At 44.6% G+C, this 70,357-nt stretch overlaps 5 protein-coding genes across 7 annotated transcripts; 1 reads left to right on the forward strand and 4 right to left on the reverse strand.

The window, feature by feature from the left end:
• Positions 1 to 16,246: 16,246 nt before the first annotated feature.
• Positions 16,247 to 19,359, reverse strand: LOC121055946 (protein transport protein Sec61 subunit alpha-like). The gene is made up of 7 exons (XM_040529204.1): positions 18,903 to 19,359; positions 18,051 to 18,386; positions 17,755 to 17,964; positions 17,327 to 17,675; positions 17,110 to 17,234; positions 16,850 to 16,988; positions 16,247 to 16,754 (listed from the first exon to the last, which is right to left on the reverse strand). Exons 2-7 carry the CDS (start codon positions 18,380 to 18,382, stop codon positions 16,527 to 16,529), a joined length of 1,383 nt encoding a protein of 460 aa, XP_040385138.1. The 5' UTR covers positions 18,383 to 18,386; positions 18,903 to 19,359; the 3' UTR covers positions 16,247 to 16,526.
• A 14,633-nt stretch (positions 19,360 to 33,992) lies between these two features.
• Positions 33,993 to 36,731, reverse strand: LOC107305386. Its single transcript, XM_015842879.2, has 5 exons — positions 36,704 to 36,731; positions 36,105 to 36,265; positions 34,810 to 35,149; positions 34,535 to 34,723; positions 33,993 to 34,403 (listed from the first exon to the last, which is right to left on the reverse strand). Exons 1-5 carry the CDS (start codon positions 36,729 to 36,731, stop codon positions 34,240 to 34,242), a joined length of 882 nt encoding a protein of 293 aa, XP_015698365.2. The 3' UTR covers positions 33,993 to 34,239.
• Positions 36,732 to 50,218: 13,487 nt separating this feature from the next.
• LOC102715721 (BTB/POZ domain-containing protein At1g30440-like) lies at positions 50,219 to 55,182 on the reverse strand. The gene is made up of 4 exons (XM_040529347.1): positions 54,518 to 55,182; positions 53,275 to 53,344; positions 51,779 to 52,969; positions 50,219 to 51,308 (listed from the first exon to the last, which is right to left on the reverse strand). The coding sequence occupies exons 1-4, from the start codon at positions 54,574 to 54,576 to the stop codon at positions 50,616 to 50,618; spliced, it is 2,013 nt and encodes a 670-aa protein (XP_040385281.1). The 5' UTR covers positions 54,577 to 55,182; the 3' UTR covers positions 50,219 to 50,615.
• A 2,508-nt stretch (positions 55,183 to 57,690) lies between these two features.
• Positions 57,691 to 61,915, reverse strand: LOC102700105 (single myb histone 6). Of its 3 annotated transcripts, none has more exons than XM_006664137.3 (8): positions 61,637 to 61,915; positions 61,090 to 61,303; positions 60,762 to 60,973; positions 60,535 to 60,619; positions 60,041 to 60,124; positions 58,879 to 59,226; positions 58,243 to 58,304; positions 57,691 to 58,142 (listed from the first exon to the last, which is right to left on the reverse strand). In XM_006664137.3, the coding sequence occupies exons 2-7, from the start codon at positions 61,237 to 61,239 to the stop codon at positions 58,290 to 58,292; spliced, it is 894 nt and encodes a 297-aa protein (XP_006664200.1). In that variant the 5' UTR covers positions 61,240 to 61,303; positions 61,637 to 61,915; the 3' UTR covers positions 57,691 to 58,142; positions 58,243 to 58,289. The 3 variants fall into 3 exon arrangements, with proteins under 3 accessions (XP_006664200.1, XP_015698817.1, XP_006664199.1); XM_006664136.3 differs by having other exon boundaries at positions 57,692 to 58,152; XM_015843331.2 differs by having other exon boundaries at positions 57,691 to 58,304.
• Positions 61,916 to 64,291: 2,376 nt separating this feature from the next.
• LOC102715999 (nucleolar and coiled-body phosphoprotein 1) lies at positions 64,292 to 66,950 on the forward strand. The gene is made up of 7 exons (XM_040529201.1): positions 64,292 to 64,549; positions 64,691 to 64,755; positions 64,868 to 64,911; positions 65,002 to 65,711; positions 66,233 to 66,322; positions 66,416 to 66,477; positions 66,609 to 66,950. Exons 1-7 carry the CDS (start codon positions 64,334 to 64,336, stop codon positions 66,712 to 66,714), a joined length of 1,293 nt encoding a protein of 430 aa, XP_040385135.1. The 5' UTR covers positions 64,292 to 64,333; the 3' UTR covers positions 66,715 to 66,950.
• The last annotated feature ends 3,407 nt before the right edge of the window (positions 66,951 to 70,357 follow it).

Consider the following 70,357-nt stretch of genomic DNA (forward strand, 5'->3'; position numbering starts at 1 on the left):
TGAAATTCGGATGGATGGCAGCTCTTGGTTCGAAGAAAAATTAGCAGCTCCCCCGCGCTCTTCCGCCATGAACGCCTTCCTCACATGTCACCACCTTACGCTGCAGGAGGTAAGAAACGGCTCACGTTGGAGGAGCTCAGACAAATGGACGACCCGGCGAGGCTGATGACCGGAACAAAAATAGATCCCTGTTCCAGGGAAGGCTAGGATACACCACAACAAAATTGAGGCACATCTTTATTATATACTACCTCTGTTTCATAATGTAATATGTTTGACTTTTTTAATTGCAACATCTGACCATTCGTCTTATTTAAGAATTTAGAATAAATATAAAAAAATAGTAAGTCGTGCTAACCAGCCCTTACCGCATCCGAGAAGGCAAACCCTGCCATAGAGCGAGGTATTAAAAATTGTACTGTAAATACTGCCAATTGCACTACTGTTCATTGGAAATTACACTATAGATATATAAAAAAAATCAATATGCACCTTTTGAGTTTATTATTACCTCCAAAGAGAGCCTTGACACACACACATAACTTGTTTGATGGATACATGTTGCATCCACCACTGTTAGGTACATCGCTGAAGTAAAATTGCACTAAATAAATGCAGTTGATTAATCTGTGTATGTGATTCTTTTTTACTTGATCCCATTTCTTGGCAATTTGAGAATGTATTCAACATTTATGCCCAGGGTTAACAGACAATGCAGAGTACCAGTTGTACAGAGAGCACAACTTATGATTCCAAAAGATAACACTGGACAGTAATATTACAAGGTAGTACTACTCTGTAATGAAACTTGCACTAGATTGCAACAAAAATTGCACCATCTTCCACACTGCAAAAACACTATATAGAATGTGCTCTGTGCGACCGATGGATGCGTGTGGAGACATGGAAGCCTATTACTCTTGGAGTTCATGCTCCTAGACGGATAGGCGTTGCCCGCAAGCATCCAAGCTTGTGGATCGCCCGGGATCAAGTTTGTGAAGGTTGACGCCTAACCTCCGCAAGGAAAAAGGCAAGTTACTTAGTGAATTCTTGTGCTTCCTCCTAGAATGCTGCCAAGTGGATTGGATTGCAATCTAGGGCTAGGTTGAGCGCCTTGATCTTGACCTTGGTGGTCGATCAAGGGCTAGCTAGCACCTAGGGTTGAATCCGGTGACTTGAGTCGACCTTGTGGGAGAAAGCAAAGAGAGGAAAAGGATCAAGAGGGATCCCGCTCAGTGGAGCGCCTCAGCGGAGAGTAGGGTCGAAGAATCCGAACTTCGGGTAAAACTATCTTGTGTTCTCTTTTGTGCATTTCTTGGTTTCTTGTTGATCGTGCGACTTTTCTATATTCATCTTTCTCACACATACACTACACGTTCTCACGAACTACACCAAGAAAGGAGGGCTTGAAAATCCCTCCTTTCACTGACCAGACGGTCCGGTGTTCATAGCCGGACGGTCCGGCAAGAACTCTCGTCCTAACCCGAGAGCCCCGGCCGGACGGTCGCCCCCTGAGCCCGGACGGTCCGGCCCTACTGACCGTTGCGTTCAAGAAAATGTTTCAGGTAGCCTATTCACCCCCTCTATTCTTCTGAAAAGGCTTAATCGCTTGAAGTGATCCAAGATGGGAGACAAGACTAGCGACGCTTCCAACATCAACCTTGAGGGAGGAGAAGGTTCGACGGAGAAAGCTGAGAGCTCTAGGAAGAGAGCAATTTTTGAGTTTGATTACTCTAAACTAAACTCTTCTTCCTCTAATGTATCTTTGTCTTCCCGTTGCGATCCTCTCTTTGATGGGACTCATTATGGTGCATGGAAGCACAAAATAAGGCTCTACCTAATCTCTTTACATACTAGTGTTTGGAAGTTTGTGTGCACAGATGTGAGCGACATAACGGACGATGAGGATGATCTTACTCCAGCTCAAGAGCTTCTCATCCACTGCAATGCTCAAGTGGCAAGTGTAATCCTCAACTCCTTGAGTCCGGAGGAGTTCAACAAAGTGGATCAACTTGATGAAGCCAAGGAAATTTGGAACACTCTTTGGGTGGCTCATGAAGGATCTAGGGAAGTTCGTGAATCCAAGATTGAACTTCTTGAAGGAAGGCTTGGAAGATTCATCATGGAAGATGATGAAACAGCTCAAGAGATATATGAACGCATGATGGTCCTTGTAAAGAAGATCTATGGGCTTGGAAGTGAAGATATGACGGATCATGTGGTGGTGAAGCGCTTGCTCCGGGCCATCTCACCAAGGAACCCCACCTTGGTGACCTTAATCCGTGAGTCAAGCGGATTCAAGAGGATGACTCCTAGCGATGTGCTATCAAGAATCATATCACATGAGCTCTTAGAAGAAGAAGCTAAGAAAGTCAAGAAGTACGCCACCACCGCCGCTCAAGTCAAGAACAATGAGGTGGCCTTCAAAGCAAAAGCAAGGAGCTCCAAGATCCAAGAGGAAAGCTCAAGTGACTCGGAGAGTGAGGATGAAGAACTCGCTCTCGTAGTCCACAAGTTCAATAAGTTTCTTCGCAAGAAGAGCCATGGAAGAAGGGATGAAGATCGATCTAAGCGACAATCCAAGAAAGCTTGCTATGAATGCAAAGAATTTGGGCACTTCATAGCGGATTGTCTCAAGCTAGCCAAGAATAAGGAAAGCAAGAGCAAAATCAAGTACTTCAAGAAGAAGCCCAGAAGAGCACACGTTGGTGAAGAGTGGTTTTCAAGCGACGACGAGGATGACAAGGAAGAGGAGTCCAAGGCAAGTTGCTCCAAAAGCAAAGGCATCACCACCGTGGCCATCTCTTCATCAAGCTCAAAGCGACTCTTCCCCAACTTGAGTGACGACGACAATGATCACGTTATGCTTCATGGTGCAAGGGCACAAGGTATTCCTTACCCCTAAGCATAGTGATGATTCTAGTGATGATGATGATGTAGACCATGATGATGATGATGCTATGCTTAGGGATTTTAGCAAACCTGCTCTTATTCATATTGCTAAACTCATGAAAGTGCTAGAAGAGAAGGAAAGTTTGCTAGAGAGGCAAGAAGATCTTCTTGTTCAAGAGAGGATGAAAAATGACTCTCTTAAAAAGACTCTTGCCGGAAAAGATGAGGAAATGGTTGATTTGCCTAAGGAGCTCAAACTAGCAAATCAAACCATAGTCAATCTTAAGGATGTCAATGAACTTCTAGAGGAGACAATTGTGTCCATGAACTTGAGGCAAAATGATCTTGAGAATGAAATTGACAACCTTAAGAGCCACCTCTCCAACTCTAAGGACAATACAATAGTCAATACTATACTTGATTGTGAGAAATGCAAAACTATTGACTTGAGTGTTGTTGAGACTAACAATGAAGCTCTTAAGGAGTTGAAGAGGAGAATGAGAGGTTGAAGACCTTGATTAAGTTTGGATGTATTCAAACCTATCAATCCAAGGAAGCCCTATTCAAGACTATCGCAACGCATCACAACAAGGATAAGCGTGGTCTTGGGTACTCCCCCAACACAAATACTAGCTCCAAAAGGGTCATGATAAATGGAAAGTCATGCCTAGTTTTTGTGAAGGAAGGAGAGTCCAAGGGCAAAGAAGAAGGGAAAAACAGCCCTAAGGTCGGACATGGCTAGATAGTCCTGCCTGAGGTCTCTGTCCTCCAGAGAAGCTCAGCCGGACAGTCCGTTCCCAGGGGCCGGACGATCCGACCAGACCCCTTTGTCTGGCCGAGAGGTCCGGGTGGACGGTCCGGCTCCCAAGGTCGGACGGTCCAACCCCAGCAGGGCAGGAGAGCTAAGTCAAAGCCAACCTCAACCCATGAGGATCCGGTTAAGCTTAGACTTCTCTATGGCTCATATGAGATCATGAAGAACGACCGTGGACATGTGGTCGCTATCTTCAACGGATCAAAACATGAGAAGCAAAGGCAAAACTTATGGATTCCAAAACATTTGGTTGCTATTGTGAAGGGACCCAAACTTGAACAAGTTTGGGTACCAAAATTGCATGCTTGACTTGTTTCCTATAGGCATACTCCTCCGGTGGCTCGACTTGGGTGATCGATAGCGGATGCACTAATCACATGACCGGAGAAAGGAGTATGTTTACTTCACTCGACAAAGACGGTGAAGACCACGACAATATAATTTTTGGAGATGACAACAAAGGAAAGAAGAGATGACAAATTGAAGGTGTTTAAGGGTAGATTGAAAGGAGATCTCTATCTTGTTGACTGACAATGATAGAGTCAACCCCGAATCTTGCTTAATCGCCAAATTGACTCTTGGATGGCTTTGGCATCGCTGCCTGGGTCACTCCGGAATAAGAAATTTGTCAACTCTTCTAAAGGGGAGCACATTCTTGGCATACCTAATGTATCTTTTGAGAAAGACCGAGTTTGTTGTGCTTGCCAAGCGAGGAAACATGTCGGGACATTTCACCCTTCAAAGAACATCATGACAAAAGCGAAACTCAAGAAATTGTTGATGACTTTGCACATAGACTTCTTCGGGCTAATAGCTTATCTAAGATTGGGAGGTAACAAACATGGTCTCGTAATTGTTGATGACTTTTCTCGCTTCACTTGGGTTTTCTTTCTCTATGACAAAAGCGAAACTCAAGAAATCTTCAAGAAATTTGCTAAGAGGGCGCAAAATGAGTTTGAAGTGAAGATTAAGAGAGTACGGAGTGACAACGGAGGAGAATTCAAGAATACCCAAGTTGAAGAGTTCCTTGAAGAAGAGGGAATCAAGCACGAGTTCTCTGCTCCATATGATCCTCCTCAAAATGGGATAGTGGAGAGGAAGAACCGAACGCTCATTGAGATGGCTCAGACGATGCTTGACGAGTACAAGACGTCGGACGTCTTCTGGGCCTAAGCCGTTAACACCGCTTGCCACTCCCTCAACTATCTATGCCTCCACAAGCTCCTCAAGAAGACCGCATATAAACTTCTAATCGGTTAAAAGCCCAACGTATCCTACTTTCGCTTCTTTGGTTGCAAATGTTTCATTCTTAGCAAAAGGCCTGGATCTTCAAAATTTGCTTCCAAAATAGACGAAGGCTTCTTATAAGGATACAAGGCAAACGCACGTGCCTACCGGGTCTTCAACAAAACCACCGATATTGTTGAAGTCTCAAGGGACGTGACGTTTGATAAAACTAATGGCTCTCAAGTAGAGCAAGCTGAAGTGAATGATGTAGGAATTGGAACTTCAAGGGAGGATATAAACAACAAAGCCATTGGAGATATGAGACCCCGGGAGGTTGAGGGGGAGCAAGAGCAAGAACAAGATCTTCAACAAGGACTCTCAACCCAAGATGATCAAGTACAAGTTTGTGATGGTGGTGACAATAAAGACCTTGAGGATGGGATTGATGCTGTGGGCGCGAGTGAGTAAGAATTGGTTCCCGCCCCCACGGTGCACTATTCTCGAATTCACCAAACTGAACAAAGGGACCACCCGGTGGACAACATCCTTGGCGACATGCGAAAAGGGGTAACGACTCGATCCCGAATTGCATGTTTTTGTGAAAAATACTCGTTTGTTTCATCTTTGGAACCAGTGAAAGTGGAAGATGCACTTGGAGACCCGGATTGGGTAATGACCATGCAAGAAGAGCTTAACAATTTTAAGAGAAATGAAGTATGGTCGCTTGTAGAAAGGCCCAAGCAAAATGTCATCGGGACCAAGTGGGTCTTCCGCAACAAGCAAGATGAACATGGAGTCGTCACAAGAAACAAAGCCCAGTTAGTGGCACAAGGTTTTACTCAAGTCGAAGGACTTGACTTTGGTGAAACCTTTGCACCGGTTGCTCGCCTTGAGTCCATTCGTATTTTATTAGCTTTTGCCGCTAACCATGATTTCAAGTTGTATCGAATGGACGTCAAGAGCGCCTTCTTAAATGGACCAATATCCGAATTGGTGTATGTGGAGCAACCACCGGGATTCGAGGATCCGAAGCACCCCGAGCACATCTACAAGCTCCACAAGGCTCTCTACGGGCTTAAGCAAGCCTCTAGAGCTTGGTATGAGTGCCTTCGCGATTTCTTGGCCAACAATGGTTTTGAAATCGGAAAGGCCGACACTACTCTTTTCACTAAAAGATTTGATGATGATCTATTCATGTGCCAAATTTATGTCGATGACATAATCTTTGGCTCAACTGACATTTCCTTTAGTGAGGAGTTTAGTAGGATCATGACCAAGAGGTTCGAGATGTCAATGATGGGGGAGTTGAAGTTCTTTATCGGATTTCAAGTGTGCCAACTCAAAGATGGCACATTCATATCGCAAGCGAAGTATTTGAAGGATATTCTAAAGAAGTTCGATATGCATGAGGCCAAACCCATCAAGACACCAATGCAAATCAACGGGCATCTCGACCTCGACATAAATGGTAAGGATGTGGACGTGAAGGTATACCGCTCTATCATTGGTTCACTCCTTTACCTCTGTGCATCTAGGCCCGATATCATGCTTAGTGTTTGCATGTGTGCTAGATTTCAAGTCGCTCCTAAGGAGTGTCATATGATGGCCGTAAAGGGAATTCTAAGATATCTAGTTCATACTCTAAACCTAGGGCTTTGGTATTCTAAAGGGTGTAACTTTGAGCTAGTTGGCTATTCCGATTCGGATTACGCCAGGTGTAAGGTTGATAGAAAAAGTACCTTGGGGACTTGTCAATTCCTTGGACGGTTCTTAGTCTCATGGTCATCCAAGAAACAAAATTTCATAATTTATCCACCGCCGAAGACGAGTATATAGCCGCCGGTGCATGTTGTGCTCAACTCCTATGGATGAAGCAAACCCTCCAAGATTTTGGATATACCATGACTAGGATCCCACTCCTTTGTGACAATGAGAGCGCTATCAAAATAGCTAACAACCCGGTCCAACACTCAAGAACCAAACATATAGATATCCGACACCACTTCTTGAGGGATCATGAAACCAAAGGAGACATCACCCTTACCCATGTGAGAACCGAACACCAACTAGCCGACATTTTCACCAAGCCCTTAGATGAGAAAAGGTTTTGCGAGTTGAGAAATGAGCTAAATATCTCGGATTCTCGCAATGTTGCATGAAAACCGGTTTAACTTCTAAATAGTTAAAGTCAATTTCTTGCATTTGTTAAAACGACATGAGTCTTCGTATTTTTTATGGTCAATTCTTACATAGAATTGGTCTTAAATACCAGGAGTAAGGCTCAAACATTCCCCCAAATACAAAACTTCAAAACTCTTGTTTTGTGAAAAACATTGTGAAAATCTTGTGTGTTTTGCGAAAACTCTTTTTCTAGATTGCGAAAAGGTTGATTTTTGATTGAGGATCATTGTTACGTAATGTTGATTGATCTGGTACTCAAACAAAAATCGACGAACCTCGTAGATTTTCGCTTCAGCTTCTTTTATCTCAACCCAATTTGCTTAGGTAGGACTGTCCGCCCCCTAGCTAGACAGTCCGATCAAAGCCCTCGGTCTGCCTGTTCTCAAGCGGCCAGACGGTCCAGCCCCTGACTGGACAGTCTGGCCCCCAGGGCATAAATACCCTGGGAGCCCGACTCTTAGTCAGTTTCTCCCCTCAATCTCTCTCTCTTCCTCAAACCCTAGTTTCCTCTCTCACCCCCCGAGGTGGTCTCGCGATTCCACAGTCAAAACTCCGTCGGGTTTCACGTTTTTCCTTCCATTCGAAGTGAAGAACTCATCCCCGCGACAAGGATCGACGCCCCGTGACTCGAGGTATTGGTTCAAATCCATTCTTCGATTTTCTACGTTCCTTTTGCCCGATCTCTCAATCTGAGGACGTAGAAAGTATTCCAACTTCATAGGGTCTTTCTCCTAAGTGTCTAGTTAGCCGATCCATTGCAAAACTCAAATTGCATTGGTCGATCTTTGCGACCTACCTAGGACCGAACGGTCCGGTGCTCTTGACGGGACGGTCCGGCCAAGGGGCTCGGCCTGGCCGAGAACTCTGACCGGACTGTCTGGACACCACCCGGACTGTTCGACCCCTGCTGTCTTTCTAACCATTGCACCTCTTGGCTCTACCTTACACTCACTTTACTCATACCTGTCTTTGACTCTCTGTGGGTGTAAGATCATCATGACTTGTAGAGGCAGCAGCAGCAATGTGCCGCAAAAACGATGCAAGAAGCGTCAAGATCCCGTGTCCACTTCTACTGAGTCCGACGGTGACCATTCCCCACCAGTGCAGTATCCAAGGGGGAGGATTGGCAAGAAGACCATTGATGAGGTCTCATCCAAGAAAGTTGGCAAAAAAAATGTTGTGAGGTCTCCCCAAGAAGAAGAGTAAAAAAGGCAGCGAACCGTCCGCGGCCAAGTGGCGGAATTCGCATTGAGGAACCTCGCAGTTTGGGATCCTCCTAGGGTACTCCCTCCAAGTCTACCCAAGGCACCACTCCTCGGTCTTGTGATGCCCAACGCCCCAATCATGAGGCAGCAGAGGGAGCAATCTCCCTTGTCCCCAGGAGAGTGCAGATCTTCACCCCTGCTCATGAAACTCCAAGAAAAAGGGTGGACTACCTGCACAACATGGCAAGAGCTAGAATAGACAGAGGAAAGGCCCCAGAAGCTCAGTTTCGCTGCGACTTGGATTATCGGTTTTACACTGATGTTCAAGTTGATTGGTATAACTCCGTCTTCATGGGTCGCAAGAAGCCGGCTATTACAGAGATGAAATGGATAGATTGGGACTTTCTGAGGAAGCAGAGCAGTATGGTAGCAAAGACTGTGATTCGCGTGTGCCATGAAAAGCACGTGGGCGAGTTGATGGGTCATGAGCATGCTTGGAGTGCTGAGCTCATTGGACAGTTCTATGCAACTGCATTCTTTGAAGATAGTGAGGATGAGACAGAGCAGCAACTTCGTTGGCTGACAGAAGGAATAGAGTACACTATCACCATGTCTGAGTTTGCAGATATCTTAGGGATCTATAGTCAGGACCTTAACAAGCCAGCCTTCATGATGAGCCAGCGCCATCTCAGGATATGATCAGGAGGCTTTATGTGGATGATGGAAGCCAAATTCATCTGGGCACCACAAAAGGTCTTCTTCCTCATTTCGATCTTCTGCTCAAGTTGATCAAGACCACTCTGGCTCCTACTAGTGGAGACAAGTCGGCCCTTACCACAAGGCATGCAGCCCTACTTCTTCGCATGCGTGCCTCTGCTCAGCCATTCAGCATCATGAAGTACATTTGGAATGAGATCCAGGCTATCGTTCTTGATCCTTCGAAGGGGATGTCCTATGCTCCATTCCTTCACATGATGATTCAGCGTGCCACTGGCTTTTATTTCAAGGGAGAGTGTGAGCATTACGCGTACCGACCCAAGATCCCTCAAGCACCGAAGGTCACTGGATCCAAGGGTAGACCTATTAGCTCTTCTGGCACATCCAAGACGGCTCGTCCGTCTTCAGGCTCTCCATCCTCCTCACCGATCAACAGAGCCCTCTCCGCCATCTTCAGCATCTGCACGAAAAATGCCATCAAGATCAAATCAAATGAGCGCAAGATCAATCAGATTTTGCGCAATGCCGGCCATGAGATTCCTCCAGAATCTGAAGACGAAGAGTATATTGATCCCTTCGAGGCCTATGAGGCGGACCAGGCGGAACGGGCAGCTGGTGCTTCTTTCTCCCGTGCTCCTCAAGATAGTGATGAAGAAACCGAGGAGGAGGAGAATGAGGAGGCAGAGGGCGAAGAAGATGATGATGAGGATGATGCGGCGACAGACGACGATGAGGATGATGAGGAGTGGTCCCCTCGGTCCCCTCATTCCCCCTACACTATTCCTTTTTGGTGCCTTGATGCCAAAGGGGGAGAAGTTGTAGGGAATTGAGGGGGGTCATCATTCTTTTGACTTGACAGTGTCGGACTGTCCGCCCTGAAGCCGGACAGTCCGGCCTCCCCCTCTCCAGAACAACCACCCTATCTCTCAAACTTTGTTAATTCTATTTAAGTTTGTTCGCTGGGTTGTAATGACTGTTAAGTCTAGCTCGCACTCTATTTCCTTGCATGTGTGTTTGTTTGGATGCTTGAACCTTTAAATGCTTATGTGTTGTTTAGACTTATTCGATTAAGCATGTATGGATGTCTCCTTTATTGTTGGCACACATGTAGGGGGAGCTAGAATATATGTCTCTCTTCTATTATTGTTGCTTTTGACATGACTTAACGAGTATTGTCATCAATCACCAAAAAGAGGGAGATTGAAAGTGCATCTAGCCCCTAAGCCTATTTTGGATGATTAATGACAATTCTCGTTAAAGCATGTGTGTGCTAACCGTTTGTGGATGCAGAGAAGACAAGTGAAGTCTAATTCATACTCCTACTGCAAATTATTCAAGTTGAACGGGAAGTGACCCTTAAGGCGATAAATCAATCGGAATCAAAGCGAAGGTGTTTTCCTTTTCGTCTTGAGTCGTATGACAATCCGTACTATTAAGAGGGGTCACCTAGTCAACACATGCATCCACGGTTTGAGTGATGAGTGCTAGAGGCTAGAATTACAAAAATTCCAGAGAGCCTCGACCGGACAGTCCGGGTGGGCCCGGACAGTCCGGTCCCAGGCAGAATCTAGAGTACAAGTGTTGGCCGGATGGTCCGGCACCTAGGCCCGGACAGTCCGGCCCTTGTAACTTTATCCAACGGCTAGCTGACGTTTGAATGCACTATTTAACCCACCTCGGGATTCTAGCCGTTGGAGAGGCTCCTAGTTCAAACAGAAGTGATTCTAGGGTTGTTCTAGCACCCCCTAAGCCTCCCTCACTAATCCCAACACTCTTTAGAGTGATTAAAGTGAGAACCTAGCCTAGGTTGTGTTGAGAGAGATTAGTGAGTGACCTTAAGCGTCTTTGAGCGATCTTGTGCGACCGGTAGATGCGTGTTCATAGGCATCCCTCCTTTCACTGACCAGACGGTCCGGTGTTCATAGGTAGACGGTCCGGCCAAAACCCTCGGCCCAACCCGAGAGCCCCGGCCGGACGGTCCGCCCCTGAGCTCGGACGGTCCAACCCTACTGACCGCTGCATTCAAGAAAATCTTTCAGGTAGCCTATTCACCCCCTCTCTATGCTATCTCCCTAGGATTTCAACTCCTGCTCCGACTCAACCAGCCTGGTCGGGGGGGTGGGACCAGGCGGAACTGGCCTAGTCCTTCAGCACCTTGCAGCTGACGTCGTCGGTCAGCGCGAAATGGATCGTCGACTCAGGTGCCTCATACCACACCACACCTGATGCTGGTATTCTTTCTTCCATCCATCCTCCCCATCCCTCCTATCCTTCTGCCATCATGGTTGGCAATGGTTCTTTCCTTCCTGTCACCTTTGTGGGCTTTGTTCATGGTTCCTTTCACCTTCCTAATGTTCTTGTTGCCCTCAGATGGTTCACAACCTTCTGTCTATTCGCAAATTTACCGCTGACAATTCCTATTCTGTTGAGTTTGACTCTTCTGGTCTTACTGTGAAGGATTTGGCTTCCCGGCGTCAACTCCTCCGATGTGACAGCCAGGGACCCCTTTACACCCTCCGTCTTCCGGTTTCCGCTGCTCCCTCCTCGCCTCCACCTTCGTCAGTTGCTTTTGCCACTACTATTTCTTCCACTACTTGGCACCGCCGGCTTGGTCATCCCGGCCGCGACGTTTTGGCTCGGCTCAGTCGTAGTGCAGATCTTTCTTGTACTAGGGGAACTGATGGGATTTTTTGTCATGCGTGCCAGTTAGTCCGTCATGTTAGACTTCCTTTTTCTTCTTCTTCTTCTTCGCGTGTGAGTGATGCTTTTGATCTTATTCACTGTGATCTGTGGACCTCTCCTGTCATCAGTCTTTCTGGCTTTAAATACTATCTACTGATTGTTGATGATTTCTCTCACTACTCTTGGACTTTTCCGCTGCGTGCGAAGTCTGACACGTTCTCCACCCTTCTCCACTTCTTTGCCTGGGTCACCACTCAATTTGGTCTAACCATCAAAGCCGTTCAGTGTGACAATAGTCGTGAGTTCGACAATAGCGCCTCTCGTGCCTTCTTCCTCTCTCGTGGCATACACCTGCGCATGTCTTGCCCATACACCTCCCCTCAGAACGGCAAGGCTGAGCGGATGATCCGTACCACGAACGACGTGGTGCGCACCCTCCTTTTCCAGGCCTCTCTTCCTACCTGCTTTTGGGCCGAGGGGCTCCACACTGCTACCTACCTTCTCAACCGTCTCCCCTCCATTGCCTCCCCAGCTCCCACCCCACATCACGCCCTTTTCGGAACCCCTCCTCAGTATGATCACCTCCGTGTCTTCAGCTGCGCCTGCTACCCCAACACCTCTGTCACCACTGCTCACAAGCTGGCGCTTCGTTCGACTCGGTGCGTGTTCTTGGCTACTCCCCTGACCACAAGGGGTACCGCTGCTTCGACCTAACCTCTCGCCGAGTCCTTATCTCCCAGCATGTCATGTTTGATGAGTCAGACTTCCCCTACTCCACCTCCACTACACCCGGTGGTCCAGCCACCTGTCTCTATATACCCTTTACATGCAGGTCACCCGGTTCCACCGACTCCACTTCCGGTCGTCTCCGCTACGCCACGTGTGGCCCCGACGTCCTCTCCCGTGCCACGAGCGACAACGGTGTCCTCTCCCGACCGACCGGTTCTCGTTTACCGACGTCGATCAGCGCCGGCCCCGGTGCCGGCATCTCCATCTCTGCCGCCGGACGGTCCAGACCCAGGGGTCAAACAGTTCAGCTCTGGCCCTCTGTCTGGCCGGGAGTTCTGGCCGGACGGTCCGGACCCAAGGGCCGGACAGTCCGGTCCTAGCCCTCTGTTTGACCGTGAGGACCGGTTAGATGGTCCGGACCCAGGGACCGGACAGTCCGATCTTGCCACTCGAGGTCGTCCTGATCCTGTGGTTTACCATCCGCCTGTCCTCCATCGGGATCCTGGCCACACTCATCCCATGGTGACACGGCGGGCGGCGGGCGTTCTCCACCCAAAGGTCCTCTCCGCCGCCGCTGGCGAGCCGGGGATATCCCCGCTTCCCTCCTCTGTACGCGATGCCCTCGCTGATCCCCACTGGCGTTAGGCGATTGAGGAGGAGTATGCGGCCCTTCTTGCCAACCAGACGTGGGACCTTGTACCACGTCCGTCTGGTTGCAATGTGGTCACTGGCAAGTGGATAGGACGCATAAGTGTCGTGCTGATGACTCTTTGGACCGCTACAAGGCTGGTTGGGTTCTCCGGGGCTTTACTCAGCGGCTTGGTGTGGACTATGATGAGACTTTCAGCCCGGTGGTGAAGCCTGCCACAGTGCGCGTGGTTCTCTCGCTTGCTCTCTCTCGCTCATGGCCTGTGCACCAGCTGGATGTCAAGAACGCGTTTCTCCATGGCACCTTGTCTGAGACAGTCTATTGCAGCCAGCCAGCGGGGTTTGTGGATTCCAGTCATCCTGACAAGGTTTGCCGCCTCAACAAATCCCTCTATGGACTGAAGCAGGCTCCGCAGGCTTGGTACTCTCGGTTTGCCACATTCTTAGTCTCCTTGGGGTTCACAGAGTGCAAGTCGGATACATCCCTGTTTGTCTACCGCCGTGGCACTGACACTGCATATCTGCTACTGTATGTCGATGACATCATCCTTGCAGCGTCCGGTTAGCTCTTGCTTCAGTGCATCATCCAGTCCCTGCAGCAGGAGTTTGCCATGAAGGATCTAGGTGTGCTCCACCACTTCCTGGGTGTCACTGTCGAGCCTCGTCCTTCTAGCCTCTTTCTTCACCAGCGCCAGTATGCCCTTGACACTCAGGCCAGTCACTGATTGCAAGGCGTGCTCCACTCCGGTCGACACTCAGGCGAAGCTTTCTACAGACTTGGTCGATCCTGTTGCTGACCCGACTGCATACCGGAGCCTTGCAGGGGCCTTGCAGTAACTCACTTTCACTGGGTCAGACATCACATATGCCATCCAGCAGGTCTGCCTCCATATGCATGAACCCCGCGAGTCACACCTCGCTGCTCTGAAGCGGCTCCTCCGCTATGCTTGTGGCACAGTTGACTACGGCTTGGTCCTTCACCGGTCTCCTTCCACTGAGCTCATCGTCTACACTGACGCTGACTGGGCTGGCTGTCCAGACACTCATCGCTCCACCTGCCTACGTCTTCTGGTATGTTTATACTAATTTGTGAATTTTCGGTTAGCTGTAGTCTGAATACGATCTCAATATGCATCTCCAATGATCTTTCTTTGTAGGCGCGTATACTTTTCTCTCTAGTGTCGACGCAACTACCCTCAAATTGGAGCAGCTGTATGATTTCGATGGTTTGGTCTCACGGCACGCCGGAGAGATTGTCGCTGCCGACGGCGGTGTAGGATTAGGGATAAGTAGATGTGTCATCGACGATGTCTTCTTGACCGGTTTATCTGGAAAGGGATCCTCTGACTTTAGGGACACCCCTCTCGCTGACATGTGGGCCCATACACAGTGGGGCCCATATGTCAGTCTCAATGTTCTTCTAACTTTAAGTCAGAGGAACCTCCTCCGGTTTATCTACTTTCTTCACAGGTTTGCTTCGAGGTATGTGTTAGTGATATGCCCTAAAAGTAATCATAGAAGTGATGGTTATATCACATATATTGTGTTTACATATTTATCATGCATTATTCTCTAAAAACAGATGTAGTGATTGTCCTCCTCTCAATCTTCCTTTCCAATGCTACCCTGTGACTGACCTGTTCATCTATGGCTTTCTGTGTTTGTTAGCTCACTAGGAGCCACCGATGACTGTACGACCACCGCTGTCGTTCGTACAAAACGCCTTCGTCGCCGTCTGAGATCACCCATCCAGGGGTTTATTTCCTCGTCCTCCTCATGTGCATCGTGCCATGGTGCTCCCATTCTAAGTAATTTGAGGAACAAAACTTAATTTTGGTGCTCCTATTCTAAGTAACTCTACCATGTTCAAGCCCTCTCTAGTTCCTTTACTGTTGCTCTAGTTACTTTATTGTTGCTCTGACCATGAACAAAACTTATAGCTACTTGTGGTTATATGGTTCTGCCTCCATTTTATATTGTAAGACTTTTTAGCTTTGTCTAAATTAATCAATTGATAAATGTATATAATTTATATATATGTTTAGATTCGTTAGCATCCATATGAATCTAGATAATGCTTTTTATATTGTGAAATGGAGAAAGTACTACTGAAGTTGAAATTAATCCTAGGTGACAATATAAAGATGTACGCTGCTTCGTAGTATGTTTACTGAAACGCTTTGTTTAACTTGGAGATGTTGTTCTCCTCGTGATAGTAAAAAGAACTATTCTTTTGTATTGTAGGTCATATCCGATTCTTGGTATTTCTGTTTCTGCTAGCTGCATTATTTAAAATCTCAAACAGCAGACATATACTATAAATTACCATGTTTTTACCCTAACATTTTATTATATCGGTGTACTCAACATTGTCACTTGAACCGAGGGTGTGGTTAGAGGAGTGGTGAGTGTGGGGGCCAAAGGAGTAGCAAGAGCAAGGGATCAGGCAGCGGGGTCCTTTTTTTCGAGGAGTGAGGGGATGAGAATATTTTTTTCTTCTTTGCTAGCCTGGTCATGTGCAATTTTCATAAACAATAACTGATACGTGACTCTCTAGGGTTTTCATATCACATATATATGTTCAAGATGATATGCACTTTAGTTATTTTAATAGTGTTAGACCATGGATTATTTTTTATTTGCATTACCAAATACAAATTATCACTGTAACGTTCGCACGGGTATATAACTAGTCTGCCTTTGCAATGCTACCCTATGACTGACCTGTTCATCTATGGCTTTCTGCGTTTGTCAGCTCATCAGGAGCCGCTGATGACTGTACGACCACCGCTGCCATTCATACAAAACACCGTCGTCGCCGTCTGAGATCACCCATCCAGGGGTTTATTTCCTCGTCCTCCTCATGTGCATATTCTAAGTAATTTGAGGAACAAAACTTAATTTTTGGTGCTCCCATTCTAAGTAACTCTACCATGTTCAAGCCCTCTCTAGTTCCTTTACTGTTGCTCTGACCATCCATACAGTGATTTGAGGAACAAAACTTCTAGCTACTTACGGTTACAGGTACTACCTCCATTTCATATTGTAAGACTTTCTAGCATTACCTAAATTTATCATTGTTAGAAAGTCTTACATTGTGAAACGGAGAAAATACTACTGAAGTTGAAATTCTGCTAATGAAGATAGGATGAGGAACTTTTATATATAGTATGTGCGCATAATAGTTTCACTCACTAACAGTGCACAGAACACAACACAGACATGGTAAATAAATCATTCTGCATAATGTTTTTAGCACAGAACATTATAAGATGAGAAAAAACAAAGGTTGGTTGCAGGCTACAAGACTAACACGACTTAATGAAAAATAAACAAGTCACTATTAATTCTTGTTACAATTGAGGCTGGCTGTTGGATTGCATTCTTTCTGCATCCTCATTTTTGTATAGGAAGTAGAGAACTCAAATCAGTTAGAAGCCAAAGGAGCCGACCTCACTAGCTCTGCCATCAACATAAGGATATATGGCAGAAACAGCGAGCATAATTGCAGTCCCAGAACAAAGCACTCCAATGAGATCTGCGAAAATTATGAGTACACCAGCACTAAACCCACCAATACAAGCTGCTTTCATGACATGGCTCCAAATTTCGTTCACACGTATTGAGTCGGGCTGGGCAACCCTCAGGCTTCGTACCCCCTACATTGAACCAAATCACAACTTAACAAATAAATTGTTACGGTAAGAGTGAAAAGAGGGTAAAACAACGATGCTGTGGAGAGTTTCATCCATACATTTAACACAATAAACTCATTGGAAACTCCTTTTGAAGATGCACAGATCATAAGCCCCATTGAGAGAATCACACACGAAATAAGCACGAAGGCAATGTATACAAATGCATGGAATGAGCCTCTGTTCAAATCAGCTAAGCTGCACGAGGGAAAAGGGAAGCATAAGGCAAAGCAAAAGGCATCAGTTGTGTATCAAGTCATACTTTTAAATTGAAATTAGAAGAGTTGACAATATTATTTCCACAAGTATGTGCACTCACGTAGGGGGTGTTGTTAGGTAGCACATAATCCCTCCAACAGGGATAGATTGTCCAAAATGGTTAGATCCATCCCACTTGCCCAGCAAGTTCACTAGTATATTTCCACTGTATTTCATGTACAGCACCTGCAACCCAAAAATGACAGGTAGCAATGTTTACACAGGAAGCCTAAGAAGTATCACTATCACATTATGAAGTGAAACAGTGTAGCAAGTACCTCTGAGATAGCATAAGGAAGTATAAGCAGTGCTCGGTGCAAGAGGATAGGCCCATACAAGAAATGTGAGAGCTTGATATGACAATAAGCTTGAAAATTATGTCGGGTCCTGACAGGCAATACGATATAGAAGCCATGGAAGAATATGGCAAGTGGAACAAATAAGCAAGTAGATAGAAAGCTGATAGCATTCGGAAGGTTTTGACGACAAAAGGCTTCGGACATTGCAGACAATTTATCAGTTCTAGTAATCAGAAGATGAACCCAGGCAACAACAGCTCCCTCAAATTCATCGCCTTCAGGATATATGATGGACATGGGGCTAAAGGCTTTCCACAGGATATTTCCACTGTATAGAAAATGGGACAAGTGTTAACTTACAGTCTTAAACCAATTCAACCATGATGCTTATAATTTCAATATCTTACCAAATGTTGGTGGCAGTGAACAAGGATATACCAGATAACAATCCATATCCCTTTTTTAGGACGTCATCAAGATAAATGACAATAATATCAGAGCAAAGCACCTGAAGCATTATTAGAGCTGTATTGACATTAAAATGTTGATTTTGCACATAAAAATTAACAGCTCCCACAATGGTAACATATATTCCCAACAACTTTTGTGATCCATTCCTGGATTTCATAAATAAAGTTCACAATTAGCAAACAAAAACAATGCAAAAATCTATTAATTGAAAGTGAACAGAACCATCACTTACAGAAGTACACTAGTCTCAGGTGCACTGGCATCGAGAACTATGGACTTTGTTGCCACTGAGATCTTCATTGTAACTTCAGGTAATAGAATGGAGATGATCCCATTCGTCAAGAGAGTATTGCGGTTTGACGCCAAAATCAGACGAAGCCAATATACTGGATCACAGTCAATGGTTCGAGGTTGGTGGTCTATCCTATACAATGGAAGTTGGCTGGCAACCAAAAAGATGAAAAGTGCAATGGTCGTGTATATCACTTTTTGACGGAAAGGGATTGGCCGGTCAGGATACTGCACTTCCGGGACTAGCGCTACTATTCTTCTCCAGAATTTCATTTTCCTAGTAGTTAACCAAGATTGACATAGCAAAACAAATCAGAAAAAGAATATAATTACATACTTGCAATTGTAACACTTCAATTAAGTAGGCAATATCTTCTTTTATTTTTTTAGATGACAATTGCTGATATGAAGTTCAATCCAAGTGAAGTAGTGTACTCTGCCAAAAAACCAGTGTACATGTAATATCATGTTAAACCGGAGAAGGCGAGCTACTACAGTCAAAAGCAAATTGACAGTAATCGAGTTAAACCCAAACCGATCGATGCAATGACTATGACTAGTGTTATGCACAATATCACACATAATTAATTTCGATGGAATATCATGCGTACGTGAGGATTTTTGCTAAGGGCATACATAGTCAAAAATTATCGTATATAAATCGGATAAAATTGCAAAATTAACAATGTGATTCAATATATATATATATGCATTAAGTACCAAATTAAAATTAAAATTCATGGATTAAGTTAAAATCATCACTAAAAACCAAAGAACTGATATCGAATCTCACCTTAATCTGCTGCCGCCGCCCGCCGGTCTGTAGGTGGGGTCCGCGCCGGCGTGCCGCACTGCCGTGCCGTGCCGTCGGCGTCCCGTGCTGCTGCCTGCCGGAGTGCCGCCTGTGCCGGTAGGCGCGCTTAGCCGCCTCGGCTCTGCCGGCCCTAGCCGCCTACTCGCCGAGCGCCGATATCCGGAGATGGAAGTGGAGGGCGTAGGCGTGCTCTGCTTCCGGCAAGGCGAGTGGGCGGCGGAACAGTCGGGCTGCCGGTGAGTCCGTCTCGTTGGTGTTATAGGAGGGGTGGGTGGGGTGTCCCGTGCCCGTGTTGGGTTGGGTTGGGTTGGGTGGTGACCGTGTCCGATCCAAATAGCCCAATGAAAACCAACGTCTCCCCACGCCCCATCGCCGGAGAAGGGGAGGTGAGCCCGCCAGGGACGGCGGACGGCGGGAGGTTGACTGGCGCGCGGCGGCAGGGAGAGGGAAACGCAGTGCCGGTGCTGGCGGCAGGGGAGGGGAAGGCGGCGGCGGCGCAGGCGGCAGGTTGAGGGGAAGGCGGCGGCAGCACATCAGCCGCAGGTTATCCCCCTCCCCTTGCCCTCTCCTTCCCTCTTCTCTGTATTTTTCTCTCTCTTTTTTGGATTTTTTTCAGAAATTTAGAGTAATTTCAAATTTGAATGTGGTAGGTGGGTGCCACGGACCCTGAATGCTCCGTGCGCTAGCATTGGTAATGGCAGCGCACTGGTACTGGCAGCCCATGGATGACCACCGGCATGACTGTTATCACGAGCGATGCAAGCACAACGATTGCAACGCTCTGCAGCGCTGACATGTTTTGGCGCAAATGGCTTCGATGCTGCGCTGCGAGAGCTTTAGACATCGCCATGGACATGGACATGGGGGAAGGAGAAGTTCTTGGAGCCTTGCAAGTGACAGGAGTCAGGAGGAGTGCTCGAGAGGACACATAAAGGAGATGGAGGAAGAAGACAAGGGCAGTTTGGTTCAAAATATATGATATATGCATCAAAGGCACAAGCAGTGGCATATCTCAAATACATGTAAAATTATAATGGTATGCTCTCAATTTCATGAACCTCAGTATGATCACCTCCGTGTCTTTGGCTGCGCCTGCTACCCCAACACCTCTGCCACCACTCCTCACAAGCTGGCGCCCCGTTCGACTCGATGCGTGTTTCTTGGCTACTCCCCTAACCACAAGGGGTACCGCTGCTTCGACCTCACCTCTCGCCGAGTCCTTATCTCCCGGCATGTCGTGTTTGATGAGTCAGACTTCCCCTACTCCACCTCCACTACACCCTCTCTCGATCCTGCCCTAGAGTCCGTGTTTCTGCCTGACCCGGTGGTCCAGCCACCTGTCTCTATACACCCTTTACATGCAGGTCACCCGGTTCCACCGACTCCACTTCCGGTCGTCTCCGCTGCGCCACACGTGGCCCCAGCGTCCTCTCCCGCGCCACGCGCGGCCCCGACGGCCTCTCCCACGCCACGCGCGGCCACGGTGTCCTCTCTCGACCGGCCGATTCTCGTTTACCGACGTCGATCGGCGCCGGCCCCGGTGCCGGCCTCTCTGCCTCCGCCGTCGGACAGTCCGGACCCAAGGGTCGGACAGTCCGGCTTCGGCCCTCTGTATGGCCGGGAGTTCCGGCCGGACGGTGCGGACCCAAGGGACGGACAGTCCGGCCCCAGCCCTCTGTTTGACCGTGAGGACCGGTTGGACGGTCCGGACCCAGGGATCGGACAGTCTGGTCCTGCCAACCAGACGTGGGACCTTGTACCACGTCCGTCTGGTTGCAATGTGGTCACTGGCAAGTGGATCTGGACGCATAAGCGTTGTGCTGATGGCTCTTTGGACCGCTACAAGGCTCGTTGGGTTCTCCTGGGCTTTACTCAGCGGCCTGGTGTGGACTATGATGAGACTTTCAGCCCGGTGGTGAAGCCTGCCACAGTGCGTGCGGTTCTCTCGCTTGCTCTCTCTCGCTCATGGCCTGTGCACTAGCTGGATGTAAAGAACGCGTTTCTCCATGGCACCTTGTCTGAGACAGTCTACTGCAGCCAGCCAGTGGGGTTTGTGGATTCTAGTCGTCACATGGTTTGCCGCCTCAACAAATCCCTCTATGGACTGAAGCAGGCTCTGCGGGCTTGGTACTCTCGGTTTGCCACATTCTTGGTCTCCGTGGGGTTCACAGAGTGCAAGTCGGATACCTCCCTATTTGAGATGAAATCTGGAGAGTCCTTGGATGACTACCTTGCTCGTTTCAATAAAGTTTTAAGCAATCTTCGATCAGTTGATGTTTCTTTTGAAACGAACTATTCTCAATCTGAAGTTTCTCGACACTTTTTGAATGGTCTTGATATGTCTATTTGGGAGATGAAAGTTACATCTATTCAGGAGTCTGTAGACATGTCTGCTTTGACTTTAGATTCGCTTTACACTAAACTCAAAACTCATGAGATGAATATTCTATCCCGTAAAGTTGAGTCTATGTCTAATGCTTTGGGTTCTCCTGCATCCTCTTTTGATAATGGCTCTTCTTCATCGGCACTTAATGCTTTTTCTGCATTTAACGCCATGTCCGATGATCAACTCGAGCAACTCGAGGAGGAGGACTTGGCTGCGCTTATTAACAAGTTGTCTCGAGCTATGAATAATATCAGGTTCAAGAAAAGAGGAGGTCCAATTCGTTGCTTTGCATGTGGAGGACTAGATCACATCCGATCTCATTGTCCCAAGCTAGGGAGAGCGAAGAAGGACGACAATGGAGACAAGTTCAAGGATGATAAGCCATCACATATGCCATCCAACAGGTCTGCCTCCATATGCATGACCCCCGCGAGTCACACCTCGTTGCTCTGAAGCGGCTCCTCCGCTATGTTTGTGGCACGGTTGACTACGGCTTGGTCCTTCACCGGTCTCCTTCCACTGAGCTCGTTGTCTACACTGACGCTGACTGGGCTGGCTATCCGGACACTCGTCGCTCCACCTCCGGCTACGCCGTCTTCCTCGGCGGTAACCTTGTCTCCTGGTCGTCCAAGCGACAGCCGGTTGTTTCCCGCTCCAGTGCTGAGGAGGAGTACCGGGCTGTTGCTAACGGCGTGGCTGAGGCGTCGTGGCTCCGACAGCTCTCGGCGGAGCTCCACAGTCCGCTCACCAAGAGCACTCTCGTCTACTGCGACAACGTCACTGCTGTTTACCTCTCCACCAACCCGGTTCAGCATCAGCGGACGAAGCATGTGGAGATCGACCTGCACTTCGTTCGCGACCGAGTCGCTGTTGGCCATGTTCGGGTTCTCCATGTCCCAACTACCTTCCAGTTTGCCAATATCTTCACCAAGGGTCTCCCCTCCTCGACCTTCTTGGAGTTTCGCTCTAGTCTCAACGTCGCCAGTGGCTAGTTGTGACTACCGGGGGTGTGTCTTTTTTTTCTTGTCCAGTCGTGAACTCCGCTGCGTCGGTAAGTTCAGACTGCGGGGGGTGTCCTTTCTTTCTTATCCAGTCGTGAACTCTGCTGCAGCGGTAAGTTCAGACTGCGGGGGGTGTTGGTGAAGCCCATGTTGAGGCCCATACCCCTGTGTATTTACCCCACCCTTCTAGGGTTTGGGATGACTAATCTAATCACAATTTCTAACACTATGTTTTACGGACCAATGTTGATTCTAGTGAATTAGCATTATACAAGAGAAAATAGCGAGTATTTCCCTAGCTTACAACTTGTTTCAGAGCATTATAACAACCGATACGCAGTATAATTCAGAAACTATTTACATTTGGGACCAGTTTATTTTAAAATTCATATACATACCTTCTCCTTATCCCTTGCAAGTGTCTTATGAGAAAACTTTCCCTTTACATACGCATTTTAAAAATCAGACATCAGCCAGCGGCAGCCTTCGCAGTCAGGTAGCCAAACAAACCCACTAATACTCTTGCATATACACATATATCATGACAATCAGATGCACACGTGAAGAAAAATTCCTGTCTAACGGTCTGCAGCCCAAACAAATGAAAAGATGCATCTCATCTTTCTTTCCTAGCTTCCCCTGAATTTAACTAAACCCAACCATGCATCATCTCATCTCTTCTGCAGAAACAACATGCCCTACATGATAACCAAGGAAATATAGCAGCTAGCTGAAGCAAAGCAAGACATGAGCTAGCTTGCTAGAAAGACAAAGAGTGTTTCAGTCTCTTGCACACACAGTTGGGTTGATAAATTGAACTGTAACCGATAATTTGCTTGGAATTGTGCCTTAAAAAAGTGAGCAGAGTGCTTTGACTAATTTTACAAATGGAATCATTGCTCAACTCATAGTTCAGAAGGTTTGCACGCAACCTACACAAAGTCCAGATGATAATACCAAATAAAACAGCAAAGTAAATTGTCATGGTTCAGAAGGATTTCAATGTTCAATAACATAGAGGACTCATTGTTTATACTTATCACATAGGCATCTGCTAAAATGACTAGGTGTGCAGAAGAGCACTTGGCATATGTGGGTCAGCTGATTCGCCGACAGGTAATTATGACTTAATGACTGAACTATTCCTCTATTGATGTACCCGCTTTTGAGCAACATGTTATAGATTACTGTATCCTACAGGTTTCAGACATACGTGAGGCTCGATATGAGAAAAGTGGAATCGGAAGCAGTTACCTTTTCCGTTTGGACGATGAATATGTGGTAGGTTTAGCCAATTTTCTTCAATTGCATCCATCTAATATTCGATGCTGCTGTGTTACTTTATTTTTTGAATGTGGTAGGTTTAGACAAACAGGGAGGTATCCGACTTGCACTCTGTGAACCCCAGGCAGACCAAGAATGTGGCAAACCAAGAGTACCAAGCCCGCGGAGCCTGCTTCAGTCCATAGAGGGATTTGTTGAGGCAGCAAACCATGTCAGGACGACTGGAATCCACAAACCCCGCTGGCTGGCTGGAGTAGACTGTCTCAGACAAGGTGCCATGGAGAAACACGTTCTTTACATCCAGCTGGTGCACAGGCCATGAGCGAGAGAGAGCAAGCGAGAGAACCGCGCGCACTGTGGCAGGCTTCACCACCGGGCTGAAAGTCTCATCATAGTCCACACCAGGCCGCTGAGTAAAGCCCCGGAGAACCCAACAAGCCTTGTAGCGGTCCAAAGAGCCATCAGCACGACCCTTATGCGTCCAGATCCACTTGCCAGTGACCACATTGCAACCAGACAGACGTGGTACAAGGTCCCACGTCTAGTTGGCAAGAAGGGCCGCATACTCCTCCTCGATCGCCTAACGCCAGTGGGGATCAGCGAGGGCATCGCGAACAGAGGAGGGGAGCGGGGATATCCCCGGCTCGCCAGCGGCAGCGGAGAGGACCTTTGGGCGGAGAACGCCTGCCGCCCGCCGCGTCACCATGGGATGAGTGTGACCAGGATCCCGATGGAGGACATGCGGATGGTAAACCACAGGATCAGGACGACCTCGAGTGGCAGGACCGGACTGTGCGGTCCCTGGGTCCGGACCGTCCATTCGGTCCTCACGGTCAAACAGAGGGCTGGGGCCGGACTGTCCGGCCGGAACTCCCGGCCAGACAGAGGGCCAGAGCCGGACTGTACGACCCCTAGGTCCGGACCGTCCAGCGGCGGAGGCGGAGAGGCCGGCACCGGGGCCGGTGCCGACCGACGTCGGTAAATGAGAACCGGTCGGTTGGGAAAGGACACCGTGGCCACGCGTGGCACGGGAGAGGCCATCGGGGCCGCGCGTGGCGCGGGAGAGGACACCGGGGCCACGCGTGGCGCAGCGGAGACGACCGGAAGTGGAGTCGGTGGAACCGGGTGACCTGCATGTAAACGGTATATAGAGACAGGTGGCTGGACCACCGGGTCAGGCGGAAACACGGACTCCAGGGCAGGATCAGGAGAGGGTGGAGTGAAGGTGGAGTAGGGGAAGTCTGACTCATCAAACACGACATGCCGGGAGATAAGGACGCGGTGAGAGGTGAGGTCGAAGCAGCGGTACCCCTTGTGGTCAGGGGAGTAGCCAAGAAACACGCACCGAGTCGAACGAGGCGCCAGCTTGTGAGGAGTGGTGGCAGAGGTGTTGGGCTAGCAGGCGCAGCTGAAGACACGGAGGTGATCATACTGAGGAGGGGTTCCGAAAAGGGGGTGATGTGGGATGGGAGCTGGGGAGGCAATGGAGGGGAGACGGTTGAGAAGGTAGGTACCATTGTGGAGCCCCTCGGCCCAAAAGCAGGCAGGAAGGGAGGCCTGGAGAAGGAGGGTGTGCACCACGTCGTTCGTGGTACGAATGATCCGCTCAGCCTTGCCGTTCTGAGGGGAGGTGTACGGGCAAGACATGCGTAGGTGTACGCCACGAGAGAGGAAGAAGGCACGAGAGGCGCTTTTGTCGAACTCACGACCATTGTCACATTGGACGGCTTTGATGGTTAGACCAAATTGAGTGGTGACCCAGGCAAAGAAGTGGAGAAGGGTGGAGAACGTGTCAGACTTCACACGCAGCGGAAAAGTCCAAGAGTAGTGGGAGAAATCATCAACAATCACCATCAGTTCCCCAGATCATAGTGAATAAGATCAAAAGCATGACTCGCACGCGAAGAAGAAGAAGAAAAAGGAAGTCTAACATGATGGCCTAACTGGCACGCATGACAAAAAATCCCATCAGTTCCCCTAGTACAAGAAAGATCTGCACTACGACTGAGCCGAGCCAAAACGTCGCGGCCGGGATGACCAAGCCGGCAGTGCCAAGTAGTGGAAGAAACAGTAGTGGCAAAAGCAGCTGACGAAGGTGGAGGCGAGGAGGGAGCAGCGGAAGCCGGAAGATGGAGGGTGTAAAGGGGTCCCTGGCTGTCACATCGGGGGAATGGACACCGGGAAGCCAAATCCTTCACAGTAAGACCAGAAGAGTCAAACTCAACAGAATAGGAATTGTCAGCGGTAAATTTGCGAATAGACAGAAGGTTGTGAACTATCTGAGGGCAACAAGAACATTAGAAAGGTGAAAGGAACCAGGAACAGAGCCCACAGAGGTGACAGGAAGGCAAGAACCATTGCCAACCATGATGGCAGAAGGGCAGGAGGGATGGGGAGGATGGATGGAAGAAAGAATACCAGCATCAGGTGTGGTGTGGTATGAGGCACCTGAGTCGACGATCCACTTCGCGCTGACCCGCGGCGTCAGCTGCAAGGTACTGAAGGACTGGGCCAGTGCCGCCTGGTCCCACCCCCTAACTAGGCCGGTCGAGTCGGAGCAGGAGTTGAAATCCTAGGGAGATAGCCTAGAGGGGGGTGAATAGGCTACCTGAAAGATTTTCTTGAACGTAGCGGTCAGTAGGGCCGGACCGTCCGGGTTTAGGGGGCGGACCGTCCGACCGAGACTCTCGGGTTGGGCCGAGAGTTCTGGCCGGACCGTCCGGCTATGAACACCGGACCGTTAGGTCAGTGAAAGGAGGGCTTTCAAGCCCTCCTTTCTTGGTGTAGTTGCTGAGAACGTTCAGTGTATGTGTGAGAAAGATAAATATAGAAAAGTCGCAAGATCAACAAGAAACCAAGAAATGCACAAAAGAGAACACAAGAGAGTTTTACCCGAAGTTCGGATCCTTCGATCCTACTCTCCGTTGAGGCGCTCCACTGAGCGGGATCCCTCTCGATCCTTTTCCTCTCTTTGCTTTCTCCCACAAGGTCGACTCAAGTCACCGGATTCAACCCTAGGCGCTAGCTAGCCCTTGATCGACTACCAAGGTCAAGATCAAGGCGCTCAACCAAGCCCTACATTGCAATCCAATCCACTTGGCAGCCTTCTAGGAGGAAGCACAAGAATTCACTAAGTAACTTGCCTTTTTCCTTGCGGAGGTTAGGCGTCAACCTTCACAAACTTGATCCTGGGCGATCCACAAGCTTGGATGCTCGTGGGCGACGCCTATCCGTCTAGGAGCACGAACTCCAAGAGTAATAGGCTTCCATCTCTCCACACGCATCCACCGGTCGCACAAGATCGCTGAAAGACGCTTAAGGTTACTCACTAATCTCTCTCAACACAACCTAGGCTAGGTTCTCACTTTAGTCACTCTAAAGAGTGTTGGGATTAGTGAGGGAGGCTTAGGTGGTGCTAGAACAACCCTAGAATCACTTATGTTTGAACTAGGAGCCTCTCCAACGGCTAGAATCCCGAGGTGGGTTAAATAGTGCTGTCAAACATCAACTAGCCGTTGGATAAAGTTACAAGGGCCAGACTGGGGCCGGACCGTCCGGCCAACACTTGTACTCTAGATTATGCCTGGGACCGGACTGTCCGGTCCAGGCTCTCTGGAATTTTTGTAATTCTAGCCTCTAGCACTCATCACTCAAACCGTGGATGCATGTGTTGACTAGGTGACCCCTCTTAATAGTACGGATTGTCCTACAACTCAAGACGAAAAAGAAAATGCCTTCGCTTTGATTCCAATTGATTTATCGCCTTAAGGGTCACTTCCTGTTCAACTTGAATAATTCGCAGTAGGAGTATGAATTAGACTTCACTTGGCTTCTCTGCATCCACAAACGGTTAGCGCACACATGCTTTAACGAGAATTGTCATTAATCATCCAAAATTCGCTTAGGGGCTAGATGCACTTTCATCCAGGACACCGGGGAAGCAGGGCCATCGAACATGGCCATGGGCTGGTGTGGAGGGCGAGCCCTGCCTCCTAGAGTCTAGAATGGCCACATCGAGATGCGCTCTGACCATGGGTTGCTGAAGGATGGCCAGGGAGCACCAGGAGCTGGAGTCGTCGTAGGTGTCGCCGCGGAAGGAGCACGGCTGCCCCCACCCGAACCACCACCCCCACCACCACCATCGGAGCGCCCCCACCGAACCACCACCCCCACAACCACCACCGGAGCCACCCTTCCTACTCCGGCGACGACGCTCGGAACGACCCCCCACCCCCAGGCCCGGGGGGAGGAGCACCAAGGAGAGAAGTGGCAGGTGGGGCCGAGGAAGCTGGTGGAGCAGTCACAAGAGCGGTGGAGGTGGACAAGGAGGAGGAGCTAGGCGAGAGGCCCCGAGTGATCTTGTCGAGGCAGAGGTCGTCGCGAACCTGCAGGAAAGTGGGGAAGGGCCGCTGCCGAGGAAGCCATGTCCGGAGAAGGTCGTAGTGGCTGCTGAGACCCCGCAGGACATGGAGAACCAAGATCATGTCACTCACCGGACAGCCGAGGTCATGAAGAGCATTCGCCATACCCTTCATCTTTCAGTAATACTCGCCAACAAAGAGGTCCCCCTACGCAAAGGTGCAGAACTACGTGTCAAGCTAAAGAGCACGGGCCTCGGCGTTGCCTAGGAACTGACCCTCGAGGGCCAGCCAGGCCTGGCGCGCGCTGCCGCCGGGAGTCCAGACGACGTCCTGGAGATCGAGGGAGATGGTTCCAAAGATCCAGGAGACGACGATGATGTCGAAGTGCAGCTAGAGTCCGTCCCGCGCCTGAACAGGAGTATCGGCGAGGACGTGGTCGTCGAGGGCGTAATAGCGGAGGGCGAGGAGGACCTCGTCCCGCCAGTGGCCGTAGGAGGTGGACGAGGTGTCGAGGACGGCAGGGACCAAGGCCCGGATGTTTTGGACCCCGATAGCCTGGAGGTGGAGCTGGGCGACCATTGGGTCGCTCGCGGCGAGTCGAGGACCGGGACCATCGGACGGAGAGGCGGACGGAGAGGTAGCGGTGTCGGTGTAGGGGACGACAGGCAGTGGACCAGCGGAGAGGAGCAGGTACTGCTTCGCCTCAGCGACCTGACGAACGAGGGCTTCCACCGCAGTCCGATCCCGCTCCCAGGTGAGAGCGGTGGCGTGGACCCGCTCCCGAGCCGCCAGCGCCTCAGTCTTCACCGCAAGGACGGCAGCGGCCAGGGCGGCGTCCGTCGTGGCGGTCCTGTCAAGGGAGGACCGTCCGGCGGACCGTCCAGTCGAGCGTCGCAGCCGGACAGAGAGGTCTGGCCGGACCATCCGACGTTAGCAGAGAAGGGAGGAAGCCCAGCGGCATGTCCAAGCCAGTGTAGGGGAAAGGCATGGGCGCGGCGACGGGGACGGCCGGGGGCAGAGGAGGGTGGGTCGCGGCGGCCAAGATGTCGCCCGCGCCCGCGGCGGCGACGGCCGAGGCACCCACGCCCGCGTCCACGGCGGCGCCCGCGGCGGCGGCGGCGGGAGCAGCAACCATGGCGGCGGCCGCGGAGCAGGCTGACGGTGGCGCGACGGCCAGGGCGGCGGCGTAGGAGGAGGGGGGAAGGGGAGGGAAGGAGAGGGGGGAGTGGGGAGGCGGCGGCCGGCGGCTAGCCATGGTGGCCGGCGGCGGCGGCCAGAGGAGGAGGGCGAGGGAGAGAGGAAACCCTAGCTCGATATCATGTTAGAAATTGTGATTAGATTAGTCATCCCAAACCCTTGAAGGGTGGGGTAAATACACAGGGGTATGGGCCTCCATGGGCCTCTATATGGGCTTCACCAACACATAGTCAATTTATGTATAATATTACTCCCATATGCAATCAAATTAGTAGGTGAGTCCTGTAAACAATTATCTATAGGGTTTTGAACTAGCTAAAGATCCATAAAGTGTATCCTTTGTAGTCTTTTGATGGTGTTTGGTGTGTCTAGTCAGTGTGTTTCAGTTCAGTTCAAACTTGCACACTAAATCAGATATTTTTGCAGTGTGGAAGATGGCACAGTTTTTATTGCAATATAGTGAAAATTCATGGTACGCACTTATTTATACCCTGTAATACACAATTATTTATACCCTATGATGTAACTGTCCACAATCATCAATAAATTTGCATCCATGGATTTGTAACATGACAACTACCTGTAGGTTCTAAACTAGGTAAAGATCCACAGAGCACATTCTATATAGTGTTTTTGCAGTGTGGAAGATGGTGCAATTTTTGTTGCAATCTAGTGCAAGTTTCATTACAAAGTAGTACTACTTTGTAATATTACTGTCCAGTGTTATCTTTTGGAATCATAAGTTGTGCTCTCTGTACAACTGGTACTCTGCATTGTCTGTTAACCCTGGGCATAAATGTTGAATACATTCTCAGATTGCCAAGAACTCAAGTAAAAGAGAATCACATACACAGATTAATCAACTGCATTTATTTAGTGCAATTTTACTTCAGCGATGTAGCTAACAGTGGTGGATGCAACATGTATCCATCAAACAAGTTATTTGTGTGTGTGTCAAGGCTCTCTTTGGAGGTAATAATAAACTCAAAAAGTGCATATTGATTTTTTTATATATATTTATAGTGTAATTTCCAATGAACAGTAGTGCAATTGGCTGTATTTACAGTACATTTTTTAATACCTCGCTCTATGGCAGGGTTTGCCTTCTGGGATGCAGTAAGGGCTGGTTAGCTGTGGCAAACCATGAAAAACCGCGCAAAATGTATAAAAAATTCAAAGTATTTTTAAAATTTATTTGAATTGGTGGTGTTAACGCTCGGTTTCCATTACTACCCCGGCAGTTTGCTTAACCCTGCTATCTGGTAGTTTCCAGAATGCAATTTTTAATTCTGGTAATCTAAATTGTTTTCACAACAAGCATTTTTGGGAAATTTGCTTTTCCTATATTTTGCTCCTGTCAAGATTTGGAAGTTAGGATTAATATATTCATCTTGTTTAGTAGAAATCTAATCATTTGCAGTTAAAATAAGCTAAAAACTAAAATTTTACATGAGCAGGATCATCGTGCAAGGCAGCTTGTTGCAGTGGCTGGGGTGGGAGTGATGACAAGTTAATTTGCAAATCCTATAAAAGGAAATAAACAGTTCTCAGGTATGGTGCAAAACAACTGTTTAATCAAATTAGATACATCATAGTGTATCTCCAAAAATAATGTAGATTTGTTGTGTCAATTTTGTCAGGTACTAGTTAATTTGCAGTGTCATTTTTTCCTGGATTTGATTATAGCATTATGACTTACATAATAGCCTCTGAAATATTTGCCAACATTTTCCCCTGTGATCATGCATGCTTGCTTACTTGTGAATATATATGTCTAGATTTTTTAGTATCCATATGAATCTAGATAATACTAAAAAGTCTTAATTGTGAAACAGGAAGCACACAAGTAGACAGTCCCGCGATTTATTCTTAGGGAGCTGCACTTAATTGAAAACCATCCTAGTGAACAGAACCATTAATCACCAACGATAGACGCCTTTCGAGGAACATGAATTATTCATGAGTGTTAGTGGACAGGGAAAACACCACACACGCACTAGGTGGGGTGACCTTTCATATATGTAGCTAATATGGCTTGGGGTACAAATACAGTATACTTACACTATACCATCTAATAATAAGCACAGTGCTTCAAGCCATACAGTGTAAAACTGTAAACCAGGAGATGCACACTAATATTCCGTGTGCCAGTTCATCCCACCTGACATTTTCCTGGATCTTCCCCAGTCATAAGAAGTTTCTTGCCTCAAAAAAAAAAAAGAAGAAGAAGTTTCTGCATGCATAATATGTAGTTCCTCAACAACGTAGAGACGACGCCGATCACGGTCTGATTCCAGAGTTGCAGGCCAGTCTGAAAACTGTGAACTGGAAGCTGAGTGAGATGAACGAACTGTTGATGGAGGGAAATCACTGGCTGCCAGCAGGTGTCTCGTCCTGTATATGAGAACGGCTACACGCGGACTCAAATCCATAACGTCAGTTCCCTGCCTTTTGTCTCGTGATGGTTTCATATGTCGCTGCCCTGCCCCTATATGGGATTTGGGATCTTTGCTATGTTGTTGGAGGAACTGAATAATGTTATTGAGGGCCTGTGAAGATGGAGTCGTAGGCCCGCTAGTTTGCTACAGTTTTTCTTTGGTTTATCAAGTCCCCCGGAGCATGCATTTGTAACCATGTTTGATACTCTCTACGTAAGGTAAGCTTGTAATGTTTAACAATTTGTCTTATTTAAAAAATTATAGAAATATTATTTATTTTGCTTGTGACTTACTTTATTATAAAAAAAACTTTAAGCATGACTTACTATTTTTTTATATTTGTTCTAAATTTTTAAATAAAACGAATGGTTAATTATTAAAAAAAAATCAAACATCTTATGTTATGAAACGGACGTACTATATAATAAAGATGTGCCTCAGTATTGTTGTGGTGTATCCTAGCCTTCCCTGGAACAGGGATCTATTTTTGTTCCGGTCATCAGCCTCGCCGGGTCGTCCATACGTCTGAGCTCCTCCGACGTGAGCCGTTTCTTACCTCCTGCAGCGTAAGGTGGTGACATGTGGGGAAGGCGTTCATGGCGGAAGAGCGCGGGGGAGCTGCTAATTTTTCTTCAGGCAAATTCGCGTTCCAGAACCAAGAGCTGCCGTCCATCCGAATTTCATGGCCATTCGAATTCGTAGTTTGGGCTCGGACACGATGTCACTGTTTGAAAAGACACCTGGGGTTCATGGACTTATTTGTGGCAATCGATATGAAAGACAATCAATTCTGAGAATTAGTGGTGGATGTTTTAAAAGTACATATTTTTATTCTATCATATACTGATCTACGATTTATAATGAAGTCATTACAACAAGATTTCATATGGTTATATTCCTTTAAAAATACATTCTTTTACTTTTTTTTGCAATGAATCTTTTCGGAGTTGCATATATTGTTAATTGAATGGTTCAATTAGTATTTTATGACGTTTCACTAGGTTTTTTTTGGCATTATTTCATACTCTTATCTTTGATTTCTTCCAAATATACTGATGTTTCATTGGTCGAGGTCTTGAGGATGGATTCTTCATATGCGAAAGCTAAATGGTTCAATTTATAATCTAATTGTGTTTCAATATTTTAATATATTGAAACAATTTTTTGATACAGTGGTGAAACATTTTTCTATTAGCGGCGAAACATTGAAGATCGATGTTTTATCTTTCAAAAACTAACGTTTGATACTGTCAAGCAAAAAGGCCTCAAATTGTGACTTAAATGTGTTTCATTATTTTAATAGTTGAAATATTTTTGAGTGAGCAATGAAATAACTATGTGATAAAATACCGCCTCATTTTTTGCAAACAATCAGATGCCTGTTGTAGTTGGATCCAAAACATTCCCTTTCAGCCTTACTCCTATTCCTATAGACCATGTTGGATCATTGCAAGTCTGCTTTGCAATGCACAGATATATAGTGCTTAACGATGAAGTACATATAGCACACTTCCAAAAAAAAAAGAGCCAAAAAAAGTGATGTGGTCATCGTTTTGCTTTTTGAGTAAAAAAAGAAAACAATATATTTTACATACCAAAAATAATGTGTGAATAAAACTTTTAGAGTAAAGTACATGGCCGGTCCTTAAACTTATGACGCGATACCACTTAGGTCTATAAACTTAGAAAATACACGTTTAGATTCATGAACTCGTTTTAATGTCTAAAATCATGGACATGTATAGTACATTAAAACGAGTTCATGGACCTGGATGGTATATTAAAACAAGTTTATAGGCCTGGATGGTACATTAAAACAAGTTCATGGATCTAAATGTGTATTTTTTAAGTTTATGAACCTAAGTGGTACCACACCACACGTTTAAGGACCAGCCATATATTTTACTCAAACTTTTATATACATGTTATTAATAATCTAAAAGCAAAGGCTAAACAATAAACTACGAAGAAAAACCTTAAAATTAGCTTTAAATTTAAGATCAAAAATTAAAAATTTATCTTATAAAAATAAACAAAAACAAAAATATTACGCCGTGAGTAAGTAAAGTCATTCTGACACAAGTGATCACTGTCACTCCACTTCAATCAACTCAAGCAAGAGTACTCCCTAGTTACTAGCTACATGATGGCCATCTCATCAGCTCGATCAGCCGCTATACCAAGATTTGATCATGGCGCAGGAGCCCAGCACAAGAAGTAACAACAGTTACACGGTAGCAGCAACAAGAAGAAGAAGAAGAAAGAGAGTTCAGAGAACAATGCGGTGAGAAGAAGCTTTCGCTTTTGAGGACCAGTACCTACAGATGTCGTAGTGCTGATATAGAGAATATACCGATGATGGCGAAGCCCATGAGGAGGACGAGGAAATAAACCCCTGGATGGGCAATCACTACATCTATTTAATTCAGAAAATAATGTATGATAAATATGTCAACACAGTATATGTGATACAACCATTATCTTTATGATTGTCTCCAGATCATATCACTAACACGTACATCCAACAAAACTCACAAAGATAGCAGATAACCCGGCCAAAAAGCCAGATGTCGTAGGGCAATCACAACAAAACACTTTTGAGGACCAGTGAAGGACCTAGGGAGGGAGGGCTTGAACTAGGACCTACATCTACAGATGTCGTAGTGCTGATATAGAGAATATACAGATGATGGCGAAGCCCATGAGGAGGACGAGGAAATAAACCCCTGGATGGGTGATCTCAGGCGGCGACGGCGGCGGCGGTTGTACGAACAGCGGCGGCGGTCGTACGGTCATCGGTGGCTCCTGGCGATCTGACAAACGCAGAATGCGATAGATGAACAGGTCAGTCACAGGGTAGCATTGGGAAGGAAGATTGAGAGGAGGGCAAACACTACATCTATTTCAGAAATTAATGCATGATAAATATGTTCATCTAACGTACCTCCAACATAACTCGCAACGATAGCAGATAGCCCGGCCAAAATGCCGCCGCCGATGACACATCTAGTCATCCATAATCCGCTGCCGCCGGCAATCTCTTCATTGTACCGCGAGACCAAGCCATCAAAATCATGCAGCTGCTCCAATTTGAGAGCAGCCGCGTCGACACTGGAGAAGAAAGTATATGCCCCTGCAAAGAAAGATCAATGGAGATGCATATTGAGATCGAATTCAGACCACAGCTAACCGAAAATTCACAAATTAGTATAAACATACTAGAAAGCGCAGGAAGGCAGAGAATAACGACCCCTGCAGCAACAACTCCAAGAACCAAAATGTGGCGCCGAGCAATGGCTAGGGGCTGGACCGTGCTGGACCGTGCGGCGGGCGAGGTCTGGGTGAAGATCTCCCTCAAGCCGGAGAGGCGTAGATTGCCGGAGCACGGAGGGCTAGCTGAGGAGAGGAGAGACCCCAGGTCGCCGGTGCGGGGGATCTGAGGTCGCAGGTATGGCGGAGTACCTGAAAGAAACCCTCCCGACGTGCGGCCCTCTGACGGGGGACGGAGGAGGAGATCGTCGTTGTGCATAGGTTGATGACGTGACTCAAGGGGATTAGGCTGCAGAATGCAGACGAATGAAAACCATTAGAAGATGCAGAATATAGGTGCCAAGAACTGACAGCTGAAAGAGCACATTCCTGACAGTGAGAAACTCTTAAAACTTGTAAGAACACCCAAACATGGTATAATTTCATGGAAATTCTCAGTTAACTTCTAACAGATAGTGCCAACCTTATCTATTGAGATTAGAACCAATGCAGTGATCAAAGTAACAAGAGTTTTAGTGCAAAAGACAACTTGAACTAACAAATTTCACGCGAAAATTGAGAGAAAAATCAGTCCACATTCCATATTTGACACAGTTCTCATTGTGTGGTATCCAATTCCCAGATCCTTACATCTTTTGCAATAAGCAATATCCACACAGACATTGAAAACTTAGTGTGTGCAGAAACATAGACATGATACAAGATTTGAATGGATATTCACCATAAGATTTACAGTAGAGTAGATTGATCTTAGTATGGAAGTGTGGGATGTGTATATTGGAATTTTTTTCTTTTTTAATGGTCACTGGGGGGGGGGGGGTGGAGAGTTTCCCCACCCTGAATTGTATTAGAATAAAAAGATCGCCGCGATTACCACCAGAGACACAAGTGGAATGGAAAAGAAGGCAGTAGAGAAAAACAGAAGGGACAAAGAAGAAGAAATACATTGGATAATTTAATCGACTACTTGAAGCAAGTAGTTGTTCACTTGTGGTTCTGACCAACTCGAACTATAATAGAGCATCAGGAAAATGACAACATATTAATATTCCATGTTATATGGTTTTGTAAAAGGTTACTAATGAAGAAAATTTTGTTAGGTGTGGAGAGTGAAGACTCATGTGACGGGTAGGTAGACATTTGTTGACATAACATATATGTAAGGAAAGGTGGCATAGAGGAATAAAAACGGTATGGTGTAACTTGTCCATAACTAAAGAAGGGGAAAGTTACATGTAATGTACCATTGCATGGGCCATATCCAGATTAGCATAGGGTGTCTCATAATCTGTTGGAGGTGTTGCTATCATTGTCTGGCTACCTGTACTAGTAGCCGAGGTTTCTTGCTGGTCCTCTGGTTCACCTTGCCTCTGCTGTTTTTGCCACTCATCAGCTCCATAGTTGTCTGCAAGGGAAAGCAAACATGTACCAAGTGATGTTACATCAATATTTCAGCAATTCCCTTTTACATGTCTGATTGATCAACATACTGCAGAGTGTATGTCAACGCTTACTGGATGAACACCTAATATTTCCATAATCTGACCAGCTATAAAGTTGTGGCATGACAGGCTGCGGCTGATGTTTGTCAATACTAATGGCAGGTGCATCCCAGCGTGGGTACAAAAATTACCTTCTATACCTGGTATTTCCTAATACTAATTCATGGCACAAATGTCACTGTTTTCTTGGGCTAATCCATAACCGTAATGCGTGCACAATACAGACAATGGAGTTTACAGTGCATCTATCATTATTATGATTATATTCATAACAGAAAACTACCCCACCATTTAAACATCAGTAGTAATATATAGGGAAACATTAGATGGAACAGGCATACCTGAAACATCATGGACTAGAGAAGTCATGGCTTGTTCTTTTTGCAGAGTGAAGCAGAATCAGGATTGTAGTTAGTCAGAGGAAACAGATGCCAACTACCCAGCTTCCGATGTGCTTCAAGCACACCACACTTCCTGCAAATCAACAAAATTGAAGCTTTCCGTGATCGCCTAAGCACAACAAGACCAAAACATCGCAGATACTCAGCACAAAAACTTCCATTCAAACTACAACAAAGTTAGTATTTACAACAAAGAGGAGTAGTTTTCAAGAAAGATAGGGGACTAATACACATGTAAATCTAGGTCTGATACATAACACCTCAACAAGAGAAAAACGAAAATATATAAGGCGAGAAAATCTACAGACTGAATTAAAAGTAGCAGGCCAAGATTCTCTAATTGGTGTGAAAATTGTCAAAACGAAGACCAGATACATATTTATCAAGAAAAGATTATCCAATTATGGAGTGGTATCTTTGACCTCCATGCCTCCCTCACGCCTCAGTAGCCACACAACCAACTACCTCCGCGAGAGCATCACGCACGAACCGCACGGAACCCGCCACCGGATTCTACCCGGCGGCGACGACCCCCGCGCACGAACTTCAGCGGCCGGAATCAAGAAGCGGGGGGAAATAAACAAGCACGCGCCCGCAACAGGAAGAGGAAAGCCTCCCTCCCTCCCTCCGGCTGATTGCGCAAACCATGCAGAACAGTAGAGAAGAGCGTCGGCGAGGGAGAAGCGGGGTGAGCGCGGGCATGTGGACTCACTGGGGACAATCCAGAAGAGCGGATGCGCGGGACGAAGAGAGGGGTCTCTCCGGCGAGGCGAGACGATCCTTCTCCGGCGACGGCGAGACGATCCTTCTCCGGCGACGGCGACGGCGACGGGGGAGAGGCGAGGCGAGCCGAGGAGGAAATGACGCGAGGAAGGAAATTTCCTTTGGGAGAAGGGAAACCCGAGGAGCGCGTGATCTGGGGCGTCGGTTCGATGGACCGGGAGGACGGACGGCCGGGATGCGGCCCACGCGCCGCGCGTGTGGCTGCCGAGGTGGTTCAAAAAGGCTACTTAGCGAGCACTCGCGCGGACAGGTCCTGCGCGTACAGGTCCAAATCAGCCCAAAACATGGATTTTTTATACTTTGTAGTTTATATTTATATTTTATGTGTATAAAGTTTATATGTATAAATTTATTCATATAAAAATGTATATGTATTAAGTTTATATCTATAATTTTTTGTGTATTATATAATATTTGTATTTATTAGATTTTTAATATTGAAGAGTTTGTATGCATAAAGATATTAAGTTCATATACCTAAAATTTATGGTTATAAAGCTTTTTATGCCTATAAAATTTATAGGCCTAAAGTGTGTATAGGCGTGGGGCGAGCGCTCGCCCGAGCATAGACCAACACGAGGTGGTTGCCCCTCTCTCTTCCCGTCCGCCTCACGTCCCTGCTACGTCATCCTTCTCTCGACTGACGTCACTATGTGACATCTGCAGTCAATACTTATATATTTGTCACGATATATCGCTTAATTCTAGTTTATTTTTAGTTTTGATATAATATTTGGTTATTCCACCGCACCACGGCAGCGGATTTGAATTGTGATTGAGCGCAACTGATATCATATGATTTACACGCGATTTGCTTTGCAACACGGACGACGGGAACAGTGCCCACTGTTATAATAAAAAAAATAGGTATATATATATAGAGTTTTGCTAAAATGAGTCACGACTTATGGGCTGCTCTGTGAGTCGAGGTCAAAAACATATTAAATCACCTCTAAATTTTGATTTATATGGCTTAATACATTCTTTATATCAAAATCTTGTAGCACACAAAAATTTTCCTTTTTTAAGATTTTTAAGTATTTGTTTGAATTTTTAAAAGTGACATATACAATATTAATAAAATAATCAATGTATTATGTATCATTTTAAAAAATCTCAAATAAATACTTAAAAATCTTCAAAAATGGAAAATTTTTGTGTGCTACAAGATTTTGATACAAAGAATCTATAGAGGTGATTTAATATGTTTTTAGACCCCGACTCACGGAGCAGTCCGTGAGTCGCGACTCACCGTAGCTAGACTATATATATAGCAAGACTAATACGTACACTCCTTAGTATATGCTACTTTATATCCCCTCACTTCCAAGGTCTTCCAAGGTCTCCCAAGGCTCATCCCACCTCCCACCCTTCTTTCCAAAGCCCAAAAATCACCCCCACTTTTCAAATAGACGCGATTGGACAAAGGTGGGGTGGGGAGGAGGTCAAAAGACGGGTTTGACTGATGGGGGAGAGGTTTAAAACATGCTAGGAGAGAGGTATTGGGCCCTAAGAAGGGGGTGGAGGTGGATTTGAGCCTTGTGAGGAGGGGGCATAGAATACTTTATTCTAAGGGTGTTAACGTCAAATTTTGATAAATTGCCATTATGGATTGAAACACAGTAAAAGACCGAATCGGACAAGAAAGGATGAATCGGTTGAAGGTAAGGGATTGAAAGCGGTACGGATGCAGCCAATAGAGTCTGAATCGAACAGGAAGTGGTGTCCAATTGGGCCCAAGGTTCAGAGGTAGATTCGGTATTAGTTGTGAGTCCATGTAGGTTAGTTTAGCTTCATCTTAGAGTTTGTTTAGTATTTTTACATTTAATTAAAGTCCGGGTACAACAAGTTAGTTGTTAATACGGATTCTTATCCGGTTAGGTTAGTTAGCACCCGAGGGTATAAATATGTATGTCCAGGGTCATTGTAAATCATCTTCAGATCAATACACATATCTTCGGCGCATCGCCAAAACCTTTGACTTGCTTGGGCTTTCGGCACGGGGTTTGTCAGCTTCGCAATGTAAGTTCATGTTTATCAAAACCCGTCGATCAACTAGAACAGGACTGTCTCGGTTAAGTCCGATCTCCTGTCTGGTTGATCGGCGGCTGAGTTCTATTTTTGCTTTATTCTGTTTTAGCTTGAAGTAGTAGTAGTTCTCGATCAAATCCTCGCGAGTTCTTCTGTTTGATCTGCGAGCTTGATTATAGTCAACTCGATTCTGTTTCGGTTTAGTCCGATCAATCTGGTTGCCGGGTTCATGTTATCAGATTAGATCGAATCCTCGTGAGGGTTTATCGCTGGAATTCTAGCCAGCATTATCCTAAATAATGTGTCGATTTATTTGTTAGATCTATCGATCTTCATATTTCTATGATTATATCGTACTAGATCACATACTGTCTTGGTTAGATCCGATCTATGTGTATTTAGTGTGATCTGCTTATAGAAGTTTGTCCGATCGGCTGGGATTAATGAATAAGTTGATAGATTACATTGGTTTGCTATCCTGTTGCTCGTATGCCACAATGCTTAGTCGATTTCATGCGTGATTATGCCTAGATCTGTACTGTCTCGGTTGGGTCCGATCTTCTAGGTCTGGTATGAGCATGTATGCGGTTGATTATTATTATTTGGTGCTAGTAATTGATTTAGCGTTCCAGTTTATATTAAAATCCACAGTTAGTCTCCTATCGGCTATCGATTTTACGTGCAATAAGTGCTAAATCAGTCCGATCGGCTGATTAATCTTAAAACTGTCTCGGTTGAGTCCAATCTTTTAAGATAATTGGTTGGTTAGTCTGTTTGGCGTTTATCATGCTTCTGATTCGGCCGATTAAGCATATTTACACTTATCATCATGAAATTCCTGTAAAGTCGATCGTCTAGTTCATCGGCTAGGGTCCTAGTAGGGATGGCAATTTCACCCACGGGGCCGGGTCCCCGGCGAGTACCCGCCCATGCGGGTACGGGGACGGGTCTCAATTTTGACCAATGGGTAACTGGGTCCGGGGCCCCACATTAAACTACAATGGTCAGCATCGGATGTTTAGATGGGGCTAAACTTTTTAGCCCTATGTCACATCGGATGTTTGGACACTAATTTGAAGTATTAAATATAGACTAATAAAAAAACTAATTTTATAAATGAGTGATAATCCGCGAGATGAATTTTTTAAGCCTAATTAATCCATAATTAAAGCATGCTTACTGTAGCATCATATAGGCTAATTATTCGTCTCACGGGGGATCTAGTTGGCCTAGATATGTTCTGTTGACACTGATGCTAGCACCAATCTACTACCTCCATTTTATAATATAAGATGTTTGATTATTTTTTGTCGTAACGTTTGACCATTCGTCTTGTTCAAATTTAGTACAAATTCTCGTAGTTTCTAGGCGGAATCTGAAATTTGTTTTGTAATTAGAGTACGTTTAATACTTCAAATAGATGTCAAAAAATTGATTTGATATTTTGCAAAAACTTTTTACAAACTAAACGGACCTGACTCTTCAGTCCTATAGCTGGTCAGGGCACAAAACAAGTGGTGCAGAATCATAATATAAGACCTTGTTTAGTTCCTAAAAAGTTTTCTAAAAACATCATAATTAAATTTTTAGACATTTAAATGGAGGCATTAAATATAGATGAAACGAAAACTAATTGCACAATTATGGGAGAAATCTTGAGACGAATCTTTTGAGCCTAATTAGCCCATGATTAGTCATAAGTGCTACAGTAACCAACATGTGCTAATGACGACTTAATTAGGCTCAAAAAATTCGTATAGCGGTTTCCAGCCGAGCTATGAAATTTGTATTTTCATTCGTATCCGAAAACTCCTCCCGACATCCGATCAAACGTTCGATATGACCACTTCCCCAAAAAATTTTGCCATCTAAACATGGCCTAAAAACAAGTGGCGACAACAACGGCGGTGGGATGGCTAGGCGACAGTAGCGGGGAGTAGAAAATCGTCCATTATCATATTAAAATAAATCGCAGTTGTTTTAGGATAGAATTATAAAATTTATGTGTTACAAGAGAGCAGGAAATTCGATCTATCGATTTATTTTACTTTTGGTCACCATATACATACTCAAATTGCAATTATTATCTCTTTTTTGCCTAAAAGTACTGGAGAGGCGGTTGTAAATTTCAGTTAGACCATTGTAATATTTTTAGATAAAGGCTTGAGTATTCACAAGACTCAGCTAAATTTACCGACCTATTTATAATTGTTTAAATTAGGCCACAGTCACAAGCACACAAGTATGCAGCATCCTAGTTTAAATCATATTAAGGGATGTTTGTAGTTGTTTAATATCCAGTATGCAAAAGAACAAGCCTAATGACAAATGATGCAGTGTGCGATAGTGAATCTTATATGTAAATAGTTAGTTCAGTAACACCTTCAAGAAAAAGTTTGTCACCTTTGATGAACAACTACAATTTACAATGCCATGTGACTGCATAAATGTTTAAGCACAAAAATAAAATAAAATAAAACCCAACCATGACATTTGTGTAAATTATAACATAAATGCATAGCATAAACTAATATAGGAGCGGTGGATGGACTAAACGAACAATGTTAGCACCCGGTCAACCACCCATGGAGGGACTGTTGCTGAAACTTGCCCAAACAATAAACTGCAGTTCAAGTGTTACCTTCTGAAACTAATCTAGGAGCAAGATTAATATGACGCATATAATGTGTAATTATTCCTATAGTCACAGTTTCTGTAGTAGTTGCAAGGTAAAGTTTGTTAACCTGTTTTTAGTGTAATAGAATCAAAAGTGGCTCAAATACCATATTATATCATAGTCATCTATGGAAAACTGGAAAAGTTTAGTGTAGTTCAAAATTGAGTATGCCTTGCTCATTTAATTCCCTCAAGGCAAATTGCCAGTTGAACACAGTATGTATCTCAACAATCATAACGTACTTTCTTTTAAGTCATTTCATACAACCAGTTCAAGTAAATAAATGAATGCAATGTGAATACAAATTAGTAAAGTCATGGGTGTAACTTTAAAAATCACCATGGACTTAAAATCCCCAATGGACAAACCATATCAAGCATTTCTATGGGATCACTGAAAAAATAAAAACAGATTACTTATCACTTCTAAATGGATTACCTTGAACTACAATTTGACCACCTCTAATTCTACCAATTGCAAGGAGAAGACAAGGATTAGTTTCCAAAGGGCAATTATGAGCCCGGTGAGTTTATAAGCTCCAACAACAGCAGCTGTAGCTTTATAAGCTCTAGCATTTATTAGATCATATGTTTTTCAATTTTTAAAGAACAATCTAGTGTACAAATCAATGACGCGTAGACTGACGCGTAGGTCCCACTCTCGTACCATAGTCGTTAGCTTTGACACAAGTCGGTACTGCTTTCACCACCTCCGCCGCCATGCCAAAAACCCAGGGGGGCAGGAGCCCTAGCCCCAACGGCCGGCACTGCCGCCGTCAAGATCCTCGCCCCCGCCCCCACCTCCTCACCTCCACCACCGCCTCCCGCCCGCCACCCCCTTGGCCGCCGCCACCCGTGACCGAGACGCTGGCGGTGGTGGAGACGGTCGCAACGCGGTGGACGTCGTCGGGATCTTGGAGGTACAGAGGTATAGGAAGCTGGTGGGTAGCCCGCTTAATTAACCTATAAGCGAGTTGGTGGGCCTGTCCACTAACACCCTTAGGTGTAGTGCACTTCACTTTACTGTATTGATGGGTTCTGGTGATGAAATCAAATTGCTGGAGGTGATGGATGATCTGATGGGAGTTTTTTCTTTTCTTTTTGCAATGCATCTGATTTTAATATGCCACCTATAATTATTTTGCAGGTGGCCCCTGCATTGGATAGATCACCCACTGGCAGAGCTTTAAGGGAGCCACCTACAATTGTTCTAGCCGTCATTGGTTGCCCTTCCATCGGACCTATTGTTGTTTGTCACAATGAATATACAACTCATTAGCTAAGTGTTTCTTATAAATTATTCACTTTGTTTGAACTTTCTAGATTCATATATGCACTAATGAATTTATACACATATAAAAAATATAGTACCTCCGTTTCATATTGTAAGTCTTTTTAACATTGCCTATATTCGTCAATTGATGAATGTATATAATTTATATATATGTCCAGATTCATTAACATCCATATGAATCTAGGCAAGACTAGAAAGACTTACATTGTGAAACGAAGAGAGTACATTAATACATGAATAAATCTAACCAAATCTAGAAAGTCTTATAATATAGAACGGATGTAGTACTTAGTAGTTGTGTGTTAGGGTTAAGAAGTGCACATTTTTAAAACAAAATAAAATTTTATATTTCTAAATAAAGATATATATATAAGTAAAAAAAATTGTAAAGCAGTGGTGGCAGGCAATCAGCTCGGTCCAGTATGACAATGGGCTGGCTCAATGGCAACCGACATGTGGGTCCAGGTAGCTATAACACAATGACATAGTGGGCAATCCTGCCCGCCATCTAGGAGTGAGTTCACCATGATTCATGGGTATTCATATGTATACCTACATTTTATTTATTTTTAATATATGTAATGTATAAAACAAATGTGTATGCTAGCTCTCATCTCTTTCCTGTTTCTCTCACCCTCTCAGCCGGAAGAGGTGGCTAGCACGTGCTCAAGCAAAATAGGATATTTTTTATTTATATATTACCTTAATCTTTACTATTATAAAAGGCGGTAACGATTCTGCCATGGATTTTCGTCCGTCAGTGCTGACGTCATCCACACGTCATGATAACGTCAGCAACAGCAATGTCGCTGATTTTCTTGCTCTTTCCGTGTCCGCGCGAAAACTGGGTCATATGCTTACGCTCAACCGGGAAGCAAGATTGGTTTGTCGGTACAGTGGAGATGGCGCTCCTCCCACAATTCGCAGGTTCCTTGTTCGAGTCCAAGATTGCTAGGGCAGGCAACGCGGAGAAGAATTTTTTTGCCAACTTGATTAACTGCAGCTAGCCGATTAATTAATAAAATTAAGATTTGATTTTAGTCCTAAATTTATAGTATTATTTTATATATTATTATTATTATTAAATATATAGGGTAATAAAACTACAAGTTTAACACAAAAAATTTGACACCTACATAAATTCTCAAATTAAATCATTATTATTATGATTTTAGGATAGATTGTTTTGATTGTTGTATAATCCAATTCTCTACTATCATAAAAGTTATCAAAATATCTACTGTTATAAAATTAATAAAAATTAATAGTGTTTCTGCCATCCATGTCGATCGGGCCACGTTGATCATGTTATGCGTGTTGCGGGGGGCCTTCCATCTACTCTGATAGTCTATCTTGAATGGGTCGCGTCATGTAGTACAGTGGTAATGCGTTTGTGGTTGTAATGTGCTTGCTTGGTAAGTGAAAGATTGCGAGTTTGATGCTGGCGCGGGAGCATGTTCTGTATTTTCTTTTCTTTTCTTTTTGAGCAGTCGTTCGTCCAAAACCGTTGTTTCAATAGTATATGCACTTGATCTTAGTAAATAAAAGTTTCATAGACCAATGGTTAAGACATTGATCATTAACCTAGTTGTGCTAGGTACGACTCTTTTTTTTTTGTGTTTACCTGCCAGTACAGTTTTGATGATGTATTTAATTGCACCTTTTATATCCAATGTAAATATATAATCAGTAAAATAAGAGTGTAGTTGTATATTGATCACACTTTACTATTTTTGACTTAATGCTAAATTTATTTTAATTTATATAATTAAAATGAACTTGACCCGGTGTAACGCACGGGTAATTTTTCTAGTATATTAAAAATTACAAAAGTGTATTTTTTTTCACGTACTTGCACTTATATACCCCTAACGCCCAGCTACTGGACTTTTTTGGGTTAAAAATATAATATGGCAAACGGTCGGTAGCATCTAGTGGATAAGCAACCAATGGCGAGCAATTTATCTCGTGTAAGGGACCGTCCACGGGCCTGTCGTGGGAGGGGTGCCCTGTCAATTTTGCAGGCACCCACCTTAACCCTCACTAATGGGGTGATTTATATACATCCCAGTATATGAGGCCTCTTTCTCTATCTTTATCCCTCGGTTTTGACAATCCGTCTTCATGTGCAGGGGCGGAGCTGAGGTATGAAAGGGGTTAAGGAACCCGGTCCAGAAAAAAAAATTTTAAGTTAGAGTTTATGTATTTTTACCTTATATGCAATCCTCCCAATTCATGCTAAACACCCTAATAGCCTAAACTCTGTTTAAAACTTTAGAAATTATGTGATTGGCACGTCTTTATATTTTGTTCTAGTTTCGCCTGTTCACGTGAATGGTGTCTAGCCATGGAGATACGATTATATAACACACACAAAAATATTGTTCTTGGCTGAAGGGAAAAAGAAAGGAGAACAAGTAATAATTGCAACACGCTCCCAAACAAATGCACATTACAAGCAATAAAAATAATATAGTTTTAATTGGTGAATCCATGCACCGATCAAGCAAGATTTGATGCTTGCATTAATTGGTTTCATGCTTAGGAAATATAGATACACAGGTATAAAAGAAAAAAAAACAGTATAACCCATTGACGGGGCATTTTTTTTTTGAGAACAATCCAGTAGCTGGGTGTTTGGGGAATGGAAGTATAATTTTTTTTATAAAAAAACAAATATAGTTTTGTAATTTTTTTCTTCGAGTGCACAAGGAGGGTTGGGCTTGAAAGGTGATGGGCCAAGGAAGTATGAAGGCCGAGGCCATGAAGGCCCAGGAAGACGACGGTGGGCTGGGCCCAGATTCAACCGACATGTGGGCCCAGGCAGCTATATACACAGCAACGGCAATCCCGCCATCTCTCGCCGCGCCTTCGTCCTCGCCGCGCCCGCCACCTCCACGCCGAGAGCCCGCCACCGCTCGCCGGTCGTGAACTCCGCCCTCATCCAAAATCAAAGGCGCCCTCTGCCTCTCCGTCGCCCTCCTCCCACCGCCGTCCGCCGCCTCGCTCATCTCCGACATTGGCGATGACCCGTTTGGGCCGTTTCCTCGACGCCGTCAGGGGGCGCGCGGCCTACGGATTCGACCGCCGCGGGAGGGTCGTCATCTTCGGAAACCCTGAGCCTGCTCAGACCGGCGTCCCCTGCGCGACGACGACCCTGGGAACGGCGTCTGCCAGCCCAGCGAGCAAGAAGTCCCCGCGGGCGGCCATGGTGCCTTCCTCCCCCAGTCCCAAGAACCCGCCGGGATCACGAAGAAGGCGCCCAAGAAGACGAAAGCTCAGAAGTATGACAAGAGAAAGGCCAAGAAAGCCGAGAGGAAAGCCAAGAACAAGGAAAAGAAGAAACTCAAGATAGCCAAGAAGCAGGCCGAGAAGCAAGCAGCCATCGCAGCAGGATCTTCCGCCCGCGGGGATGCAGAGGCAGAGGCTCTTCCTCGACGTGCCCTCGGGTTGGTCTCCTTTCTAGCTGGCCGCGCCCTTCGGCTTCTTCAGCTGGTTCGCCCGATGCGGCAAGGCTAGCGCCGCCGGCGCGCGGACGCCTTTGCGGCTACCTGTTGTAGCTGCCTGTAGTTATGGTTGTGATAAACAGAAGGAGTAGAGTCGATCGTTGAGAGGCAAATGAGAAATCGATACAAAGATCGAGCTACATAGTAGTGGTAGTAGCAGTTAGGATTTTGGAACTGTAAAAATTCTTCCACTGGTTAATAGGTGATTGGTTCCCGTTGTTTCCAGTGAATTTGGACAATTTTTTACATAAGAAATGGTTTGGTTTCCCTTGCGAGCGAGCTGGCCCCGATTAGGCACCGGGAGGATGCAGTCTTCGTGGAGAGTGCCGGCGATCGGGCGGCGCCTCTGCTCTGCATACGCCGACGGCGACGGCGACGACGAAAGAGGTAAGAGATTCTTTTTCTTTTTTTCCCGTCGCTGAGACTGACGCTTGGGTCCCACTCCCGTTGCGGTTTCCATATTTGTTAGCTTTGACGAAAGTTAGTAGTGCTTTCGCCACCTCCGCCTCCGCCGCCGCGCCGGAAACCCGGGGGACCGGGAGCCCCAGCCCCGGCGCTGCCTCTGCCGCTGCCGCCGTCGGGATCCCCGCCCCCACCTCCTCGCCTCCGCCGCCGCCGCCGCCGCGCGCCCGCTCGCCGTTCCCGATCGTGCCGCGGCGAACATCCCCGCCCGCCACCTCCTCGCCGCCCGCGACCCGCCACACCGGCGGTGGTGGAGACGGTCGCGGCGCGGTGGCCGTCGCCGGGATCTTGGAGGTCGAGAGGTACGGGAAGCTGGTGTAGTTCACTTCACTTCACTAGTGTTGATAGGTTCTGGTGATGAAATCAAATTGCAATGCGTCTGATTTTGATATGCTGGGTACTCATATTTAGTTTCTTCTGTGAATATTTTTTCGGGAGAGAATTTTTGTGGTGGGAGCTAGGAATGGTGAAGGTACTGACCGATCAAGTTTTGTGGTTTTGGACGAACCAAAGTTACCAAACGACGCGTGAATATGCTGTGGATTTTGCTGTTTGCTCTAAGATATCACTATGTTGGTCAGCAAGCTAAAATACAATGGCATAGTAGTAGAACTTTATATCTAATTAATTCGTTAAATTGTGCCAATTTTTTCGTGAAGAAAAATGAAGTTCATCTGTTTGTTCTGGTATTCAGGATTCAGAGGAAGATTGATGTGTTTCTTGTGATTGAAGCCTTTTTTAGGCTAACCAAAACAGGGTTTAGGTTTTGGTTCTGAAAATAGGTAGGTCATGTATTTCTTTTAAAAAGATGTAATGAGTAGTATTTAGTATGATTTTTACCACTGCCGATGCGATTACAACTGTTGTGGTTGCAATGACGTACTTATGACTGTTATTAGGCTTGTTTGAGTTTCTGTTGAATTGTCTTAGACTTCTAGCTAGTATTATGATTTTGTCTCTGGGGCTATTTGTTGTGTGCTGGTTTTGTTGCATATTCCATTTGACTGTGGAGTAGAAGGGGCGATTTTAGTGCTGTGTGGCATGGACGATTTAGTGATGCAGATTTGTTAAAGGACATATATAATTGTTGGTGGGCAGGTGTGTGAAACTCAAACTTGCAATTTTTTCATCTTATAGTTCTGAAGGTTCTCACTGATGTTTGATTCAGTAGATGAGTTATTTCAGAGTCAAGTTAGCTTTGACCAGTATAAAACTGGATCTTTACGGTAATTAGACTTGGTCTTACGATGATTAACTCATTATGTTGAAGAAGGTGCTTGTTCTGTTCAGGTGCTTAATTTCAGAAACACGTAACTGTTCCATTCTGCCATCTTTGTACTGTATCTTTAAACATTCATATGTTTCTTTTCTTATGCACGGGTGATCTGGCCTTTGTAGCAAACTCTCTGGTGCATTCTTCCTAGTTGTTTTAAGTGCGTTTTTTCAGCTAAGGACTGGGCATTCATGGTGACGGACCGGCCGTGCCATTTTGATCCAGTGTGCCCCCCTGAAATTTATCTGCCTCTCTCTTTGGAATATGATGTATATGTTGCTTCAGAAAATGCGTACCACTGCATTGCATAGCCTGAGCAACAAAAATTGCAGTAGGAATGACAACCATTTTCCTAGTCGTAGTGGCATACTGGCATGGTATCTGAGAGCCAAGTGCCATCTTTTGCACACCTAGTCATTTTAGCAGATGCCTATGTGATAAGTATAAGCAATTGAGTCGTCTATGTTATTGAACATTCAAATTCTTCTGAACCTTGACAATTTACTTAGCTGTTTTATTTGGTATTATCATCTGGACTTTGTGTCGGTTGCCTACAAGCCTTCTGAACTATAAATTGAGCAATTATTCCATTTGTAAAAATAGTCAAAGCCCTCTGCTCACTTTTTTAAGGCACAGTTCCAAGCAAATCATCAGCTATAGTTCAATTTATCAACCAACCGTGCGTGCAAAAGACTGAAACGCTCTTTGTCTTTCTAGCAAGCTAGCTCATGTCTGCATTTACCCTGCTTCAGCTAGCTCATGTCTGCATTTGTTTGGGCTGCAGACCGTTAGACAGGAATTTTTTGTTCACGTATGCATCTGCTTTGCACATCTCCCTTTTTAAAATGCGTATGAAAAGGGAGAGTTTTCTCATAAGACAGTTGCAAGGGGTTAGGGGAAGGTATGTGTATGAATTTTAAAATAAATTTGTCCCAGATGTAAATAGTTTCTGAATTTTACTGTTTATCTGTTGATATAATGCTCTGAAACAATTTGTAAGCTAGGGAAATACTCACTATTTGCTCTTGTATAATGCTAATTCACTAGAATCAGCATTGGTCCTGTAAAGCATTGTCAATTTGTGTAGCAATATTACTCCCATATGTAATCAAATTAGTAGGTGAGTACTGTAAACAATTACCTAGAGGGTTTTAAACTAGCTAAAGATCCACAAAGTGTATCCTTCGTAGTCTTTTGATGGTGTGAAAAAATCTTAAAATTAACTTCAAATTTAAGGTTAAGGTTAAAAATTTAAATTTTGACTTATAAGCATAAACAAAAGCTAAAAAATAAGAGTACGAGTCGGATGGATCATTGCACGTTTGCTTTGCAATGCACAGATATATACTTCTTAACGAAGAAGTACATACAGCACACTTCAAAAAAAAAAAAAAGCAAAAAGAGTAAGGAAGTAGAAGTAGTTAGGCAGAACCAGGAACTAATCAGGTGTAGGGCTGAGTTAGCATGTACTTCATTTGTAAAGTTACATGGTGAATTAATAAGATATAAATGAGATTATATAGCTAAGAGTAGGGCTTAAGCCCTAATTGCCCTACCCTTGACTCCACCCCAGGAAGTCATTCACAGTCACAAGTGATCACACTGTCATTCCACTTCAGTCAACTCAAGCAAGAGTACTCCCTAGTTGCTAGCTACATGATAGCCATCTCATCAGCTCGATCAGCCGCTGCACCAAGCTTTGATCATGGCGCAGGAGCCCAGCACAAGAAGTAAACAACACTTACACGGTAGCAGCAAGAAGAAGAAGAATGTGGTCAGAAAGAGAGTTCAGAGGACAATGCGGTGAGAAGCTTTCACTTTCAGGTTTCAGGCATCGTCGCCGTCGCCGTCGCCGTCAACGGGCAGCTGCTGCTTCTTGTGGTTGGCAAGCTTCGCCTGCGGCTTCTCCACCACCGCCCTCTTGTGCTGCTCCTGCTCGCTCGTGCTTGTCTCCACCTGCTTCCCGGCGGGGACGGGGACGGGGGCGGCGTCCTGCTGCGCCTGCGCGCTGCACATCTGCAGCTTCATCATCTTGGGGCCGAGCATGCGCTGCACCCGCGCCGCCCAGCCGCCGCCGGCGCCGGCGCCGTCCTTGGCGGCGACGCCGACGCGGTGGTGGCCGCGGCGGCGGCGGCCGAGCCTCTGGATGTCGTGGCGCATGTCGGAGCACTCCTTCTCCAGCTCCATCAGCCGCAGCCGCATGCTGTCCATGCCGACCCGGAGCGCCTGGTTCTCCCTCACGGCGGCCGTGGCCCAGCCCCCGGCCTCGCCGGACGTCACCGCCGCCCCGCCGCCCCGGAGCAGCGTCCTCGACGAGGCCTCCAGGTTGTCGGAGACGAGCAGGCACCCTGCCACCGACGTCCTCAGCTGGAGCTGCTCGAAGAAGAGGACCTGCACCACGACGCGCAACGGCAGCCGCTCGTTCTGCGCCGCGTGGGTGCACGCCTCCAGGGACAGCTTCTGGCACTCGATCAGCCGGCATAGCTGCTCCCGATCAGCTTCAGCCAGCGTAGGATGCGACTGACAACGACACCAAAAACATCAGTCCATTGCTGTCCAAGACAATCTGTGTGTGCATTCAACGTGGAAATCTGAATAGCACCCAAAATCCTGAGTTCAAATCTTAATAGGAACATGAATTTCAGATTAAGTATTTGAGCGGCTAGATCCCCTACTTAGCTAAGTTTCCGAATTCTGAGTTTAAAAAAATGACTGCGTATATCCGGTTGGATACAGAGGCCGGGTAAAAAATACCTTCTCTAAGAAAAAAAGGTGGAAATAAATGGAAACATGTGCAAATGACATTTTTGCCTGAAGAATTCATGATAGCATATGACTTCCCGGATGATCAAATTAGTGCAAGAACTTCTACTGCAAACACAGCGATAATATGTATACAAATAAAGATGACATTTTGCCTTTAGAGGATTACCAGAAATATAACTTTGATATGAAGAGGAGGGAATTGCATGACTGGTTGAGAAGGTTACCTTCAGGTATACATCAATGGCGCGGTAAAGCCCATCATCCAGTGGCCGGGCATATTCAGGTAAAGCAGCAGCCAGAGACTGGAATTTCAGTGGCTTCAGATTGATATCCGGTGCAATCTCCGCAAGGTAGCCATCGATCAGCTTCGCGACAGCGGTGATCGGTGCCAACGAAGGAGACGCCATCACATCATCCAGGCATGGCGAGGCGCCACCGGCGGTCTGATCCATTGCCAAGAAGTGGTCAAGAATCCTGTGCACGCACTCGACATTGTAGAGTGTGTCCATGGTGTATGAGAAGTTTGGCAGCAGCAGATCCTCTAGCGTGGCTTCGTCCAGCTGCATTCCAACTCTTTTCTCCAGGTTTGAAATGCAGGCACGATCAACTTTCAGAATCATCGCGGTTCGAAGCAGCCAGAGCAAAACATTTGTGGATATTAAACTTCTCTGGAGAGGCAGCATCCTGTCAATCTCTTCAAGCAAGTGCCTTTGTTCTTCATCAGACAGGGCAGCAGCAGGCAGGGGCACTGGTCCTGTGCTTTGGCGCCTATTCAATCCAGGAAGAAACTTCTTGGCATAGTATGTTAGCGAACCCGCGATGATCTCCGGTTTGGTGCCTCTTGATTCCATAGACGAAATAAGCCTCTGGTATGTAGGGAAGCTCAAGGATGAAGCATCATCATACCACCAATCCGAACTGCAGTTCCTGACCTTCGCACCGGTGCTTATACCGTTCCACAGGACACTTCCCCCAGGGCTTTGCATGGTGCTATGTTCTGAGACTGGCCAGCCAAAGAGGTCTGGATCAATGCTAGCCTTGCCAGCTAGTGATTCGACGCATCTCTTCATGATGTGAAGGTCTTCAGCATGAGGGAGAAGGCCATCGCATGTCCGAAGCGCTTCCAGGGAATCCTTCCAGCTTCTGAGGACTACTTGGTTGAAGAATGATTCTGTCTGGTTGATCAGATTATCCCCAGATGTTTCTTCTGTCATTTCAAGATATTCAGCTGCGCAGCGTAGGTAGACAACATTTTCTGAAGACAGTTCTATCTTCAGCCCATAACAGAACCTCGCGACTAACTCGAATGATTTTGCGCCTCCCGGGATATCAGACAATTTGAGGACACATTCATCTCTGTCTGAATTCTCCTCGATCAATCTTCCTAGAATGGCACTCTTTGAAAGTAGGGGGAACTGCAAGCAGATAAAGAATGATTAGAGAAAAAGGACAGAATTTTCAAATCTCAAGTTCATTCACACCAAGTACAGAAAGAAAATAGCTTCTCAAAGCTTTTTATCACCCTCTTGAGAATCAACCTGTAACTGTGTGACAGTAAGAATTGCTTCCATCAAAGCTTTTTTAAAGACTGATTAAAAAAGACAGCTGTAGTTTTTTTTGTAAAAAAAAAAACCTCATTTCTTTACATTCTCCCTTATCACAGGCAAAGTTATAAATAGTGCTTCCTGAAATTATAAAGTTACAGCGGGTTGTAAATTACCTTGTGAAGGTGGAAAGACATCTCCCCAACCTCAACAAGAACATCACTGGGAAGCCCTGTTGTGCAGAACCTGTATAGTTCACAATCCCATTAGCAAATCACTTGCTGTATGTCGTTAACCAAGTGAGCAAACTCATTCACGACAGAAGTGTAAATTTTTTGAAGAAATCTATAGATTTTTTTTTTTAAAAAAAGAGAGAATGAGAGCGACAATACTCAATATTTTGACATAGCCTCCTAGCAAATTAAAAATTTAAAACAACACAGTACAGTTAATGAATGACCTAGAAAGGAATCAGAATTGGCTATACGCTAAAATAAAAATAAACTATGCAAACTGAGATACTTGCGCTACTTTACCAACTGAAACCAGGAGGAGGTATCATGTCACATGTATATTGGCACATGCGAGTAGTAGGATGCAACTTGAATGGATTTGATTAGTTTGAAAATCCAAAATCTTGACTAATATGATGCATAAGAGACAGAAAGGAACCCTCCCCAAGCACTTTAACACTACATATTTAACATTATCTTCCTTATTGACGGAATAGTTAAATCCTTTTTAACCACACAGTGCATCATTTGTGTGAAATGGAGTAGTTAAATCCTTATTGATGGAATAGTTAAATCTTGACTAATATTAACCAAACTGCATCAGTGTCAGTATGTAGGTGGATATGAGGCATCTAATTTGTGATTAAGCTGTGACGTGAGCGAAGATTACTACTAAATACTGGAGCCTCACAAGATACTTATGTTCAAAATTTAACAGTTTATTCACTCAAATGGAGTGCCTTTCCTTAAGACAACTGGAGGGTTACCTACGAAAATCATCTACGCAAATGTATGGCATTTGCCATCTGGGGGAATTGATTCTGGCAAGCAAATTTAAGCAAATAGATTTGAAATTTCCCAAATAGTTAACTGAAGCAACACGACATTGAAGCAGCAATGTGCTCACTCACACCAGATTAGACACACAGACCGATCAAAAGAGAAGGGGGGGAAATATCCTTCCATTTTTATGACTCTATCCTCCCAAATCCCCCAAAAAATGTGTTCTTTCCCTCAATTCAGGTCGCCAGCAAACTAACAGCAGGAACAAGACAAACAAGAACACCCCAACTGACCAATTTCTTTAATCATCCGGCCAAGAAGCATCCATACATGACACAAATCTTAAACAAAAAACAAACTGAACCTGAAAGAAAGACGGGTAGAGAGCAAAGAAAAACCGTACCATGCTTGCCCTCGCCTCGTGAATGCGTCCGGCTTGGAGCCCAGTTTCATGGAACCCATCCTGCAAACGGATCTGGCTGGGGCTCTCTCCTCCGAAGAGCAGGAGAGCTAAGCCACCACCACACAAGAACAGAGCCCAGCTAGCTAGTAGCACACTTCACTGAACTGAACTCCAAAGCTCAGCAATGGCCATCTAGCCAAGAAGAAGACACCATCATTTCAGGGGGGGCCAGGGACAGAAGAGAAGACCAGCTGGTGTGGGGGCTCTTGGTGAAGAGGCCCTAGCTCCTCTTCTTTCTCCTTCTTCTAGACTTCTACTGGACTAAACTAATCCTCCTCATCTCTGTGTGAGAATGTGCATAAGTTCAGTAAAAGAAAAGAGTAAAGAATAGCAGAAATCTCCCAAGATTTGGCTAGCTGCTGGCTGCTGCTGGCTTGGCCGTGCGTTCTTGACTGCGTTTGGAGGGTAGCGCTCAAATGCGGCAGCAATGGAGAAGGCAACAAAACCGCAATGAAGAGGGTTGGCTTGCCCCAAGAACCCCGAAAGCCGGCGACCGCAAGCAAGAAAAAGACTAACTGGGTGCAAGAGACGGCGAGTGGCGATGAGCAGCAGCAGCAGCAGCAGCAGCAGCCTGCAGGATTTGTCTGCATGCAGGGGTGGTGAAGAGAAAGATGAAAATACTACTGAAAGTGAGAGTGGCGTCCGGTTCTTGTAGGGGCTCAAAAAGCTGTGTGTTGTTCTGGAAATCTGGGGCCAAGTGCACAGAAAAATCATCTCCTATGATCCTATCCTCTGGGTTTTCACCATGGGAGTCATGGAGAGTGAGTGAGTGAGGAGGGGACCTGTGCAGACAGTGCATTACTGCATACAGTACAGTAGTAACAGTACAGATCCACAGCATGGTTTAATTTAACTCCAGCTCATTAGCAGCTTCTTGTCTTCCTGGTTACCATTATTTATACCTCTCTCTCAGACTATTTAAGTTTAACATCTAACCGTTTGTTTTTTTAAAAAAATATAAATACTTAAAATATGTCATATTATCAAAGTGTATAACGCCATAAATACAAGCACCTCAATCTTTTCGTGTTTATAAGGTAAAATATAAATTTTTAACCTTAAATTTAGAGTTGATTTTAAGGTTTTTTCACCAAACTTTATTTCCTAGCTCTGCTTTTAGGTCCCTAAGAATAAGAATATGTATATAAATTTTGTATTCACAAATTATTTTTTGTTAGCAAATATATCATTTGTTTTTCCATTAAACACCCAAACAATGACCTCAAATGGTTAATTTGATCCATGCAATTGTCAAGTCACAATATTAAAAAAAAATATCATTACTATTCACCTATTTTCAAACTGTATCATTATAATTTTATAATTATTGGATATATGCCACTATTTCCCTTCAATGCAATTTCTAAATTTTTTTAACCAAATTGCCCTAGTATTCTTTTTTTTTCTAATCCAGACATCTCTCTTGTCCATCTTCCATCTTCGGCTATAGGGTGGCAACGCCATGGTCATTTTCACCTACAGGGCCATGGATCCAGCAATGTTGCCTTATCAGCTCATGGTTGCCCCGCTGCTACTGAAGATGGACTTGAAGATGAATATGACAGGGATAATTTGGTCCAAAATTTCTAAAAATGCATTGAAAGCGTAAGTAATGATATATATCGAATAGATGTAAACTTATAATAATGACATGAGGCTAAATCGGCGAATAGTATCTTTTTAATAGAATGAATTGGTAATGATATGGATCAAATTAACCTTAAATATAAATACTCCATATAGCTATCATTCATTATAGTATAATCATTTAAAAGTAATTTGTGTTCAAAGTGAGATGAATGCATTCGACTATGACAATTATTTGAGGAGGGAGTAATTGGTTTGCTGTTCCTTCCCCTTTGTAAATACTTCCTTTTGGACAAGTACACGGTCAAAACATTAATTTTAACTAATATTTTCTACTATGTATATATAGAAATATTTATAATATATGTTTTTTGAACCACTTTTGTAGAATAATTTGTGTAATTTAAGTTTTAAAAGTTTAACACTGATCCTGTTGAAGCAATAAGTGTTTGCGAAGTCGAAAACTGTGTATTTGCAAGGTGAAGGACTGCACTTTTGAGAGCTTTGCTGGACTGTTGAAGTGGTACAGGCAGTGAAACCAGCATAACCATCGGCCCTTAACGTTGGCACATGCCACATGGTTGAAGCTTTGAGATTGCAGAGTGTAGAGACAGCACCGTTAAAGTTGGGCCTTGGAAGAAACATGGGGATACATAGAGGTAAAATGTGTATTTTTTTTTCTTTGCTTCCTTTAACTATATCCCGAGTGTGTTTTTGCTCCCTCGACCGCGACATAAGACATGAGCACTCCCTCAACTATTAAAACCGGCTCACGTTATCTTAATAGGTGATTTTAACGGTGGTTTTATCCTACATGGTGCTCTGAAAAGGAATGAAAAGGGGCATGAGAAGGGGCCAGTGATGCACGGAGCTCCACTGCAGCCACCTCTTTGAACCGTGCTAGAGCTCGGGCAATGGGGTGATGAGACAAAGGCAGAGAAAGGAGTCAGCGGTAAAAGGGAAAAATGTGGACCCCTTAAGTTTTTTTTAATCGTGATTGATATGTGGACCACATATATTTTAGTTTAGTTTTTTTAAATAGAATTAACAAATAAGTACTATATCAACATAAGTAGATGATGCAAAAATACCACATCACATAAAACCACTGATGTAATACCACACACGTGCCATATATGACAAAACCGCTGTCAATAACTACCTACGGAAGAAAAATAAGCATGTTTTGACAGTTAAAGGGATCGTTCATGGATAGCTAGGGGACCTTTTTCGTGTATATGTATTGTCCAAATTCAAACCCAAAATCCTTTTTTTTTCTGAAATGGAGGGAGTATATAAGAACTACATACACTCCTATGGAGTAAGAACGAACGCTTGCAGCATGCACCGACAGAAAGACGTTTCTTGCAGCATAGCAGCAGGCCAGTGTCCACATTTTTGCAGCCATGGATGATTGAAGTTGTCATCTTTTTGTACATCCACTCCCTTCTTTTGGTCAAAATTTGCATAAAGATGGAAAAAAAGGCAGGCGTACCAATCCTAGTACTACTGTACCCAAAAGACCATCATCTCTCTCTTTCCCAAAGTGGCTGCACGGTCCTTTCAACGATTTTGAGTTAAACTGGGGCCAAACAAGATGGGTACATCACGCTGCAACATTATTTTCCATGAGAAAGAGCAACAAAGCCAGTTGATATACACAACTGAGTGAACCAGAGACACTGTTACATCTGTACACGCAACAACAGTGCAAAAGAGCCATTATTTTCATGCCAAAAACCAATTCCAAGGCGACAACAGGTAATGGTGCACATATTACATATTCCAGGAGGAAGAATGGGGTAACCACGATGTCATTCCCTGAACATCACACCATGAGTGATTGAGCAAGTCAAAAGATGCCGCAACCGCAATGCTTGTGCAGATCGGGATGTAACAAAACTGTTGGCAGACTTCAGAAGATGCGGCACATCAGAAGGCAAAGGGGAGCCAGTTTGGGGCTTACGGCAACTTGGTTCTGTAATAAGCTTGGATAAGCCAAGAATGGAATTAAGTTGTCACTAGCCCAACTGGAGTTGCAGTTACATTGCATTGGAATGTGGTACAAGTGTACATACAACAAGGTCGGAGGAAACTGATGCTGCAACAGCTCCCACTAGTAGCCTCAAGCTCGAATGATCTGCAAGTGGCCAAGTGCATGGATGCATTCAGAATTTGCAGAAACCAATAAGGCCGCGTTTGGCTGAGAGGGGGGAGTGGGTTAGTTATCTGGCGCGAAAAACGTAGTAATAGATTAATACATGATTAATTAATTATTATTCAAAAATATAAAATAGATTAATATGATTTTTTAAACAACTTTCCTATAGAAAATTTTTGCAAAATATATACCGTTTAGCAGTTCGAAAAACGTGTACGTGAAAAACGAGGGGAGTTAGATATCTTATCCATGCTGCCGATCGCAGCCTAAGACAGATAGCCCTACTGTTCTCCATTTTCCTGTTCCTAGATAACTTATTTGATGAAAGTGTCTACCTGGAATGTGTTTATAGTCTACATCTACACATTTCACTAGTATGGACTAACTGACTGTAGAGGGATCTTTAAGGCAAATATAGACAGTGTACAGTCAAAGTAAATGACTAGAGTTAGAAGCATAGAAAATGGGGAAACAAGGAATGTCAAGTCTAAATAAGCAAAGGTAAAACATCTGAACCATTTGAAACTGGAATTAAGGTACTTATAACAATTACCAATTTTGCTGAACTTCTGTTTTTGAATGTCGCCATTGCTGCCTCTGCAAAGGCTTGTGCAGCTACTGCATCAGCTTCTGCAGCCTCTGCTTCTCTTACTGCTGCTTCAGCTTCAGCCATGATAGCCTCTGCCTCGGCAACTGCACGAGCAGCAGCAGCTGCAGCCTCTTCTGCAGTCATGGATCTCATCCGAGCTAATTCAGCATCAACTTGAGATTTAGTGAGGATCGGTACATCTTCCCTATCAAACTTTGTTGGCTCTTTTTGTATATCTTCAAGCAGCACTACTTTGGTGCTTCGTCCTTCTGATAAAGATGAACTAGGAGCTATTCTGTACTTCCGATTCACCTGTTGAACACCAGTACTGAGTTGCATGACATAATACTATGAAGCCTTGATGTGTGTAAAGGTAGTCCTAGAATTTTCTAGCACCTAGCTATAGGTGCCTATGCCTAAATAAGAAAAGGAAGAGTTTCCAGCTTGGTCCTTACAAACAAAGTCCGTAAGACTCTTTTCTACTGTTTTCATTCAGAACAGATACTGTAGCCTGAACAATTTGAACTTTTGAAGGCAGACGAGACAAGAATTTAAGGATTGGGAATACACCATGAGACACCAAATAGGATCAACAAGTATAAAATATTTTTTTCTATAAATATGGGACAGCACTTCGGATCCAACTTGATAGATATGTAGGCGCAGTTAACATCATACAACACTGAAAGACAAATGGGGGGAGGAATTGCTGCTAGTATGTGTTGATTGGAGGGCGCATTAAATTTTAGTGCACAGCAGAAGTTTAATACTCCCTCCATACTCAAAATTTAGGTCGTTTAGGACATGATTTAGCATAGTAAGGAGTCATTAATTTGGGTCTATTCTTCCATGTATGCCCTTATTAAATACAGTTCAGAGTCTATTCCTAGCAGAAGTCTCTCTTGAGCGGATTGGCTACCACAAGCAGCGTTGAGCTTTGAGGTCTCGTGTTCAATACCCAGCTCCGCACCTTATTTTGCGGGGGTTTTTTTTTTTGGTATGGCGCTGTAGCTTCACGCCAACGAACCAAAGCAACAGGAGGTTTCAATGCGCCTCAGGATTGTGTGCTTCGCAGGGGCAAAATCGTCTCAAAGTGGCTAAGTCTCAAAACAGAAAAGATTATTACCTTTATCAATTTCCCAGATGCTGTCAGATCATTCAGTTTTGAAGACAGGACATGATCAAAATCAGCAGGAGGCCAGTATTGTTCCTACATGATAAAACAGGTCAGTATTGAGTTTTGAAGTCACACAGCAATTTAGATAAACTAAAGATCAGCTAGAATTAGAATCCATTGATTCTCATGAGAATGATGAGATCATTTCAAAGCTATCATTATCACAGCATCTTGCGTGCAGCATGCTTGAATAGCAGATTGGCAATACATCACACTAATTAATTAGTCAAACTTTAGACAAATTGTTGGCTGTACACAACGTTGCGCAAGGAAGGAAAAGGAATGTAATGTTGGAATTTTCATGACCAATGGAACAGATAACAACAGGAGAATTCTCACTTAAGAATGTCAGTACAGCACGTAATGTGAGTACAGGAATTTCCTATGGTGTGTTCTTAGTACTTCACAATCATAAAACAGAACACATATAGGATGAAACAAACCTCTATGTAATTAGCTATGGCTGTCTTGTATGACCCTGTAGGCTCATTCAAGCTCCTTACTGCCTCTACTATGATATTATCTAGCCTGCAGGAACGCCACATGAAGGTAAATTACCTCATCATAACCTTTGTAATTTCTGCATGTGATACTGGCTTAACAAAGAAGAGAATACCATCATCATCCATACATTAGACTGAGATCGGTACTGCAGAATTTGGGGCATTACCTCGAAAGGGATCTCTTGGATGAACTAAAAGTTCCAAGAGGCGCAGCCTCAGCAATATCATCGTCACCATCAGAAGTTACTGCGTTGATAGCAGTAGAGGTAGAGTGGCCTTCATGCTTAGGAGCAGATCTTGGCTTCTTAACAACGGGTGCTTTCACCCTGTCACGGGCACCAGACGCGTTCACGGTTACATTCATGTTCCGCCATTTGTCCTGCAACCAAAACAGGCAAAAAAAAGGGGAACATACAATACCATTCAGGGACAAGTTAAAGCTTTCTTTCCCTAAAAGCAACCGGAGTCAGCTATAACCCATAGGCTGCAGCGAACCTTGAGGTCAACGTTCGAGCGGTAGCGCAGGACATTGCTGAAGTCTGGGTCTTTCAGTATCGTGCGCCATTTCCCCGCCCCGTGCTTTGCGATTCCAGCTTTGAGAGCGGACTCCTCCTCCGCGGTCCATTTCTGCTTCGGGGCACCCATATTCTCACAAGACTAAGCCAACTTCTTCGCGCCAATTCTCCGCAGCGTTCAGCCACCCTGTACCCTAAATATATCCAATGGATACACCACCATAAGCCCATGCAAGATAACAGCTGCAATTTAGGAAACCTGGACATGGAGCTATCAGTTCATAGGCAGACCTAGAGTAATCTCTCTCTCTATTTTTTTTCTTCAATTTTTAGTTACAACACAAGCTGCTAAAATCAGTTCATCAGATGAATCCAGAAGAAGCTGGACGCGTCTAATCGGCGGGAACGATAGAAATCACCTCGAAGCTGTGACGGGTTCCAATCTACGCCGGCGCACCAACCGAAGCGAAAACTCGCCGTCCCGTCGTCGGAAGGAAGGAAACGGGGGAGGAAACAACGAGGTATACCTTCGATTCGATTCGGGGCGAGGATGGAGGCAGGTGGGGCGGAGTTCGTGGCTCCAAACCCTGCTCGCCGGCCGTGCGCTCCTGCACAGTGAGATGGAGGCTCGGGCAGAGTCAGGAAGGAGAGGAGAGGGGAGGATGGCGTACGCCTGCCCCCACGCACGCACGCGTTGCGTTCTCGCCGGCGGCGGCGCGCGCGAGGAGCCCCGGCCGGTGGCGGTGCAGATCGGGGGAAGGGGAGAGAGCGAGACGGAGAGGATAGAGAGAGAGAGGAGGGCACTATGGTCTCATTTCTCGTTTTTTCTAAATTCATAAAATTTATATTTATATACTCCATTCGTTTCATAATAAAATATTTTCTAGTCCCGTCTATATTTATATGAATGCTAATAAATCTAGACATATATATAAATTATATATATTTATCAATTAATTAATTTATATAATATTAAAAAGTCTTACAATATAAAATGGAGGAGGTAGTATATTAGTTTGTATGGTTTATACGTAGTTAGAAAGACTTATGTTGTGAAATAAAATGACTGTTTTTTAATTTTAAACCATTTAAATTGTTGGCACCACTGAAACCATGAATTGTTTTTATTAAATAAATGCACATTTTTAATGTTTGTTTTTTAAAATAAATTATCACAAAACTTATTTTCAAAGCATCCATTATTTAACCATGTTAATATGACATGGTAATATAACACTGACACAATTTATTTTGTTAGTGTGGTAGTGTTTCTTCCATGCCAATCTTGTTGGTGTGGTAAGATGGCATGGTTTCTAAAAATAATTTTGGAATAATTTATTTAAAAAATAAATAGTAAAACGTGTATTTAATCATGTGCGTGTGGTTGGGGTCAATGTTTTTGATAATTTTAATATAAAATGTAGTACTATAAATTACTTTCATGGGAATAAATAAAAAGTACAAGAAGACCGCTATATAACTAAATACGTGGAGAATGTTAGTTTTAAGCCAATGTAAATCATCAACAACCATCTCCATAGTGTAACATCCCTAGTTGCATGTATAAACAATTTTTGTTGAACTATTTATCCCTGTATCTAACTTACATAAAGAGTAAAATACATATATTGTCTTTGAACGTAGACCTAGATGACATCTAGATACATAAACTTATAAAACACACATGTAATCACTAATCTTAGTTTAATGTACTCATAAGGTCCAAAATACGAATGTTGTACTTTTATAACCGACATCACAATGGAGACAATAAATGCATATTTGTTTATCTTAGAGGCGGTGAGAGTCAATTTAGGAGGCATGCCATGGAGGGAAAGCCTAAATGCAAAAGGTACCCATGAAAATAAAGAATTTAAGTCATGCCAAATTATTAAGTGTGGTAGTAGTTGGTTTGGAGGTATACTCTGTAGCGAGGGACTTAAAAGGAAAATTCTAGCATGCATGGATGGCTATATCACATGAGATAAATATGTTTTACAACTTTATGAATCTAGATGAAGCCTCGGTTTAAGTTCAAGGACCACGATATATTTTACTCTTATATAGATACCAATAGTTACAATATCTAAATTCCTCAACACCATAAATCTTTTGCTACATCTCTAACACATAATTCCATATGTGTATACTATTTACTTCGGCTACATGTCTAACTCTTATAACACATCTCAAGTTCTTTAAATATAAAGAAAAACACATATGATTGGTCATACATCATCCCGAATACATGTTTAATAGACTATAAGGTATAAGGTATAGAAAATCTCAAACACTATGTTGTGATGTTTCTGGTTGTGCAGTCAAAAGAAACGGAATGTTTTATTGATAGACTTGATGCAATGATATAAAACATAACTTAGATTGTATGCACAAGAAAGATAAAATACGCAATAAGATATTTCAACATCAACTATTTTTCCATGCAGCCAGTTATTCTTTTATTAGTAGGCAACATACTCGTCGATAGCAACACTAGTGATGACATTGTCAATTTTAAAATATGCTCGGCCTGGTTTTTCAATTTTTATGTGTTTATAGAGGTAAGTGTGTGCATGTTACGATCAATTACATTTAAAAAAATATTTAGTCACAAATATATATATATATATATATTTAATCACACGGGAAAAACTAAAGCAGATTATTTAGTCTCATAAGAAAATTAAAGCCCAATTATCAGGTACAAAATAACATTGAGCAGACATTTGCCCGTGTAGTAATGATTAGGGGTGAAAGGTGAAAGTAGTCACGGAACTTCCCAATCAAGGAAACGGAAATGGTTTAGCTGAAACGATAAACGAATATGGTATTAGAAATGGTGTCATTACTGTTTACAAATAGAAAAATATATTGTTTCCAATCTGTTGAAATACGATAGTTTTATTTTTGATATAGTGATATTTTGGCTTATTGTTTCCGAGAGGTAATACCAATGTGAAAATGGTTCGTCCCATTTCATGGCTAACGGTGACGGAACAAACGTTACACTGGCACGGTCTTCTTCCCTTCTCGCACACCTTCCCCTTCCAGAAGCTTCCGCGCCGACACGAACATTCACTCACCCATCCCCCGTTCCACTGACTACCGGGCCCCACCAAGCACACAGCCCCAATGTCATCCTCTCACCCGCCCCCTTCCTACCGCATCCCGCACCTCCCGCCGTATAAACCCCGACCGCCCCAAACCCTAGCCGCCTCGTCTGCATGCTCTTCGTCCCGCGCCAAGTCGCCCTCGCCGCCGCCGCCCCGATGGCCAAGGAGGAGCCGACGAAGGAGAAGAAGAGCAAGGGCAAGGCCAAGAGCAAGGCCGCTGCCCCCGACGCGAAGAGGGCCGCCGTGGTGGCCGCCGTCGCCGCCTTCCTCGACTCCGGCGGCTTCCCCCGCACGCTCGCCGCCCTCCAGTCCGAGGCCGGCCTCGAGGTAACGGTGCTATGGGTTCTTCCGACCCAGCCCTCCCACTCTCCTCTCCCATGTATGCGCGCGCGCGCGCCGCCGTGTTTGTCATTTCGGTGTGTGTCTTGGGGGAGTGGGGGAAATGAGGATTTGAGCGTTTGCTTGCAGGCGGATTCTTGGCGTTCGTCGCCGGTGAGCCTGGAAGAGCTGGTTTCCGGATTCTTGGACTCGAGGTACATAAATTCAGTGACGCGACACCCAACCTTTGTTAGGGTGTTATCCACTTGTGATCCATGTTCGATGGCATTGATTGGTTCTGACTGGAGAATTGATTGTGCAATGCAGCAATTCTGCGCCGGGAGCAGGCACCGATGGGAGTATCGACCAAGGTAGCAGCCATGTTTCATTATCTAGTGTTCTGTGTTGTCATAGGCTTGCGTACATTTGTAATTGGCGCTGACCCGAATGGTATCGTGTAGAGAGAACTTCTGGGGGTGTTGCGTGTGATGCTGGCAAGAAGAAGAAAAAGAAGAGCGGTGACGCAGAAGTGAGTGAAGCTGTGAACAATGCAGCTGAGCCATCTGCCGCTGAAAAGCCCAGCGAAGATGTCGATGCTGAGACTAAAGAGAAGAAACAGAAGAAAAAGAAAAGCAAGAAACAAGAAAATGATGATGATGTACAAGCTAGGCTGGAAAAGGCAGAATCGGCTATAATCAACAAATTTGAGGTCATGGAGACATCTAAGGAGGATAGCAAGAATGCCTTGGTTGATATTGCTCCTGTGGAAAAAGGCAAGAAAAAGAAGAAAGAAAAATCAACTTCGGAGACATCAGATAAGATTGACAAAGGAGCTACAGCTGCTGGTGCCAATGCAACGAGTGATGCTGTAGAGACGGAGAAAGATAGCAATGAAAAGAAAAGTAAAAAGAAGCTAAAGAAGTCCAAGGAAAATGTTCAGGTGGTTGAAAACAAAGAAGTTGTAGGGAACAACAGTGGAATGGAGATTGAACAAGGGGAAAATGGAATGCCTCCTAGAGATAATGGGGTTGTTGGCAAAAAGCGCAAACTTGAAGAAGTTGAGGGAAGCAACCCCCCTTCTAAAGAAGACAACACAGCTAATCAGAAGCTCAGCAATGGTTCTTCAGACGATGATACCAAACCCAATAAAAGGCAGAAAAAATCATCTGAAGTATGTGCCCTGTTTTCTCCATTTCCTTGTGTGATTTCCTATTTTAAGTGCACTTTGTTCCCATTGTTTATGAACCACAAAAGGCTGTCAACTAGAAATTTTAGGCGAGTTGTTGCTCCATTTTGTTTTCTATTTCTAATAGTAGTATGACATGATCAGTCCAAGTATATGTTTTTGTGTTGGTCATGGATCCACCTATTTCTTATCTGACGTATACTAGCATTTCAGAATTCAGAATAATATAAAACAGTTGTATTGAACAGTGGATATTTATAGTGTTAGTTTATTACCACTCACCAGCATAATGTTGGTGACTTCCTCATACTTTCTGGTGATATCCTGGCGTTAATCTGGTTTAGCATTTTGATCTCTTGCGTATTTTGACCGGCAACAACCAAATTCTATCTTGGCATTCATTTTCTTCTTATGATAGTCTTACTAGAGCTGTCTTGGTTATGAATTCCTTGGTGTTCGGTAAACGCCTGTAATAAGATTGTTCATGCCATGTCTGTCCACTGCAGCCTAAAACTGTGAATGCATTTCAACGGGTGAAGCTGGAGAATGTTAAATTTGCTGATGAAAGGCTTCAGGATAATTCATATTGGGCTAAGGTAATTTACTGTTTCTTTTGCATTATGCTGGCCACTCTGGAAATTTGAATGGTTCTTGAAGATAACTGTGTGGTGACACCTATCTTGCGACAGGGTGGTGCAGACTCTGGGTATGGTGCAAAGGCACAAGAGGTTCTTGGTCAAGTGAGAGGAAGGTTAGATGCTATTCTTTCCTTCTGAGCTCTATACTCAGGCTCTTAGCTAATATGATAATTTGTTCTTTGCCACTTGTGACTTATCTTACTACTGAACATAATTTCATCATTGTTCGACTTTTCCTTTTCAGGGGCTTTAGGCATGAGAAGACCAAAAAGAAGCGTGGGACCTACAGGGGCGGGCAAATTGATTTACAAACCCACTCGATTAAGTTCAACGATTCGGATGATGAGTGATCACTTCAATTTGCAAGCCGCTCACAATTTTCCATTCTTGTCATGACTACCTGATCAGCCTTCTGAAAGAAAGAAGTGAGGTGTATTTGTGCTTGTGGGAGATTTTAGGGGAAAATATGAAATTGCTGTAGTCCATTTTGTTGTGCTGGATGCCCAGCTAAATCATCAAAATTTTGTATGGATACTCACTGAGATGTATCATTTTGGCACTGCTAATGTGAAGTGCGAGAGTATTACATACACATCTTCCTTTTTTTTGTTTGCTTGCTGTTTATGCTTCCAGTTGACAATCTGTCGGCACTTGTGCAGCTGTTTCCCTGGTTTATTGCTGATGCATTTGTACATTGTGATTTTGATGCTTCTCCAAATTGCTGTGGTAATCAACTGATCATATACATGCTGGGCTGGGCTGGGCCAAATTGCTCTATGCATTTCCAGAGTGCATGTCCTATGAAAGGTTACTTTTGGGCTTACAGCCCAGCTTGCACAAGGGTCAGAGAAGTTTTTTAGAGAGGAGCAACATCAACAGCAGGTGTTGCTTTGTGGACAGGTGCTTGTGCCCGCCATCATGAGCACAGCAACATTGGAGGAGCAAGCTTCATGATGATGAAGATGATGATGATGATAGCCTCATCATTTTAGTAGAGGCTCCCTTTGAACATGGTCCATTCAAAATGCAGTCAAAACTTGGACTGATTCCATTGCTGCAGGCTGCTGCTGCTCCTCCACTCTCTTCATGCCTTTGAAAGTGGTAGTCAAGATCCTCACAGACCAAAACCAGGCCAGGAGGAGATGTGCCACTGCAGTAACCTACTCTCCTACTCTATTATCCTAGCAGTACCATCTAACCTAGACAGGTCACCTCCAAGTGATGTGTGTATTGTATTGACATGTTGCATACACTGTAGCCATGCCCAGCAATTGCATGGCCCTTGGGAGAATTGCTGTTCTGGCTGGATACCTGCATCAATCCATGCATGTTTATACACAAATCACAATGCAGGGGAAGATTTCCATTTGTTTCATCAGCTTTCTCAGAAGCAGTAGCAGCAGCAGGTGATCAACAGGAAGAAAGCATATAGGAGGATTTGCTTTGTGAAGCATGCATGCAGATTGCAGAGAGGCAGAGCTGATCATGTCAAACATGAAAAGAGTGAAGACCAGCATCTACAGTGCTCACTAGCTGCATCTTTGGTCCGTGAGTGCTCCCTCCCTGTCAGAAATCTCCTTTGGTTTTGGCGGCGACAAATTGACAATGACTCAGATAGATGGCCACTGTGGCTGTCATGCTCTCAACATGTTCTTTCTGTATTACTAATTGTAGCATAAACAACCAAGTTAAGCCAATTACAGGATCAGATGATCAGCTGGAGAAAAAAAACTGAACACAGGGGAGCAGTAGCAAATCAATGCAAGACTGCTGCTTCACTGCTTGCATAGTTGCATCCATTTGACCATGAGTGCACAAACACAAACCATTTCTGCACTGAAAAGAATCCATTCAAATTCACAGGAAGGTAAGCATAGTACTGTTTGCAAGAACAAAAAGAAATGGTGATTTGATCATGCTGCTGCCTTGTACTGCCTCACATCACAATAACTGCCACAGTACAATGAGGAGCTATCGGCCTGCTGCTGCAAGAGACCACAGCTCTGGATTGCAACATGTACTCCCTCCACCAACTTTTCACTTTTTATCTATAATTTTTGACTCTTTGTTTTATTTAAATTTTTTTACGATTGATATTTTTGTTTTTATTAGATAATAAATCATGAATAGTACTGTACGTGTGACTATTTTTTTTCTAATTTTCTGAAATTTTTTCAAATAAGACGAATGGTTAAATGTTTGACACAAAAATCGAAGAATTAATTCTTTTTGGACAGTGGAAGTACAACGAAGGGGTACACTTTTGCAGTATTTTTCCCTTGGATTGCAAGCAAACCAAACCCTACCAGTGCTAGCAGCAGCAGTACTTGCTACCCAATGGTGACCTTAGGTATTTTTTCACCTGGTGATAGGAGTACTGTAGTACACAAATCATGCATGTCCCATTGTATAAAACAACTTTGTGACCCAAAAGTCATCATAACATCTACTGCAATTTGTTAGTGTTAAAGGACACAGCTCACACATTAGGGCATGGCACCCTTGAAATGATTAGCATTCTTAAAAGCATAGCATCCTATATATAAGATCTAAGGATCTATATATATTCCTCCATAGAGCCATAGCAGAAGAATCAATTTGTGGCACCATTTGGACTTTTGGAGTAGCACTATACTACTAGAATACTAGTACAATACTACTAGTATATATAGGATTATTCTCTTATTAATTTGGAGTATGCAAGTTGCCGCCATCTCCTTTGAACAAAATTTGCCGCCAAAATTTATGCCACAAGACAAACTGAACTACTGAAGGTCTGAAGCTTATCACCCTGCTTGGGTTAGACAAGCACATAATTTACATGTATATTTGCATAAGTGTGACATCAAGCATTGGATAATGTGACCTCAAAAACCTAAACCAGAACGGTCAGATTAAACTACATGATGGTGAAACTAACTAGAAACATCAAGACAAGAAACCACCTAAAAGAGGGTAATTAACATAAATTGGTTTGGTGGACTGATCCTGTGCTTGAGGAACATGAGCTGATGGCTATTGCCAAGCCCTAGAAGTAAAAGAAAAAAGTGGTTAAGTGGTGGGGTTTAAGGGGCAGCTGATGGTGTAGCTTTGTGTCCTCTAAGGAGGAGCAAACTAAACAATTAAGAAATTTAAGCAGGCTTATGGCTTTTCTTTTGTTGTGGTGTGCTGCTCCCTCTTGTTGGGGTTTGGGTTTTGGAGTCTTCTCTCCCTCCCCTTTCTTTGTGGCTTTATCTTTGGGTGTACATGGGGTTTGGTGTTGGATAGGGGTTGGGTGAAGAGAAAATTTTGAATAATCATTAAACAATGCAGATGTTCTTCACTTCTTCTTTGCAATGGGCATTTTGATAGTAGAAAATTTCACTTCTTTCAAAACACAAAGTCAAGGACTTATGTAAGGTAATGCGTTGTACCACGAAGAACTCTTTGGTTATGCTGAAACGAGAAAGGCGTAAATAATATCATATGCTGAAAAATTATCCAAAATAATTTGCATAATGTGGGAGAAGATGATTGAGCTAAGGTCATAATTTCGCAAAATATTGCTCATAACACTTTGGGGAAAATAGTAGAGAAACCTTGCACATGTAATAGGGGATTTGTCTTTAACTCAATCATAATATTTTCTAGAATAATTCTCATAACGCTCCATCGCAATCTCCTTTTCATGCTTCCCATTGCAAAACAAAGAAGAAAGGGAAAAAAAATACGTTCTTCATACATAAAAAGTGTAAACTTATGTACTAACTGGGTGGCCAAATATCACTCAATCCATTTGTTTTTATTTGATGTCGTTGACTTTTGAATCTATATTTAATCGTTTATCTCTTTTCAAAAAATGTTGTACAAGTATGAAAAATTAAAAGTTATGCTTGAAGTTTATTTTGTAATAAATCAAATCATAAGAACAAACTATACAATTGTATAAATATATTGAATAAGATTAATGGTTAAATATAAAAAAATCAATGGCATCAAATAAATAAAAATAGA

The sequence above is a fragment of the Oryza brachyantha genome, chromosome 12, assembly GCF_000231095.2.
Source record: "Oryza brachyantha chromosome 12, ObraRS2, whole genome shotgun sequence".
NCBI classification, from domain to species: Eukaryota; Viridiplantae; Streptophyta; class Magnoliopsida; order Poales; family Poaceae; genus Oryza; species Oryza brachyantha.

Excerpts from the sequence above, each read along its gene's own strand:
- LOC102715999 (XM_040529201.1), top strand. The coding sequence starts at position 64,334 with ATGCTCTTCGTCCCGCGCCAAGTCGCCCTCGCCGCCGCCGCCCCGATG. Across the intron at positions 64,756-64,867 it reads TCCGGATTCTTGGACTCGAG|CAATTCTGCGCCGGGAGCAG; the intron begins GTACATAAATTC and ends TGTGCAATGCAG. Across the intron at positions 64,912-65,001 it reads CGATGGGAGTATCGACCAAG|AGAGAACTTCTGGGGGTGTT; the intron begins GTAGCAGCCATG and ends GGTATCGTGTAG.
- LOC102700105 (XM_006664137.3), bottom strand. The coding sequence starts at position 61,239 with ATGGGTGCCCCGAAGCAGAAATGGACCGCGGAGGAGGAGTCCGCTCTC. Across the intron at positions 60,974-61,089 it reads GCTCGAACGTTGACCTCAAG|GACAAATGGCGGAACATGAA; the intron begins GTTCGCTGCAGC and ends TTTTGGTTGCAG. Across the intron at positions 60,620-60,761 it reads TCCAAGAGATCCCTTTCGAG|GCTAGATAATATCATAGTAG; the intron begins GTAATGCCCCAA and ends GCGTTCCTGCAG.
- LOC107305386 (XM_015842879.2), bottom strand. The coding sequence starts at position 36,731 with ATGACTTCTCTAGTCCATGATGTTTCAG. Across the intron at positions 35,150-36,104 it reads TGGATATGGCCCATGCAATG|CCTAATCCCCTTGAGTCACG; the intron begins GTACATTACATG and ends TGCATTCTGCAG. Across the intron at positions 34,724-34,809 it reads CTGCCTTCCTGCGCTTTCTA|GGGCATATACTTTCTTCTCC; the intron begins GTATGTTTATAC and ends CTTTCTTTGCAG.
- LOC121055946 (XM_040529204.1), bottom strand. The coding sequence starts at position 18,382 with ATGAAATTCTGGAGAAGAATAGTAGCGCTAGTCCCGGAAGTGCAGTAT. Across the intron at positions 17,676-17,754 it reads TTCACTGCCACCAACATTTG|TGGAAATATCCTGTGGAAAG; the intron begins GTAAGATATTGA and ends TTTTCTATACAG. Across the intron at positions 16,989-17,109 it reads TACCTAACAACACCCCCTAC|CTTAGCTGATTTGAACAGAG; the intron begins GTGAGTGCACAT and ends TCCCTCGTGCAG.
- LOC102715721 (XM_040529347.1), bottom strand. The coding sequence starts at position 54,576 with ATGGGTTCCATGAAACTGGGCTCCAAGCCGGACGCATTCACGAGGCGA. Across the intron at positions 53,345-54,517 it reads ACGAGGCGAGGGCAAGCATG|GTTCTGCACAACAGGGCTTC; the intron begins GTACGGTTTTTC and ends TGAACTATACAG. Across the intron at positions 51,309-51,778 it reads CCATTGATGTATACCTGAAG|TCGCATCCTACGCTGGCTGA; the intron begins GTAACCTTCTCA and ends TGTCGTTGTCAG.